Here is a 69,983-nt window from a genome sequence, read left to right as displayed (position 1 = left end):
ATATATATATATATGACTAATGAAAGCATGCGGTCCACGAGGCTGAAGTGGCCTCGTGGCGCGACTATAGCCTCACATACGCCTCAATTTTTTTCTTTGTCTTCCTCCGCCGACTGCAATAAGAACACCAAAAAAATTTTTACGGACAACCAGACATGGGGACTGAAAATTTTTTTTCCGGAGGGGTTTTACATAAATCCAAATACTCGCGAGTTCGGCGACGAGAGCGGCAGAGGAGAAGGACGACGAAGAGGACACGGATGAGTTGGCGACGAGAGCGGCAACGAAGCTACCCGCAAGTCCGCCACCGTCGTTTTTTTAGGTGAATCGTTCGCGAATCGTGAATAATTCGCGGATAATTATTTTTGATAAAAAAACGTGTTTTTTTTCAAATTTTTCTGAAAAATACTGATACGGGCGTTTTATTCGGTTTTTGAAAAATACGTGTATAATTCGCGAATTATACGTGAATTTAAGAGGGCCACAATCACATTAACCGGCTGGATACGGCCAAGCACAAGCCACGACTACGACGAAATAGTGTGCTACTTGTTGGCATTTGGTTAAATCGAATCGGGTGCGTTCATGATCGGGCTCGATCCGCCGATTATTAAGTTGTCTAATTGGATTAGAATTAATCTCGTTTTTAAATTGAAAAGCTAATTACAGATAAATTCTAATCATATTAGGATAATAATTAATAACCGATTTTATCTTATCTCTTACGTATCTACTAGGATTTTGAAATCCCTTATAAATATGCGGACGATTTCACATAAAATGAAAAAAAGAAGAAGATAGAAAATAAGAAAATAAAAGAAATTATAAATATGCAGGCGATTTCACATAAAATGAAGAAAAAAAATAAAAAAAAATAAAAAAATAAAAGAAAGAAACGTAGAAACCATGTTCTCCATTAACCTATTATTCTAGAGGGACTTCATCGGTAGATTTACGATCGTGCTCGTTTGTATTCTACATATATATGTGGTGCGTGATTGGTATCGCAGCACACGCGGCAGGACCAGACGATGCCTTAATTAAATATATAGTTTTTTCGTTTTGTACTTTAGCTAATTATTAGATTCATATTTTGTTTTTGTCTATACAAGTATTATTTCTAGTGCAATTAAAATTGACAACTTTACCTTTTTTTTCTTTTAATTACTGTATTAATTGGTATTTTGGTTAGTGCAGTTAAGAATTCTATTAAATTCCCGTCTTCTATTAATTAGTTATTTATTTTACTAAATTTGCTCAATTCGGAAAAAGCATATATATCAAAATTTAAAAATTAATTAAAGATCTCAATAAAAATTGTATGGAGACAATCTCAGCTATATGTAAGACTATTTTGAAATTGATACATCAAGACATTTTATTTTGTTAAGTTAAGAATTTTACTATCTTCAACTAGTTTTTTTTATTAATTATTTAAATTTAATTTACAAAAGATAATTATATTAATTAATTTTTATTGATAAATCCGAATAATTATATATTCTTTTTATTCAGCTCATTTAATTTTATAAAATTAACCAGAAGTTAAAGGCGATGTCGATTTTTTTAAAGAAAAAATCAATCTAATCTAATGGGGGGCGATTTCAAAATTGTAGATAGTTGAGAGGGTTTCCATACATTTTTATGATTTTATCCCCCAAAAATTGCGATCACAATCGTGTCACCACATGCAAGCTTATCTCCAACATCTACTGATTGAGGTGGTCGGTCCCTGAACAATCCAAAACGCGCCCTGCTGCATATTAATAGTCTGAAATAGCTTTTTCTTTTTTAATTATTTACTATTTATGTACAATGAGGCCAACGGTGCAGAAACGAAAGACAACTTGAGTGGGGACTCTCTAATAATATTTTTAGTTTTTATACATATTTTACAAAAATTAATCTTAAATTTTTTTATTTTTATTTTATTTTTTAGATTGACTTCATTTTAAACTTATAGTAGCAAAATTGTAAATTTAGCTGAAAATGTAAATCAACTAAGATTCGAAATTAAGACCCCGTATACCAATTACCAAGGCTTTTATCACTTGCGTTAGAGACGGTCGGTGCATAAGAGTAATGCTATGTGCATATTTTTAGATTAGATGTATATCTTAAATTCTACTCATTCAAAGCCTCTTATTTTCTGCATGTCTTAGTAGTTTTTTTTTGTTTTATTTTTTAACATTAAAAATTTTAAAAATTTTGTAAATTTTAAAATGCATGGGAGGTGAGATTTACACTTATATACTGGTGTATATGTATCATTTTCTTTTGTATAAAGATAATTTGGATTGTTTTCTCTACGGCGAATTTGAAACATACTCGGATTGATCTATAAAATAATCTCAAAATTAATTTTTTAAGATACGTACAAAAACTAATATCTTACAAGTTCAACACCGATCATTTTGATTCTACTTGCAGCAGGTACTCTCTTATTACAATCATGGGACCTGACTAAGCCTTGTTCGCGAGAGTACCTGAAACAACTAGTACTATTTCACTGATCTTCTGCGTGATAGTTGTATCATATTATTTATATCTCAAGGTCAATCATATTTTTTTTAAAAAAAATTATAATTTTTTTTAAAAAAAATTATGATGATATGATGAGTGAGCTATAGAAACACACATTAATTTCATTTTTTCTAATATTTAGTGTTACAACTCTTTAATAAAGCGTACAAAAACAAGGATCTTAATACTTTGAAGCTCTTTAATAAAGCGTCGTTGCCTTGTAGACCTAGCCGATTTTTTTAAAAAAATATAATACATTAAAATATACATTTCAAATTTGACATAATTTTAACTCAAACTAATTTAAAATTGATTCAAAGTATTGAGTTTATTGATTGTCAAATTACAGTATGACGTACCAAATTATTAAAACTATTTAATAATTAAATATTATTTAACTAATATGCTGTGTAAAAAATTAAATATATTTAAAATATTTAGTTTAATTAAAAAGCATATTAAATGTATTAAAGTTAGCATTAATTCTATATCTATAAATAAATTAATAATTATACAATAATATATTATGTTATTTTGTGAGGGTTGGAAATTTGTGAAACGGGCCGGGAGTAGTATTTTCGCAAGCTGGAGAAATTTTTTTTCTCATTCTCATTTTCACGGAAATCAAATTCTTTCCATCTCCGCTCCATTCAAACTGATCCCCGTTGGATCCGAATTTTTCGAAAAAATTATCATTTCTAATTACGGAAGTACGTACAATTTTTAGGACTTAGGGTGCGTTTGGTTCGCGCTATCTTTTAAAGATTCCTAGTAATCCAATGAGAAGAAAAAAATATGACGGTGTTTGGCTAAATGCACTAAGTAATCTAGTTGGTAATATTGGATTCACTTGGGAATAAAATTCACCCCAAAGTACTAATCTCATTCCCTTGAGGGAGGGTGGGTATCCTTTTATTAATGGATTGGGGTAATCATAATATGTCTAATCTCTTTCTTTCTTCCTACCCGCCGGCTAATTGATATTATTTTTCGTTACACTCTAATCTTATATCTCTCTCTAAACTTATTTTTCTCTCTAAAATTCAACTTTTTTTCTCTCTCTAAACTAAGCTCTCTCTCTCTCTCTCTTTCTAAAATTTCAACTCTCTCACTCCCTCTAATTTCGACTATATTTTTCTTTCTATTTTTTTAATTATGCTCTCTATCTCTAACTTATACTCTCTCTCCCTTTTTTCTAAAAAGATGTTGAAACTTTTAGTAACATTATTTAAAAATAAATAAATAAATAAATAAATAAATTGTATATTTTTTGTAATATTAAATAACATGGCTAATTAATATTACCGTGCGAACCAAACATAGGAATTCCACATTCTTAGTAATAGAATGAATATGAATAAGATTTTCGGATATCTTTTATTCCTAGTAATCTTTCATAATGCGAACCAAACGCACCCTTACTGTAATGTCAGATGAAAAATGTTAACTAGGGTCTGGGGAAATTGGAATGGACAAGAATACGAAAATTTAGAATGTTACCACCAATATATATCACATAAATTTTGTGATGGTGAGTGTCCTAAATATCTTACAAGTTCAACACCGATCATTTTGATTCTACTTGCAGCAGGTACTCTCTTATTACAATCATGGGACCTGACTAAGCCTTGTTAGCGAGAGTACCTGAAACAACTAGTACTATTTCACTGATCTTCTGCGTGATAGTTGTATCATATTATTTATATCTCAAGGTCAATCAAATTTTTTTTTAAAAAAAATTATAATTTTTTTTAAAAAAAATTATGATGATATGATGAGTGAGCTATAGAAACACACATTAATTTCATTTTTTCTAATATTTAGTGTTACAACAAGTAAAGTCACCAGCCTAAGAGCTTCTTCTCTCAAAAGAACAAGCTAATAAAACAAGTAAATAAATTCGATTCTTTGAAAAATTAAATTGTAAAAATTATGTTTATATATTGGGCGCACTTAATTAGTTTCTATAATAAGATATCGGATGATCTTGAATTATAATTTCTTTTGTTTTTTTTTAAGAGATAAATAGCATGTTTCCGTTCGTTTATTTCATTTACAACTAAAATAGGATCTTGAATTATAATTTCGGATCGTTTCCTTTGTGGCTTTGGTACATACACGTGAGCCAATAAGGGAGTAACAGGCAAACAGGCAAAAATGTATGATACCCCTTCAACAACAGACAATTTAAAAATACACATTTCTCAAATTTTTATTCTTTCTTTACCTATTATTGGATTTAATAGCTCTATTGTTATTGGTCATTATCTATTTTACTTTCATTTATTAATAACATAAAGTTGATATATATTTCACCCCAATTATTTGGATCACATTTATTTTCTATTTTTCTTTTCTACATTAAAGGAGGGTTTGGGAGGACACGTGTACCATCAAATCCCCCTTTTCTCTCTCTCCCTCTATATCTATATATATATATATATATCAAATTTTAAAATTTTGATACTTTTAAATTTTAAAATTTTAAATTTTAAATTTAATTTATAATATTTATTTTTAAATTTTAAATTTTAAAATTTAAAATTTTAAATTCCTAAACTCTATGAAATTAATTAATTAATTATATTAATAATTCATTGTATATAATATAATTAATTAATAATATTAATATACATGTAATAAATCGCATAATAAAATTTAATTTGATCGATGTATAAAAAATTACATAATTTAAATTTGAGGAGTAAGATTTTAGAAATATAGTGTGTGTGTATATATATAAAATTAATTTTATTAAACAAATTCTTCCATTATTTTATTTTCTTTCTATTTATTTTTTTAAAAATTATTTTGATATATTTATCTCAAATCTTTTTTCACATAAATGTTTATAAAATAAATTGTCGTTTTAATAAATTTTATTTAAATAAAATTAACTATTAAATTATTTTTATATAACTTTTATTTAATTAATAATTAGACTTATAAAATTATGTAAAAAAATAAAAAACTAAAATTTATTAAAAAAAAATTTATATCTGTAGCTTCGCGCGGGAATTTCAGTGTTACTTATTATCAATCGAAAGCTCAATCGCAAAACTCATGTGGCTGAATAGCAGAGGTTGCCGAAAAACGATTTGAAACATGACAAGATGTGGAGGAAAAGACGTGTTTTCTTTAATTTTTACTTAGGATGTATTTGATTGCGTGTAAAATTATTTCGAAAATTGTTTTCAGTTAAAAAAAAAAATTTTCATGTTTGATTCTCGTAAAAATATTTGCTGAAATTTTTTTTTTTACAATTTTTTTTGAAAAATCAAGTTATCATTTTCCGCTGACAATGGACGGAAAACGAAAACTTCCTCCAAAAAATCGCGGCTCACAAGCCGGACCCATAAAGCCCGGTTCTCGTGGACCGGGTGATCCCTCTCTCTCTCTTTTATATATATATATATATATATATATATATAATATAAGTTATTAATTATACGATATGACAGGCATGGTATACCATAATGGGTACATCGAGTCTCGTGCTACAATGTTTTCAATGATGATGTTTCCAATCGACGATCGATTCCGTTAGACTTGATGTACACTATTCAAAAATATTTGAACTAAATTTTAATAATTTTTTGATATTATTTGGCTAGTGATTAAAAGGTCTCAAAATTGACAATTTAATGGTAAGATGTGATGCATTTGTAAATTTAACGGTGTAAAACAATCCAATATCAGATGATACTTTTATAGAATTTTTTTTTACTATTTAGAGTAAGATCGTACTTCGATTATAATTCAAGTCTTCTATTATAATTTTTTATGAGATTTTTATTTTCAGCCGTTCATTTTAGACTACTCGTTTGATAGGTATATGTCGAAAATTATAAATTTAGTTTCCAAATAGTTTTCAATAGTGTAATGATCAATCTAACGGAGCTGATCATCGATTTGGAAGGCGCATCATTGAAAACAATTGGTAGCAACGGAGGCTCTTCGTGCTACGATAGTATACCACCTAGCTCTCTTCATCTGTCTCTCTCTCTCTATATATATATATATTTATATATATATATCATAATATATATATATTAATATATATATAATTATATATAAGATAATAAAAGGAGAATTGAGCTCCTATGCTTTTAAAAATATAAGTTATTGATGCTTGTAGATTTTTCGCCATTAGATTAAGAGATATGCTGTTAGAATGTTAATAATATGGGCCCCATAGGGTTGAGTGGATGGTTGATTGAATAATATAATCTAACAGATGAAAATGATCAAAAATATTGATCTATTGGTAAAAATATTACAAGCAACAAATACTTGGTGCTTTTACAAGAACCATAGCAAGACTTTATAAAATATATATATGTGTGTGTGTGAGAGAGAGAGAGAGAGAGAGAGAGGGTAAAAAATTATTATACATATTTTATGTTTTTATTTATAAATATTATATATTTCTAAAGTAGATCTTGTGTGCTATTAGCAGCACTAAGGTCTCCGCGCTCCTAAGCAGTTTTCGACAATGGAGCTTCCGAATTGACGATCAGGCTCGTTAGATGTGATCTAGCGTATTTGAAATATTTAAAAAATAAATTTTATAATTTTCGATATCATTTACATATATAGCAATCGAAAGTGTTCAATCAACGACTGAAAATAAAAATCTTACAAAAGTGATAATATAGTATTAAAATTTTCGATCAGAGATATTGATCTTGTAGTACATAGTTTAAAATTTTTATCAAAATTTTATCTAAGTTAAATACTTTTACACCATTAAAATTGCAAACGACATACATCAATCATTAAAAATTATTAATTTTAAACCCTTTCGGTCGTTAGGTAAATGATATCGAAAAATTATAAAATTTATTTTTTAGATATTTCAAATAAGCTAGATCAAGTTTAACAAAGCAAATCGTCGATTTGGAAGTCCCATCATTGAATACCGTTTAAGTGTATGGAGGCTTCCGTACTTTTAATAGCACACAAGAATTACTCTACAATTTTATTATATAGTATTGTATGCATACTATTATATATATTCAGGACAAAACTAGGATTCAATCTTGAGGGGGTTCAAAATATATTTAAATAGGAACTTTAATAATAAATAATAAACAAAACTCTTCCTAATTAAAAATTTTTTATTAAAAAATTATTAATTAAATAAATAATGTAAAAGTATGAACTTTAATTTTTTTTTATATTTAGATGTTTAACTTTTAATTATTTTATTTATATTATTATATTAAAATAACTTAGAAATTTTACTAAATCTAACACTAATTTTTTAGTTTTTTAGTAAATAAAATTAACATAGCTATTAAATTTAGTAGAATTTTTGATTTAGTCAAATAAAAAAGCTCACCTAAGATAAATAAAAAATTTAAAAAATTATTAAATAAAATTTTTATAGTAGAAAAATATATTATAAAAGACTCTATAAGCAAAAGCTTTTAATATATTTTGACCCATAAAAAAAGTATACGATTAGGAGAAAGAAAGAGAGATCAAGTTATATATGTTGGCATCGTACTATTAAGTAAATATTGAAAAATAAAAGGCATTAATTGCCTCAATCATTGAGGTCGCTAACGTTGCCGTACCTTGCTGTGCTAATTATACAAATGGCGTGTAACTATCCATTTAATTTTTATTTATTTTTTATTTTAACATGATGAAAACCTCAGTTGCAAGTGACGCGGAGGCACCACATTCACTCGAATTTGAGAGGCCCATGTTTTCTCGTAATCTATTAAATATAGTCTCCATCATTTTTCTGATTTTGAATTAGATCTCCTACCTAGGATTTAAAAGCAGTTTAATTTTTTTAATATTAAAAATCTAAAAAAAAAGAATTAATTATAGACTCTTAAATAAGGAGGTATAAGATTTAATTTTATATACATTTTTCAATGTACAAATAGCATTTTGTTTTTCTGATTGAGAGCTTTTTTACCTTTTGAGTTTTTTGAATTTAAAACGATAATAATAAAAAAGAGATTTTAGCAAAAATTAGTCGATAATTTTATTATTTGATAAATTTGATTGTTTCTTATTAAATAAAATCATATTCGATTAAATGTTAGACTAATAGAGCCATTAAATTTGCTAATCACTTTATATAAATAAGTATAAAAGTTTAAATAAAAAAATTTAATTTTTTTAATTTAAAATTGTGCCAACTCAGGATCATGTCAGCGACCACGCGTGGACTTCTGTCAATTGAAAGATTTACGGTAGAGACCCAATTGAAAAAAATTTCTACAGATTGGGGACTCAATTGACAAAAAAAATAAGTTGAGGGCCCAGTTAAAAATATGATAAAAAGTTTAGGTACTATTTGTGTAATATACACTCTTTTTTCAACCGAATTCTCCTCTTCCCCTCTCTCATTTAGTTTTCGTTAATCTCTTTCGTATCTCTTCCACAATTCTTTTTTCTCTTCAATTATAATAAATTATCGCCACTGCTCGTTCTATTGGTGCATTACACGAGTCACTTATTTTTTTAAAAAAATTAATATCATAAAATTAAAATATAATTTGATATACATAGACTACGCTATAGAAAAAATCTATGTATAAAAGCTTATAGAGTTTAAATATTTATAATAGGGTTTAAAAGTTTGGCGTATAAGATACATTAATTATACATCTGGTGCACAGAACAATTTTGATTCCGTCGATTTTGTAACGTATCCTACCACCTTGACCTATCGCCGTCACATTCCGTCGCAGGAATTAATAAGTAACAATATAATCATCGGATTTGCCTTCTTTCTTTTTTTCCTCTTTCTTCCTCTCTTACTGTGCTGTGGTTTTGAGTTTTCCTCTCTCCTTCTCTCTCCCTCTTATATGTCTATATATCAGTCGTTATAGTAATAAAAACTCGCTTACTCTTCCATTCATGAAGGCTTTCCCCCTCTATTTCTTTCTTTACAGTTGTCTGAAAAATAGTATTGACAAATGAAAAGTAAAATGGGACAGCAAATACATCTTTTATTTTATTAGTATACTTTTTCTTCTTTTTCTGCTCGTATTGTTGTTTTTGTTTTTGTTTAATTTCTTTCAATAGCTGCTTTATTACCGATGTTGGAACATCTTACTTAAGATATCCATTCGATTTATTTATAAAGCTTGCAGTATTTAACAGATGAGAATAGCGCGATAAAATGTTTAAAATGGCTATGATATTTGACTTTCAACTTTTTTTTTTTTTTTCTGGGAATAATACAAATTAATTCTGTCACATGTGAAATATACTATTCTACAATATTATAAATATCAAGATCTTTCAAATAACAAAATCAAACTCATTCCTTTCCACGACACAAAAAAGTTATCACACTAAATAATTTATTTTGAAATTTAAACAGAAAATTAGCTAGCTAATTACCAAGAGCTATATATAAAATCAACGTAATTAATAAAGAAGAAATTATCAATAAAGTAAAAAAAATAAATTAATGCAACAAACACAATCCATACTTGAAAGAAATCAGTGTTAAAAGATTAAAAAAAAAAAGAAGAAGGAGAAATGTTCCTTTTTTTTTTTTTAATATTTTTGTGGTTAGCATGCATACCACACAGCGGCCACCCAGATCTATTCGATCTTCGATAGCTACGTATGAACACTCAGATTGTCTCGAGCTCATTGAGGCTCCAACTACTGTAGACCATCAGCTTCTATAAAAGCCCGATGCTTTCTAGTGCCATGGCCTCCACCAACAATTAAGAGCTCTTCTAGTTCAAAACATTTCTTCAAACCGATGCTATCTAGTGCCATGGCCTCCAAATTCCAACTTGTGTGTTTTTTCCTGTTGTTTGCCTGTGTCGTCTGGTCCTCGCCACTCGCCTCTTGCGGCCAATCGGATGCTCACATGATGACGAGGTTCGAAGATTGGATGAGACAGTATGGCCGAGTTTACGACAGTGAAGACGAGAAGTCCCTCCGTTTTGAGATCTTTAAGAACAACGTGAACCATATCGAAACCTTCAATAGCCGCAACGAAAACTCGTACACTCTCGGCATTAATCAATTCGCTGATATGACAAATGAAGAATTCGTTGCGCGATACGCTGGTACGTTCTTCCCTCAAAATATTGAATCGGAGCCAACTGCATCGCTTGAGGACGTAGACTTGTCCAAACTGCCTGATAGTATTGATTGGAGGCAGAAAGGTGCCGTCACGGAAGTCAAGAATCAAGGCGAATGCGGTAAGAACTATTGACAGCAAAGTATTAAATCGTCTTAATTTTGTTTTCTTTTTTTTTTTTAGAGAAAGATAGTATGGTACCGCTTCATTCAGTAGAACGTTAATTTAGCAAATTGCGGGAAGCAACGTGGCTTAAATTGTCTTAATTTTGTTAAACCACCAAACACCATTTACAAAATATTAGACGTTTTTGGGATAATTAGCGATTCAACACATTGGCAGGGAATGAATTCTAGCAGACTTATGATGGTATTTAGTTTTAAATCTTTCATAATTCACATCCTATATATATATACTTGGCCTATTAACTGTCACTACTAGAAAATTAATCATTATTGGTATTTATTTATGCTGCATGCTTTAAATAATTTTGTCTTCTCCATATTACCATATCTCTAGAGTCAATAATTTTTTATGAGGATATGTGAGTGATTCATACACAGCATCTCTTTCTTTTATCAAGGGTTCTACCATTGAAAACGTTCGGAAACATCAGGAAAGTAACAAATATTTCTTGGTTTCAACTTTGATCAACATATGCTGCTAAAAGTTTAGCAGCATATGATACCAAATACTGCCTATGCCAATATTGCTAAAAGTATTAGCAGCATTTATTATAAATGTCGTCAATAGAAATCTATTAGTGTCATTAAGAAAAAGGATTAAATACTAATTTTAATTTTTTATTAGTGGCACATAAATGTAATGTCGTTAATATAAATATCTAATTTTATAAACTGAAAATTTAAAATTATTTTAAATTTAATTTTTTTGAGATGCTACCCCGGCTTCATTATTTCTTTTAGAAATAAATTTTGTTGAAAATGTGAATCAAATAGGAATTGAACTTGAGACCTCGAGTACCAACCACCAAATCCTTTACCCACTTGCGCTAGTAACTATTAGTTTATATATATTTAATTTTTTAAATCTTAAGTCTTCTATTAAAATAAAAATTTAAAATTTAAAAATTTAAAAATTTAAAAAATTAAAAATTAAAAAATAAAAATTTAAAAAATTTAAAAAATTTAAAATTTTTAAAATTTAAAATTTTAAATTAAAAATACTAAATTTAAATTTTAATTTTCACCATATCAAATTTTAAGTTTCAAAATTAATAGTTTTAAATTTAAATTTTAAATTGAAATAAATTTAAAAAATTAAAAAATGTAAAATGTAAAAATTAAAAATAAAAATATTTGAATTTAAAATTTAAAATATAGATTTTAAATTTTAAATTTTAAATTATAAGTTTAATTTTGAAATTATATGTTCGAATTTTAAACTTTAATTTTAAAATTTTAATTTTAAATAAAAAGGATATATTAATAATTATATATAATTAGATGACTTATTTAGTAAAAAGTGTTGCTAGTTTATTATATTTAGCGGTATTCACTAATTTATTCTGCGATTTTTTATAAAATTGATACTAAATAATTAATAGTAAATTGATACTAAATAATTAAATCTAGCAGCGATTATCAAGTAATGCTACTAAATATATTAATTGGCATGATTTAAATAAATATTGCGGAGTAAATATTGCGCATTTAGCAATAAGTACTTTTATTTTATTACATTTAGTGTCATTTTTTATAAAATTCTGAAAACGTCAGCAGTATTCACTAATTTATGCTGCTAATTTGTTATATTTTGCAACATTAATAGTAAATTGCTACTAAATTATTAAATCTAGTGGCACTTATCAAGTAATGCTGTTAAATATATTAATTAGCATTATTTAAATAAATGCTGCGAAGTAAATACCGCTAAATTATGAATTCGTTGTAGTATGTATGTAATTGAGCTCAAACATATATAAGAGGATCATAAAAAGATTGTTCTCTACGTACTAATTAACTTATATTTACACAGTATTGTAATTTCATAAATTTCTCTACATATCTAAAACCGTTAAATAATACGAAACAACTGTTATTTTCTAAAAACTTAAGTTTGTAGAAAACAATGTTTAAATATTTTTATATTTTACACTTCTCTCACTTCTTGAACTCGAGACTTTTCGCAAATCCTATGATGTGGATTTGAATTAAATAAAAAAAATTAATAATGATGGGAGCTTGGCGTAATTCGGACTCAGAACTTGCTATTCTGATATCTTGTTAAATAATACAAAACAATTGTTATTCTCTAAAAACTTAAACTTGTAGACAACAATGTTTAAATATTTTTATATTTAACATAATTTTTTTATAGAAAAATTATTATTATAAACAACATTCAAAAATAATGTTCTGAGTTTAGATCTCATGCATCTTTATTTGTACAAGAAGATGAAATCAAGCTCCGCACCTTTATTTTCAAAGTTCATATCTTTAGCCCATGGAAAGCATGAGAGTGCATGTTATCGCATATAATAAGATCACATATAATAAGTCTTCAAATCTAATACGAGATAAAATGATGAATCGCCCGAGAAAATTAAAACCCTTCCTTTAATAGTTTAATTAATCTTCGGAAGAAAATTAATCAGTATAGGTTGGACCACATTTATCAAACCTTCAAGAAAGCCACGTAGATATATAAGAATTTGACATTTTATACGCAATGATATGTAAGCAATACAGTAAGAAAACGTTAAAAAACAGCTCCAGGTTTGCATGGTCGAGTACTCCATGAATTTTTGTTTGAATTTCTTCTTGAATCTGATGAACTACAACAATCCACATAAATTCTCTTAACATGGGCTAGCTGAAGTGAATCGACGTTTTATTTTGAAATAGGTTCATGCTGGGCGTTCAGTGCAGTTGCGACAGTAGAAGGGCTCTACAAGATCAAAAAGGGAAACTTGTTAGATCTATCTGAACAAGAAGTTTTAGACTGCGCCGACAGCGTCGAGTGCATAGGTGGTTGGGTGCAGAATGCCTACAAATTCATCATATCTAATAAAGGTGTGACAAATGAGAAGAGCTACCCTTATGTGGGAACCAAAGGCAGTTGCGCCGCAAAGGGCAAACCCAACGTAGCATATATTACTGGTTACGAATTTCTGCCTGCGTTTGACGAAGGCACCATGATGGCTGCCGTGGCGCAGCAACCGATAACTTCCGCCGTCGATACGAAAAACAAGAACTTTCAGTTTTACAATGGCGGCGTGTTTAAAGGACCTTGCGGGACAAGGATTGACCACGCCATCACCATTGTAGGGTACGGGAAAGACAGCAGCGGAACACAGTATTGGTTAATTAAGAACTCATGGGGCAAAACATGGGGCGAGAACGGGTACTTAAGGCTGCAAAAGGGCTCCGGAACATTACGCGGAGCATGTGGGATCGCCCAGTATGTCCTCCGTCCGCTTCTGAATTCGAAGGCAACCGCCCAACTCTCTGACACGGGGTCTGATGGTATAAGTTCGATCTAGGAATGAAGCTACGTCGACGTCTTAGCGATATGAAACAATGCTCGCTCGAGCGTGCGTGTAATAAGCTAAAATAATGAATAATGAATAATAATGAATAATGAATAATGATGTGCACGTACGTTAGTGTTGGGACGTGCATTATTATATATGCTGCGTGCTTTGGCTTTGAGATCGAGTTTGTATATTAGTTTGATGTGTTTTGTCACCTTCAGTCCCTTGGCTTTGCGTTGAAGTTGGCAATAATAATAATAATAATAATAATATATATATATATATATATAATGGCCATGGCTATATACTATTATGACTAGTTGGAGCCTCGTACTCATAAGTTGTTTTCAATGATGGAGCTTCTGAATCGACGATCTACTTCGTTAAATATGATCTAGAGTATTTGAAACTTCTAGAAAAAAATTTCATAAATTTCGAAATCATAATAAAGTCCATCAAGTGGCATAAAATGAACGGTTAAAATCGAACGACGTCCTAAAAAAGGATGATCGGATCTTCAATTCAAGATCGGAGTTATTGATCTTTATCTATGTAGTGAATATAATTTTCTACCAAAAATTCAACAAATTCCGATTCTTTTACATCGTTAAACTAGCAAGTATACCATACCGGCCATTAAAAATTGTCAAATTTGTGACCTCTTGATCGTAAGGTAAATGATGTCGAAAAATTATAAAATTTGATTTCTAGAAGTTTTAAATGTTGTAAATAACGTTTAACGGTGTAGATCGTCGATTCGGAAGCTCTATCATCGAAAACAACTTATAAGTACGAGGGTGATCGTACTCATAATAGTATAGTAGCCGGACCCATATATATATATATATATATATATAGAGAGAGAGAGAGAGAGAGAGAGAGAGAGTAGGTATTGTATGCTATTAGGAGCACGGGGGCCTTCGTGCTCCTAAACTGTTTTCGATGATGTAGCTTTCGAATCAACGATCGGCTCCATTAGACTTAATCTAGTATATTTGAAGTATCTAGAAAATAAATTTTACGTTTTTTGGATACTATTTACCTAGCGATCGAAATAGTTCAAAACCAACAATTTTTAATGTTGATATATATCGTTTGCAAGTTTAACGGAGTAAAAGTATTAAATCAGATAAAATTTTGATAGAAAATTTTTTGTACTATTTACTGCAAGATCAATATCTCTGATTGAAAATTTTAGTATTATATCACCACTTTTTGAGATATTTTTATTTTCAACCGTTGATTTTGAACCATTTCGATCGCTAAGTAAATGATATCGAAAAATCATAAAATTTATTTTTTAGATACTTCAAATACACTAGATCAAATCTAACAGAGCCGGTCGTCGATTTGGAAGCTCTATCATCGAAAACGTTTAGGAGCACGGAGGGCTCCGTACTCCTAATAGCACACGGCTAAGGAGGCAACAGACCAAATATACAAAAAGAAAAAAAAAAAAAAACCTTCATATCTTGGCGAAGCTAACTAGGTTAAGTAGTGTAAAAAATATTTTAATTTTTGAGCATTTTAAATATATATTTTTATTATTATCAATATTTTTTATTTATTTTTAAGTTAAGGACAAGAAAGTTATTTTTATTTTTTTTTAACTCGGATAGATATTTAACTTATGTTTAATTCAAATTAACTTAACGGATGATAACTGTAGGAATATTTTGGAATAATGGAGGAATACATAAGGGATATATTTGAAAGAAAAAAAAAAGAATGAATAAGATATTTTCAAAATTTTAAGAGGTATATAAGTAATTATTTTATTTTAAAAATATAAATTTTATATAAATAGATATAGCGGTGAATATATGTTTTTATTGTTATAATTGATTATTAATCTATAATACAAGGTTGCTGGATAATAACAAGCAACTTAGTCAAAATAAAAAAAAAAAAGATCAACGATGTCTATATGTCTATCCTCAATTCGGATACCTTACTATATTCAAAATTAAGTCTCCGACCTGAAATTTGTACTTATACATTGGTTCAGTATATTTGTCTGAATTAATGAAACTAAAATATTATTAATAATAAATGAATAATATATATTTATTATCAACTTTCCACTTCTTAGATTAATACTATTCCATCTATCACTATTCACTACTAAACTTTTGACATTCAAAGACTAAAAAATTAATAGTAAATTTTTTATATTAATTTTTTTGAGAAAAAAATAACATGCTATCTGCTTCATTCATTCAGACAATAAATTTAACTATATAGAGTGAGACAGCAAAGCTCTGCTTCAAGAGAAAATTTTTTTATATTGTTAAATATCCAAAGTATTCTAACTTTACTCATTCAAATATACATATTTGATCTGTATGTAAGTACAAAATTTTAGCCTGAATCTTTTTGCATAAATTTTACTAGGCACCGGTCATATTATACTATATCACCTATTAACAGTTAGTCATATTTTTTCTTTCAAGTAAAATGTATAATAAAAATATTTTTCTATTAACTATGATGCGACGGATGAATCTAAGGTGAATAATCCGATTGATTGCTGATATACATTAGTAATATAACTGATGTATTCTGGATTTTTTTTTTTTTTCTTCACCTTTTTATGGCTATAGTATGCACACGTGAGCCCGAAAGAAAAATATGAGACCCCTCAACCCGTTGGCATTTTTAAAATAAATCCTTCAATTTTATGTTAGTTTATACAAATTTGTTTTAAATTTTCGCACTTTTAAAAACTATTACTTATTACTAGTTCTAATTTTATTGAGCATAAGATGATTAAAATTATTAAATTTGATATAATTAATTATTGATGAGTATAATAAAATTATTAATGTATTTTTTTTAAAATTATTAATTTCTAAAAGCATAATAGTAAATGAAAATATCAAGTTTTTTTTTAAAAAAAAAACTGAGAGGGCTATTTATATATTCTTGTTGATAATTGAGGGGCTTTCCATACATTTCGCCGTAATAATTTGGAATTTTGGATCAGACGTTAATTAATTACCAAGTGTCAGCTCAGCAGCCACAGCAACCACGTCACTCAACGGTGGAGAGTGTACGTCTCAAAACGATTTGAAAGGTGACAATGCATGCAATGCAATTTATATGATAATTAATCGGCTGAGAACAACGTGTTTTACAAAAGCATATTCTTTAATTAATTAGTTTCTTTTTAAAATTTTTATTTATTAATGTTATCTTACTTTTGATAGTAATGCAAAAATGTATTAATTTAATTATTTCACTGATAGGGCACAAATCCATAACGTAGGCCGTAAGGATGTTGTCCGGAGATTATTGTGGTGATGAAATGACCTATAAAAGATTTTGGATTCTTCCTACCTAATCAATTCAAAAATATTTATAGAATTAATTAATTTTACAATTTTAAAGAAATAATGTTGAATATAAATTTTTTATTTTTTTTTTATTTTTTTTTATTTTTTTTTTTGTGGTCCAATGCAATTGTACGCTAAACGGATCTGATTGGGGAATAATGCTAGACTAGATCTGGAACAAGCTTTTCATGGCACAAACCTGCAAGTTATTAACTTCTTTTCGAATTAGTTTCGCTAGATATCTATCACTTTTATACTAGGCTTCACATACATTGATATAGGACACAGGATAGGACACGACTCCGATACGATGACTCAGCAGCTTTTAAAAAATTAAAATACAAAAACTGTATCAACACCGATAATAAAATATAATATTATTAATATAATAATATATATTTATTATATATAAAATATTAATTTTAATAAAATATTATTATATTTCTCGTATTAGTACAAATAAAAGTGAATTAAATTGTTATTAATAGTTCATATATTTTTTTAAAAATTTTCTCCAGGTGCCTGATGGTTGTCACGGAAGTGAAGCACCAAGGCAAATGCCTTATGAACTATGTATTGACAGCAAAGTATTAAATCGTCTTAATTTTGTTAAACAACCAAACACTATTTACAAAGTATTAAGCTTTCTAGCGATAATTGGCTATTCAATATATTGCCGGATCATGAATTCTAGCGGACTTATGATGTTATTAATTTTAAATTTTGAGTAAATTATAGAAAACACTCTTGTCAATATTAACTTTTTTATTTTTTCATTTTAATTTTTAAAAATTTATATTTTATCCTCTTAAAAATTAAGAAATGTTTAGTTCGGTTCCTACCATCGGTGTTTCGTCAGGATTCTATCTATATTTTACTATTATATACTTTTTATATTCAAAATATTCTTAAACCTCTCTCCTCAGCCGTGCCCGCCTCTCTCCTCGCCGACGTCCTCAATTGCACCACCTTGCTCCATGCCTCTCTCCATGGCAATCTTAAGTTCCCTGCCTACATCCACACTCTCGCTCTCCTCCGCCGCCGCACCCTCGCCCACCCCTCCGTTCAAGCCTACCCCGTCCTCTCCCTACTGTCGCTGAATGGAGGGGCGGTGAGGGTGCAGGAAAAGCAAGGGGAGTAGATGGAGCAAGCATATAGTCAGAACTATAGTCGAGAGAGGCATGAAAGACGGAGGAGGAGAGGTTGTGGCCTGTGGATGACGGAGGGTTGGGAAGGAGACGAAAAGAGAGAGTATAATTTGATTATTTTTTCATCGCTTTTAACACCATAATTTTTTTGTGAACATTTCTCAAAATTTAAGAAGATAAAATATAGATTTTTAAAAATTGAAAAGTGAAAGTAAAAAAACGGATATTGACAAAAAAAAATTTCGGTAATATAGTCTTAAATCTTTGACAATTCAATTCCAACATCTTGGGCCTATTAACTATTTATAATTGAGCTCAAACATAAGACGAGCATTGAAAATAAAAAATATTAAAAATGCTGATTTCTACTCACTTATGTTTGTGCACTTCTGTTGTAATCTCATAAATTTCTCTACCTAGCAACCAAAGCTCTTATAGGAAAACTATTATTCTGAAGGACATTCGAACGTTATGTTCTGAGTTTTGATCTCATCTCTGTTTGTACAGCAGGATAAAAGTTCCACGTTTTAAATTCAATGTTCAAGAAAAGCTACCTAGATAAGAATTTGACATTTTATACGCAATGATATATATATATATGCTAGCTAGCTAGAAAACATTAAAAAGCAGCTCCGAGTTAATTTGCACGGTCACTACTCCATGAATATTTGTTTGAATTTCTTTTGGTATCTGAACAACTGCACGAGCTAAAGTGAAGTTTTATTTTGAAATAGGTTCGTGTTGGGCATTCGCTGCAGTTGCGACCATAAAAATATTTAAACATGATTGTATTTAATAATTTTATATTGGCCAATTTGTATAAAATATTTATTAGTTTTGAACTGTTGCAAAAATAGACTGTCTTTTTGAATTTTACAGATTCAAGTCGAATTTTCAAAAAATGACCAAAATACTCTTATTTTCTTTTCTTTCTCCTATTTTTTTTTCCTCTTGTTTTTTTCTTTTCTTTCTCTCCGAAGAGGGCAGTGGAGGCGGAGGCGCCCCGCTTCTGTCTCCTGTGCCCTCGCCCTCGCTCTCGCCCGTGCACCCTCCCACCGCCTTCCTCGACTCCGATCCCGTCGAGGCTCCGCCTCGACCCTATTTTTTTTTTTCTCTTTCTGACTCTCTTCTACTGTTTGCTCAAAGAAGGTAGCGTCACATTCTCTTCCTTTCTTTTTTTTTCTCTCATTCTTTTTTTTTTTTCTTTTCAACTCTCTTTTATCGCATTTGCAACTCTGCACGATGGTAACGAGGACATCACCGCATTCTTTTTCTTTGCCTTCACCGACGCAGACACCGACGTCGGTGTCAGAAAAGAAGAACTTGGAGCAAGTGCGGGTGAGAGTTGAGCGGAGGAAAAAATATGCAAAAAATAAAAAAAAACAAAAAATTAAAAATAAAACAAAAAAAAAAATAATTTTTTCTACAAGAAAAATAAAAAATTAGAGAGAAAAGAAGAAAATGATGAATTTACACTATTTCAGGAGAATGTTGCACTATTTCAGAAAAATATTGCACTATTTTTGAAAAAATTTATCCTCTTTGAAAGAAGAAATATAATTTTTTGGATGAAAATTGCACATTTTAAACGAAAATTTTACTCTTTGAACGAAAATTATACTATTTGGTCGAAAATTGCACCATTTAGCTAGAAAGAGAAGGATGAGAAGGAGAAGAAATAATATAATTTTTGTTCAAAAAGTATAACTTTTGTTCAAATAGTGCAAATTTCATTTAAAAAATATATTTTTTCTCTCAAAAAGTGTAAATTTTTTTGTAAAACATTTCAATGTTTTCTTAAAATAGTACAACATTCCTCTGAAATAATGCAAATTCCTCGTTTTTTTCTTATCTTTCCGATTCTTCATTTTTTTATAGAAAAAACTATATTTTTTATATTTTATTCTTCATTCTTTTTATTTTTTATTTTCTAACTCTCACCCACACTCGCTGCGAGACCTCCTTCTTCGGCACTGGCGTCGGTGTCTGCGTCGACAAAGGCGGAGTAAGAGGATGCGGCGCAATACTCAGGAGGCGATATAAGAGGGCCAAAGAGAAAAAAATAAACGAGAGAGAAAAAGAAGATGAAGAATATGTGACGCTACCCTCTTTACTATTTTAAAGAATCGGGGAGGCGGTGGAGTAGAGTCGGAGATTAAAAAAAAAAAAGAAGAGAAAAAAAGAGGAAAGAGAAAAAGAAAAAAAAAGACGACCTATTCTTACAAAAGCTTAAAACTAATAAATCTTTTATACAAATTGGCATTTCATATTTAACAAAAAGAAATAGAAAGAGAGAGATCGATCGTGTACCGTATAATAATGCATGTGAGTTGAAAATAACATCTTTTTATTAATTAAGATTTGTAAGAACACTCTCGCAGCTAAGAATACATCTTGGAGTACTGCGTGGGGAACAATGTTATTTCCAAGGTTTTATAATTGAGGAAAATTGTTGACCGCAACAGGTGTATAAATACATCGTATACGTGTAACTCTAACTCTATGATATATAAGAGTGTTAAATCAAAATTAATTTAACTCATTGAAAGGATCTATAATATTTAAAATACCTACTTAATTATAAAAAACTATATGATTCCGGCTTTTTTTTTTTACTCATTTTATTTTACAAACACGATAATTATTACTCTTATCAACCGTTCTTAGCGCAAATACGTAGCAAAAAGTTTAGTGATTGATATCCGAAGTCTCAAGCTCGAAGGATTGTTGCTTTACATTTTCAGCTAAATAAATTTTTATATGGTCCTTGGATGTAAAACACCAAGCGTAGCCAATAATTTCTCATAATTCATGTATGAAGGGACTCTCAATACATCGTTTGCTTAATAATTTCAATCACTTGTGAGCATACCACATATATAATTAGTTACGTACACTGAATAATGGGAACGGTCCTGAAATAATTTGAACAGATTCTACTTTTCTTTAATTTGGTAACTCACCAACCCGTTCGATCGGTTGTGCACTAATAATGGCATATACATAAAATTATGATATTATAAAAGGATTTGGATCAACCCAGCTTTGGATCCCTCAACTACAGCCCCTTCGATTATTTTCCTCGAATTATTTTCCCCAGCATCGATCTGTATTCATAATGCTCCAATAAGTAGCCACGTACTTCTATATAAACTCTATGCGAGGACCTCATCCTCACCAACGAAAACTCTTGTAGTTTCCATTCCAAAGTATTGCTGCTATTTAGTGCTATGGCTTTTAAGTTTCGCCTACTGGTTTTTCACCTGATTGTTTGTTTGATGTGGGCCTCGCCATTGGCGGCTTCTCGCGGCGAACCCAGTGATCCCATGATGAAGCGGTTTGAAGAATGGATGGCCGAGTACGGTCGAGTTTACAATGACGATGTCGAGAAGCTGCACCGGTTTCGGATATTTCAAGACAATGTGAACTACGTTGAAACCTTCAATAACCGCAGCGGAAACTCGTACACTCTCGGTGTCAACCAGTTTGCTGATATGACGACCGACGAATTTTTGGCTCAATACACTGGTTTATCTGTCCCTGCAAATCGGACGTCGGAGCCGTTGATGCCGTTCGAGAATGTAAACATGCCTTCAGTGCCTCAAAGTATTGATTGGAGGGATTATCGTGCTGTAACAGAAATCAAGCAACAGGGCACATGCAGTAAGAAATTTTCAGTAGTATAGTATATGAAATCACTTCAATTTTGTGAAACACCCAGTTAATTATCTACTAATTATTTTTGATAAAAATAGCCATATTTTCCCTATTTTAAAATTCAAAGTTCAGGCCCTAAACCAATAAAAAATGCATCAGCATGAGTATCACCTACTACAAATCTTCAAATAAGATGTGAGATGAAATGATATTTAGTCAAAAATGGTGCTCCAGTAGTTTAACCTTCTATCAGTAAAACAAATAAGAACTTGACTCGGACGCGGAATGACACGCTAGCTAGTGAAAAGAAGTTAAAAGAAACACAGAGCTTGGAATACCGCCTGAGATTTTTTTTTTTTTTTTCTGGAAAAATCTATATATAAACATTCAATTGTTCGAATGTTTTCGAATGTTTTCTGGTTGTATACAATCCACAAATTTCTCCTGTAGAAGCTAATATGAATCTCTCTTTTGATATATATATAGGTTCTTGTTGGGCGTTCGTCGCAGCTGCGACGGTGGAAGGGATCTACAAAATCAAGAAAGGAATAATGCCAGATGTGTCAGAACAACAAATTCTAGATTGCAGTTACAGCTACGGGTGCCAACTCGGTGGCTGGGTGGAAAAAGGATACGATTTCATCATAGCGAATAGAGGTGTGACATCCGAGCAATCCTATCCTTACAATGGAGCTAAAGGCCAATGCTACGACGCCAGTATCGTGCCCAACGAAGCTTACATTACTGGTTATAAATTTCTTCCTAAGAACGAGCGCAGCATCATGTATGCTGTGGCGCAGCAACCGGTAGCCGCTGCAGTCGCTGCCGGTAAAAACTTCCAGTTGTACCGCGGCGGTATCTACAGAGGACCTTGTGCAGCTAAACTTAACCATGCCATCACAATTATAGGATACGGAGCAGACTCTTATACGGGAGAAAAATACTGGCTTATAAAGAATTCATGGGGCCAAAACTGGGGCGAAGCTGGGTACATGAGGCTGGCGAGAGAAACCGGATCATACAGTGGAGTATGTGGCATTGCCTTGTACGCTCTCTACCCAACTCTCACATCAATGCCTCATCCCGAACTCTCTGACACGGGATCTGAGGGCATAACAAGCTCTATCTAATCAATTAAGTGCTTGTTTGCTCCTGTATAAGGTTGTAATTAAGTCACAAAAAGGGCTGTTGTGTGGTTCTCTCCCTCGCTCGTTACTTGCTTTGTATTCCAAGTTTGAATATGTATTATTAATTATCCCACTGTTTGTACTTTGTCTGAGTGTATTCAGCTTAATTTGACACGAATATCAAGTAAAAATTGAAGTGTGCCGTTTACTTACTGTAAACTATTTATATCTCATTTTGTAGGATGAGGTTGTAAATTACTTAATTGGGTTCCAACACGATAAAAATATGGGTAAATTATATTGTTATCCCCTGAACTTTTGACGAAATTTTACTTTACCCTTTGAACTCCTAAAATGGAGATCTAACACCCTAAATTCTAATATTTTGTTCATGTTACCACTTCCGTCAGTTTTCCGTCAAGTTCTGTTAACCGGAAACTGACAGAAGGGGTAAAGCGAATGAAATATTAGAGTTTAGGGTGTTAGATGTCTATTTTAGATGTTTGGGGGGTTAAGTGAAACTCGCCAAAAATTCAGGAGGTAACAATGCAATTTACCCCAACTATAAATTATTTTATTATAATATGTTACTTATGGATTTACTACTAAATTTCAAGTTAGTGATCATACTTGATTTTGAATATATATATATATATATATATATATATTTTATACTAAAATAAATCATATCATAATTTATCATACTTTAGAAACATTGTTCTAAAGTATTATAAAATATTATTTTATATTTTTATATTAAAAATTTTTAATTGGCTGAAATGAAGTACACAAATTTTATTTTAGACTACAATAAAGTTACATTGCATAATTTTACAGAAAATAAATGCATTTTTTATAACAATACTTCTAAAGATAAAAAGGACAAACGAGTAGTATAGAAAATTAACTAAGAATTAAAATATCTATATCTGAGTGAGTACACCTATTGTAAATCAACCATATTAGCGAGTAAATAAGGATAGTAGAGTGTTCGAGTATCGTAGGTAATTAGTATCGCACTTTTCTTATTTTTAAGCCACTCTAATTCATTTTTTTCGTTTTTATTTTACTACAATAAAATGTAGGATAAATTATGGTATAATTTATTTTAGGATAAAAAATATATATAAATTCAAAATCAAGCATGATCACTAAGTTGAGGGTTAATAGTCAATTTATAAGTAACATATTATAATAAAATAATTTATAGTCAAGAGTTCTACGGGGTAAATTGCACTGCTACTTTCTGAACTTTTGGCAAGTTTCACTTAACCTTGCAAACTCCTAAAATAGATATATATCTAACACTCTAAACTCTAATATTTCATTCGTTTTATTCTTTCTGTCAGTTTCCGATTAACGAAGCTTGATGGAAAATTGATATGAATTCGGATATGGATTTTGACTATACTCGACCCGAATCCGAACCCGTCCTATATATATATTGTTAATTTCATACAGATTCCTACAAACATAATGAATGGTAAATATACTTCTATAAAGTTTAATTTTCATATATTGTCCCTACAAAATCATGATATTTTTAAATATGTCCCTACCAGTAGAATTCGTTAGAAAATTTTAGTTAACCATAGATTAAATATTTAACTCTAACTAGCTTTTAATATTTTTACCCTTTTATATTATTTTGTTATAGTTTTTGAAGGGATATATTTGTGATGGCAAAATTGAAAATATAAACAGTTTTCTAAAAGCAATAAATCAGAGGAATATATTTGAAAATATCAGAACATTTGTAGGGACAACATATGTTACCCGCTTCGTTTATTTTATTTAGAAATAAACTTAGTTGGAAATCTGAATCAAGGATTCGAATTTGGGTCTCGAGCACCAACCACCAAACCCTTTGCCACTTGCTCTAAGGACGGTCGGTGTAGGGACAACATATGAAAATTGAACTTTGTAGGAATATATTTGTTATTCACTATATTTGTAGGGATCTGTATAAAATTAACCCTATATATAAAGGATTAGTACTATTATACTCTTATAAGTATAGATTTCTTTGTATTTCTAAATTTTTTACCGGTTGATAAATGATTGTGCGGTTAGAAATGATGGTGGCCTCCTAAAGTTGAATGAGTGATTAATTAAATAGTATGATCTAACGAGTGAAAATAATTAAGAAATAGATTTAATGGTAAAAAGCTTATAAATATAAAAGAGTTTATATTCATAAATGTATGATAGCTACACTCATATAAAAAAAAAGAATCTTTCTTTACTTTCTACCCATTATCTCGTAATTGCAACGGGCGGTGTCTACCATCTCTCTCTCCCTATCCGTCTACATCGGCATTCTGCTGCTATCGTTGCCACCAATCCGACTGCATCTTGCCCGCGCCACCATTGCCTTATGGCTATGTCGCGTCCACAAACTACTGCCCCATCACGCGTGAAAGTTACGGCTGCTGCGTACGCTATGCTGCATCGCGCTGGCAAGCTATTACTCACTCACTCTCTCGTCATTTGTTTCTTGTCACCAAACATGCATGAATGAAAAACTTTTTTTTTTTTTTTTTGTCGAAGCAAACAATAAAAATTTAAAATTCTCTTTTTTCACAAAAAAATTTTCCGCAAAAAATAGTTTTCTACTATTTTTTAAGGAGCTAAATAGGTCCTTAATTTTTCATATGTGAAATTGCACTGCTATTTCCTGAACTTTTGGCGAGTTTTACTTAACCCTCCAAACTTCTAAAATAAACATCTAATACCCTAAACTCTAATATTTTATTCGTTTTATCCCTTCCGTCAGTTTCCGGTTAACGGAGCTTGATGAAAAAACTAACGGAAAGAGTAACATGAACAAAATATTGGAATTTAGAGTATTAGATGTCCATTTTAGAAGTTCGAGGGATAAAGTGAAAACTTTGCTAAAAGTTCAGGAGGTAACAATATAATTTTACCCATAAAAATATGGACTATTAGGAGAAGTTTAATTATGTTGCTATATAAGAGATCATTTAATTCGTTCCTTTGGTATACTAGAAAAGCCTAGTGGAAGGTTTTGTCTTCTGAGTCCTATAATTTTTATCTATTTCTGGTCTAACTCACGTTAGATATTAACACACACACACAGAAGGCTATAAGTAGAAACTACGTACGCAAGCTAAAATTCAGGGTTCGTCCAAAATTTACTTTATTAATCCAACACACTATCTCATAATTCATGTATGAGGGGTTCTCAATACATTGTTTGCTTAATAATTTCAATCACTTGTGAGCATACCACATATATAATTAGTTACGTACGCTGAATAATGGGAACGGTCCTGAAATAATTTGAACAGATTCTACTTTTCTTTAATTTGGTAACTCACCAACCCGTTCGGTCGGTTGTGCACTAATAATGGCATATACGTAAAATTATGATATTATAAAAGGATTTGGATCAACCCAGCTTTGGATCCCTCAACTACAGCCCCTTCGATTATTTTCCTCGAATTATTTTCCCCAGCATCGATCTGTATTCATAATGCTCCAACAAGTAGCCACGTACTTCTATAAAAACTCTATGCGAGGACCTCATCCTCACCAACGAAAACTCTTGTAGTTTCCATTCCAAAGTATTGCTGCTATTTAGTGCTATGGCTTTTAAGTTTCACCTACTGGTTTTTCACCTGATGGTTTGTTTGATGTGGGCTTCGCCATCGGCAGCTTCTCGCGGCCAACCCAGTGATCCCATGATGAAGCGGTTTGAAGAATGGATGGCCGAGAACGGTCGAGTTTACAATGACGATGTCGAGAAGCTGCGCCGGTTTCAGATATTTCAAGACAATGTGAACTACGTTGAAACCTTCAATAACCGCAGCGGAAACTCGTACACTCTCGGTGTTAACCAGTTTGCTGATATGACGACTGATGAATTTTTGGCTCAATACACTGGTTTATCTGTCCCTGCAAATCAGAAGTCGGAGCCCTTGATGTCGTTTGAGGATGTAAACCTGTCTTCGGCGCCTCAAAGTGTTGATTGGAGGGATGATCGTGCTGTCACAGAAGTGAAGCAACAGGGCACATGCAGTAAGAAATGTTCAGTATAATATGTAAAAGCACTTTAATTTTGTGAAACACCCAATTAATCATCTACTAAATCTTAAATTTTAAGCTTTTAGAGACAATTGATTGTTTAATATGGTATTACAATCAAAGACCGCAAATTTAAATCCCAGTGTACTCCTTAATTTTCTCCAATTTAATTCAATTTCATGTTTTTGGGCCTACCAAATTGTCTTGAATCTAAATTTAAGGGAAGTGTCGAAAATAAAGGTTAAAAAATACTTTTTTTGAGATTGAGAGTACTATTCTTTAGTAGCTTAACCTTCCGTCACAACCAGTGATTGAAAATTTTCTCTTTTCATAGCAAATGTATATAGGTTTTATATAGAAAAACTATATATAAAAGCTCAATTGTTCGAATGTTTTCTGGTATTAAGCAATCCACAAATTTCTCCAGTAGAAGCTAATATGAATCTCTCTTTTGATATATATATATATATATAGGTTCTTGTTGGGCGTTTGTGGCAGCTGCGACGGTGGAAGGGATCTACAAAATCAAGAAAGGAATATTGCCAGATGTGTCAGAACAACAAATTCTAGATTGCAGTCACAGCTACGGGTGCAAACGTGGTGGCTTTGTGGAAAAAGGATACGATTTCATCATAGCTAATAAAGGAGTGACAACTGAGCCTTCCTATCCTTATAATGGAGTTATAGGCACTTGCGTCGACGCCACTATCGTGCCCAATGAAGCTTACATTACTGGGTATAAATTTCTTCCTAAAAATGAAAGAAGCATTATGAATGCTGTGTCGCAGCAACCGGTTGCTGCTGCAGTCGATGCCGATAAGAACTTCCAGTTATACCGCGGTGGTATCTTTAAAGGACCTTGTGGAACCAAAATTAACCATGCCATCACGATTATAGGATATGGAGAAGACGATACGACTGGAGACAAATTTTGGATCATAAAGAACTCATGGGGCCAAAACTGGGGCGAAGCTGGGTACATAAGGCTGCAAAGAGAATCCGGATCATTTTCTGGATTATGTGGTATTGCCCGGTACGCCCTCTACCCAACTCTCACATCAATGCCTCATTCCGAACTCTCTGACACGGGATCGGACAGCATAACTAGCTCTATCTAATTAATTAAGTGCTTGTTTGCTCCTGTATAAGCTTGTAATTAAGTCACAAAAAGGGCTGTTGTGTGCATGGTTCTCTCCCTCGCTCGTTACTTGCTTCGTATTCCGAGTTTGAATATGTATTATTAATTATCCCACTGTTTGTACTTTGTGCGAGGGTACTCAGCTTAATTTGACATGAATATCAAGTATTAGTTGAAGTGAGCTGTTTACTTACTGTGAACTATTTATATCTCATTTTGTAGGATGAGGTTAATGTAAATTACTTAATTGGGTTCCAACACAGATAAAAATATGGACTATATCTATATAGGAGAAGTTTATTCATATTGCTATATAAGATCGTTTAATTTGTTCCTTTGGTATACTAGAAAAGCCTAGTGGAAGGTTTTGTCTTCTGAGTCCTATAATTTTTATCTATTTCTGGTCCAACTCACGTTAGACATTAACACGCACACACAGAAGGCTATAAGTAGAAACTACGACCGCAAGCTAAAATTCAGGGTTCGTCCAAAATTTACTTTATTAATCCAACACACTATCTCATCACATCAATAAGCAGATAGAGACTACTACGTACTGACTGTATCTAGTGAAATTGGTTAAAGATTTAATAATTGATATCTGAGACTAATTAATGGTTGGTACCAAAGATTCTAAATTTAAAAATTAGTTGTTTCGCATTTCTAGTTGAGTTAATTTCTCAAAAAACTTATAGAAAAGTTTACTTTCTTTTATTTCTCTTGCTCAAAAAATATAAGGATGGTGGAGACTTTTTGGTAAAATAATGAAAATTTTAATCCTCATCCTTACCTTGAAACCAAATTCATACATCTTAGTTTAAAGATTCTTTTCTTTTTTCCTTTTGGAAAGAGGAAAAAAAAATCGTCAATTAATTAAAAATAAAATACAGTGTTTCGACATCAGTTAAGGAAGTCTACAAGAAAACACGAGAGAAAAGAAAAGAAAAAGAAAAGGAGAAAAGAGAAACAGAAGGTGAATTTGGTTTCAGTAAAAATTACCCTTTTTTTTTTTTTTTTTTTTTTTTTTTTTTTATTTTTTTTTTTTTTTTTTTTTTTTTTTGAGAAATAGTAGCATGCCACTGCTTCATTTAATTAGATAGTAAATTAGGCTACATAGTGATAGGAATAGGCCCTTATCCCCCTTTTATACCCAAACACTAATTTTTTATCCGAGAATAGTAATTCTTGGTTATTCCCACCAATACCTCCATTTTCTAAAAAATACTCCTGTTGTGTTTAAGCCAGATAATCCCCCAAGTACTTGCAATTGACACCAGTTCCCTCGACCTTAATGTGCCTCCTTTAAAATTACCTAAAATTAATGGGGCATATATTGTGGAAAGTTGCACAGCTACACAGGATTAGTTGAATCGTTCCTGTTGAATCGCTCATGCTCTTCTAATCTAATTATGTGCATGCCCCTTTTTTTTTCAATTCTCCATCAGTTTGCAACTTTTTTCTATTCTGATAAGAAATCGGTGGATATCAGAATGAGCAATTCGAAATCGTGATTTAGAATGGTGGGTTTGCAATCTCTGTAGTAAGATATATACCAACAATTCGATTACTAAGAGGTAATTGAGACGTGGGGTAATGTAAAAGAGGGCTTTGTGAATTTACCTTATATAGAGCTTTTACAATACAGGAGCTATTTATGTACCTAAATCAATTTTAGGTCAGATTGTGGTACACATGCAGCTGCCAATTGACAAACGCCTATCAACTACTCAACCTCTATATATATATATATATATATATATATATATATATATATATANTCACCTAGTCCTTCTCCTACTTTGGATACAACGCATTAACGCATGGGTTCAATTATTATAAGCTCTACGCTCCACATAATAAACGAAATTAATAGTATGCTATCTTTTTCTCAAAAAAACATAATCTGTATCCATCACAGCATAGTTATCAATTTTAAGACTATTCATAAGCAGATTCTTAATTAAATTGATCTTTTAAATTAATAACACTAACAATTTTTAAATTACACATAAAATTAAAGTCGGGTCGATCGAAAAAACTTATGAATCATGGAAGCTAGATGATTATAATGATTGATGTGAATTAAGGACTAGCCATAAGAGCAATGCTTTGCGGTCACCTTGAAGAGAAAATCGAACAAGAATGTAAAAGTCGATAATTACATCATCACAATATATAATTATTAATCTAATCATGGAAATTAAGGTGCAATTTATGCGTATACATTTATATAATTGTGTTGGAATAATATTAATAATATTTGTACTTTTTTACCACTAACTTTATAACCCTTAAGATAAAAAATTGTAGGTTTGAAATGATAGTAGTCTCCTAAGATTTAGTGGATAGTTGATAGAATAACATAATTTAACGTATAGAATTGATTAAGGGATCCAATATATATACACACACGCACGCACACAGTTAAAACAATCAATTATTTGCCACAAATTCTATTTCTATTTACTCATACTTGCAAGAGCAAGCATTGGGCCATAAAGATTTCGTTTCAAATATTGTCATATTTCTTTACTTGTTTTGTGATCGAATTGAAAATAATCTATAGCTTTGTGATTTTTTTTTTGTGAAAGGAATGTACAGGGTATTACCTACACGTTTTATTGAATGTATAATAGAAGTTACGTGTAAAACAAATATAGGTTATAATTACTAGGGCTGAGTAGGCCCACAGTAATAATTGATCTCCCAAATTGAAACCTCCGGTTACAAAAATTTAAACAACATTAGTGCATTATTGTGAGATACTCGAGCTTTTTTTTCAGATGATCTATACAACTCATTGAAAATTTTACCGTTGTGCTGTTTCTATAAGTTCTAGCTTATAGCAGTAAACATCTAATTGTTCAAAGGATTTTGATCCAGGTATCTAATTGTTAAATATCTACCGAGCTTTGGATTCCTCAACTAATTGTCACCGGCCAAAAGGCCGCTTTCAATAGGCCCTTCGATTATTTTTCTTCCATTATTTTCCACAGCATCTATCTCCTACTAATGCTTCTAGTTGTAGTCACGAACTTCTATATAAGCTCGATTTGGCAAGGAGCTCATCCACACAAACGAAATTAAACCATTCCAAAGTGTAGGTGATATTATGGGTTCCAAATTTCAACTTGTGTTATTTTACATGGTTGTTTCTGTAATGTTGGCTTCGCCACGGGCAGCTTCTCGTAGCCTACCGGATGATCCCATGATGCGGAGGTTCGAAGAATGGATGGCTCGGTTCCATCGTGTTTATACAGACGATGCGGAGAAGTGGCGGCGGTTCCAGATATTTCAGGATAACGTGAACTATATCGAATCCTTCAATAATCGAAGCGGGAACTCGTACACTCTCGGCACTAACCAATTTGCTGATATGACATTTGATGAATTTCTAGCTAAGTACACCGGTACATCTGTCCCTCTAAAAATGAAGTCAGAGACATTGACCTTGACATCATTTGAGGATGTAAATATATCCGCGGTGCCTAAGAGCATAGATTGGAGGGACCATGGTGCCGTCACTGAAGTCAAACAACAAGGCACATGCGGTAAGAAGTATTTTTTTTTAAGAAATAGGTAGCAAGCTGCTACCTGCTTCATTCATTAAGTGATGCGGTAAGAAATGTTAAATGTAATATATATTAAAGCAGTGTCCTTTTGTAAAGCAACTAGCTAGTTTCACATGTAAGTTTAAGTTTTTAAAGATAAGCGACATTCTAACATGACATGCCATGAACATAAAATCAGTCCCTCTAAATATGAAGTCAGAGGCGCCGTTGACATAATTTGAGAACGTAAAATGTCCTCAGTGCCTCAAAGTATAGATTGGAGGGACTATAATGTTATCATAAAAGTCAAACAATAAGGCATACACCGTAAGAAGTGTTAAGTACGTATTATTTATATATATATATATATATATATATATATATATATATAGAGTGAGGCTACTATGCTATCGGAAGCACGGAGCCTTCCGTGCTTCTAGCTCGTTTTCGATGTTGCGACTTTCGAATCGTCGATCGGCTCCGTTAAACTTGATCTAGAGTATTTGAAGTACCTAGAAAATAAATTTTATGATTTTACGATATCATTTGCCTAGTGAACGAAGGGGCTCAAAATCAACGGCTGAAAATAAAAATCTTACAAAATGTAATAATATGACATTAAAATTTTAAATCAAAGATATTGATCTTGTTTTATATAGTATAAAGAATTTTCTATCAAAATTTCACGTGATTTAGATATTTCTACACCGTTAAACTTGCAAACAGCACACTACGGCCATTGAAATTTGTTGATTTTGAGCCCATTCGATCACTAGGCAAATGATATCAAAAAATAATAAAATTTATTTTCTAGATACTCCAAATACTCTAGATCAAGTTTAACGGAGCCGATCGACAATTCGAAAGTTGCAACATCGAAAACGAGCTGGAAGCACGGAAGGCTCCGTGCTTTCGATAGCATAGTAGTCCCCCTCACGTCTGGGCTCGAGACTTTTTAATCGGCCATGACGTGGGCTTGAATTAAATGGAAGGAAATTAATAGCATGTGAAACAACCGTTGTACTCAAAAGCTTAAATTGTTAGAGAACGGTGTTTAAACATTTTTATATTTAACAGTTAACATTAGAACAAGACCCTCCTAGCTAGCTCAAACTCTCGAATTCGAGATTTTAAATTTTAAATTTAAATTTAAAAATTTAAAAATTATATATTTAAATTTAAAAATTTAAATATAAAATATAAAATATTAATTTAAATATAATATAAGGAATAATATCATTATTTTCTATTTATAACTATTCAATATTTTTTTTATTGTATCTTATCTATTCAAACGTTATTTTTTTTTTATTTTCGAGAACAACTCAATTTTTATCTAAACGTAAATTTCAAAATTTGTATCTATTTCTAAAATAAATAATTCTTGCTTGTACTCGAACGAAATGAAGTGTCACAGGGTAGTAGCGTACGTGATAAGAATTAATTGGACGTGTTTATTTTGGAAAAAAAAAAAGAGAGACCATTTCATGCATTATCAGTAAAACAAATTTATATGGTCTCCTTTTAGAGTTCCTTTTCCCAAGAAAAGTTTTGAATAGTACGGACCTTCACTGTAGCTAGCATTGAAATTAAATAAGCACGTGAATAAATATCCTCGAAAAGGTACTTGAAACACATGAAATGAAGTTAGCCTTGCTGTGCAATAAGTTACTGTTTGCTGATACTGGTGAATACAACCAAGTATATATCATTAAGAAGTTCATTTTTTGACCTAAAAATAGACCTAAAATAAGCGCGCACGCCCCGAAAAAAGAAGTGTACCTAATTACAAAACAGTAGTCTATGCTATTGGAATGCACTAATAAGGTCCTATTTGGTTTCAGGATAACAAACATTAGAATAAATTTTTTTTATCTCTGGAATAATTTACTATTCAAGAGCTAATCAAGAATAAAAATAAAATTATATTTAGTTTGTAATGTTGCTATTCTCAGAAATAGTTAAAATTGTGTTTGATTAATTAGCAGAGGATAGTGAAAAAAAAATATAATAATTGAATTTGATATAAAATATAATTTAATAAAAATAAATTATTGTAAAATTAATTTATTATAAACCGCAATGTTAATCACTTGGCCATCCTCTTTTCAAGAGGATATATATCTGCTGTGGGAATTCACTTCTTAGGAGATTGTTAGAAGCAGTACGTTTTGGTTTCGTAATAACTTCTAATTAGTTTTGCTGCCGATCGTATCTAGTGCAGTTGGCTAAAAGTTTGCCGGTTGATATTCGAGATTCCAAATTCAAAATTTAATTATTTTAAATTTCTTTCTAAATTTATTTATTTTAAAAAAATATAGGAAGGAGGCAACTTGCTACCTTTCTCTTGGAAAAAAAAGAAAGAGAAAAAGAAAACCTATTGTTTGGATGTTTTCATAATTATGTCTTAATAACGGACATAATTTCTATTGTAAATGCTAAACAATTAATTGAATCTTTGTTTTCGGAGTAGAATCCTGCTGGGCATTCACTGCAATTGCGACGGTGGAAGGAATCTACAAGATTAAAAAAGGATCGCTGATACCTCTATCAGAGCAGGAGGTTCTGGATTGCAGCGTTAGTTATGGGTGCAAAGGCGGAGGCTGGGTGCACAAAGGCTACGATTTCATCATATCTAACAAAGGCGTGGCAACGGAAGCTTCGTATCCCTACAAAGAAGTTCAAGGCAATTGCGCTTCCAACATCGTGCCCAATGCAGCTTCTATAACCGGTTACAAGTTTCTGCCTCGCAGTGAAAGTAAACTTATGAACGCCGTGTCGCAGCAACCGGTTGCCGCGGCCGTCGAAGCAGATAAGAAATTCCAGCTTTACACCGGCGGTATCTATAAAGGACCTTGCGGAGTTATGATTAACCATGCCATCACTGTCATAGGTTATGGAGCGGACAACAGTACTGGAGATAAGTATTGGATAATAAAGAATTCATGGGGTACAAACTGGGGAGAAAATGGCTTCATGAGATTGGAAAAAGATGTCGCTTCCAAATCTGGATTATGCGGTCTTACCAAGCAGCTAGTTTACCCAACTATCACATCAACTGCTCCTACGGAACTCGCCGGCGCCGTTGTTGGATCTGATAGCCTAAGAAGCTCTGCATAAGGTTGAAGCTGCGATTTAGCTATATATATATATGAAGCGATCGTTCCCTACCAATATATAACAAATAATTAAGGAGGTGCTTCGAGTTCCTCGTCGTTTATTACCAATTTGATCAAGTGATCCTCACCTTGTCGCGTTCCTTCGCAAGTTTGAATAATTATCGTATTATGATCAAGCCATTTGTATATGTATGTTGTGATCGATGTGTATTCTGCTTTGACTAGCTAGTAAGAATATCAAGTAGTAATTAAAAGTGTGCTGCTTATTACTACTGTGATGAACTACGTGTGTGATATATATATATATATATATATATATATATATATATATATATATATATATATATATATATATATATATATATATATATATATAGATGATTAAAGCTCGACAATTTTCTCTAGCTAGCTAGCTAGCTAGTTAGGCATCACCGGTACATACACGAAACACGGACACAAAATACGAAATACGACACAGTTCGGACACGATGACTTAGCAGTTTTTGGAAAGTAAGATACGGATGCGGTATAGCAAGACACCGCTTATAATAAAATATAATATTATTAATATAATATAATATATTTTTTTATATATAAAATATTAATTTTGCTAAAATATTATTATATTTTTCAAATGAATAAAAGTTAATATATTTTATTAATAGTTCATATATTTTTTAAAAATAAATTATTCACCATATATAACTTATTTATATTATTTTAAAAAATTGTACGTATTCATCAAAAATTAAAATACTTATCATCTTATACTATATATGCATACAAAAAAGAAATTTAAAAATGTTTTTTTTTTTCCGATGAGATATGCTATATATGGAGCGGCGGACGCTTTTACACAAAAAATTGTTGTGTTATTTGGAGAAAAAGAATCAAAATTCCACCCATTTTAACTTAGTTCTTGTCTTGGACCTGCTAAAAGTTTGTGACGACATGTTATGAACTATTATGAGTTTCAGATTTGATTTTAAATGAAATGTTAAATCTAGATATAATTTAAACCTGCCTCTCCACTACATTTTAAGCGTTTATAAGACCTATTTTTTAACAAGTACTTCGACTGCATGAATCATACCATGTATATATACTAATGAAACAAGTTAAGGATCTAATTGCAACAATTGAGAGCGAAAGTACTCAATTGAAAATTGTGTAAGAGGTTAAGGACACAATCATAACAATTTAAAGGGTTGGGAGAATGGACTCATTAATTTGGTGGTTTCAATTTTTAATCTTTAATCAAAATTTTGACCATTTCTAACTCTTGAATTAATATTATTCCGCTAAGGAGACCATTAAATCTTAGGGTGGGACCACTATAATCCCAACTCTATAATTCTTGATCTAAGGGCAAAAAAATTAAAATTACCAAATTCTAGATCTTTATTTTTCTGGATACATAATAACTCTAGTGTATATATATACATACACTAAGCATTTTTTTCTCTGAATGCAAAGACCAACAGAAAATTTTTCAGTAACAAAAAAAGGTAAGCAAATATGTTATCGGACCTATATCTTTATTTATTTATTTATTGTTTAGGAATATTGATATGATAAGTATATCAAAGAACCTTTTTTTTTTTTTTTTTTTCCAAAGTCTGTATCAGATCTATATCAAAATACATTTTTTTTTTAGAATGTTGTTATCGCAAGAATATCTAAGTATAATTTCAGTTCAAATTTTCATTAAATGAGAAAAATGCACGGAGGCCTACCCACTAAATGGATGAACGGAGGCCTCCTCAAATGTATATAAGACATTTTAAAATTGCCAACTTATATTTTTCACTTTAAAAATTCCTAGTTATTTAAGTAAAAAAATGAATCTAATTTAAACAAGCACTCTATCAGATATGTAGCAATTAATTATACTAATTTTAAAAAGTAATTGAGATTATAAATTTGATGGAACTATTTAAAAATTCTGAAAATTCTTACAATTAATATTTTACTAAAACGATAACTCAACTTAAAATTAAAGTATGTAAACTCAATTGATGGGGCTAGAAATATTTCAAAAGAGTAATACTAAATAGGGGCAATTTCATAGATAACCCTCCTAAAGCTGAAAATATCATGGATGCCACTATAAAGTTTAAAATATCATATATGCCCCTATAAATATAAAAAAGTATCACCCATACCCCTACAGTTAGTTATATTACCTTTACCATAGTTGTTTAATGGTTAAAGATGGGTTAACTTTTAAAATGACCTATTTACCCTCACCTATCTCTTTAATAAAAATGTATGGAGAGCCCCTCAATGGCTCCCTCAACTTTTATTTTTTTAAGTTAACATCCCATTAACTTTTGGTTTTTTAAAAAATTAACTAATTTTAGTGTATGAAAAATAAAAATTTTATCAAGGTTTTTATGATTTCACCAAATCTAGTGGCTCCATTTATTTTAACTATGTATAAAAAATTAAATAAAAGTAAATGTTGAGGATTTTTCGATCTTTCTTTAATTTTGGAAGCTTAAATTATTCTCAATAATTTTATCTGCATTAAATGCATTAAAAACTGAAATATAATATATTTAAGCTTTTGAACAAAATTCTCTTTTTTTAAAAAAATCAATAAAAAAAGCATGCATATTGATATAGTTATGTAATTTATTTTTGATTAAATAGGAAAAACATAAAATCTATAATTTATTTCAAATTACTATTACTGATTAGGAATGTGAAATGATATAGGTATACAATTTTATGTGAACTCAATTTTGAATGAGATGAGCTTAATCGATGCTGAGCGGGATAGTTTCAATTATAAGTACAAAAAAATGAACTCTCATCGTATTTAAATTTAGTTATGATTTTGGTCTATATCCAAATCGAATTTGAACCAAAACTCGAAGCCAAAAACAAAACCAAAACCATATAAAAACATACTATATATAAAATACAATTTTTATATATCATTTAAAAATTAATTTAATATTTATATATTAAATAGTCAAATTTAGATTTATAAAAATTATCTTGAAATACCTATTAGTGTTTCTATTATTGATAAGAGATAAAGGGTAAAAATGATATTTTAAAAATTTAATGATTTTAACGGATATTAACTAGTGGAGGGCATTTGTGATAATTTTTAATATGTTGGAGAGTATTCGTGTTATTATCAATTTTTGATAGGTATTAATGAAATTAACTATTTCTAGAAGGGCATCTGTGATATTATCCCTATAGTTAAGGAGCAGTGCAAGGGCAGAAATGGTATTTACACCTTATTCCGTTAGATTCTAACGGTACATAACCTGTAGGGGTATTCATGAATATTTTTTAAATTTAGAAGGGCATTCATGATATTTTGAATTTTAGAGGGCTATTGATGAAATTTCGGTCTCCTACAGGGGCATCTATGAAATTTTCCCTACTAAATATACATCCCTATTTAGCATGTATGATATACACGCACCTATTCTAAGTGTGGATGTATGATATACATCCACCCATTCTAAGATGGGATGGATTCTACTAGCATCCTAGAAAGGGTAGGTGTACATCATACACCCTAAAAAAAAATGTATGAATAGAGTTTTTATTATATATATATATATATATATATATATATATATATATATATATATATATATATATATATTATCAAAGAGCAATGGTCTATAATTGATGGAGGGGATTCAATATATTTTTTCCCTCAATGATCCAATCTTTCATTTGTCATTAGCCATAATTGATCAAGAGACTCTCACATTTCTTTGTACTATTATTACTGCGACTATTTATCTGTAGCATTTTAGGTTTTTTTTTTTGTTTTTCTTTTTTTTTTTGTTTATGAGAAAGAGAAGGGTCGGAAGCTATGAGTTTCGTTTTGTTTTATAGAAATGAACTCTGCGAGAAATATAAAATAACTAAAGTTCGAATTTGAGATCTTAGATATTAATCATCAAGGGCTCAGTCATTACAGGAGTATATAAAGAAATTGATCCTTCAAAATATAATGCTGTCTAATAAGTCTAGAATTAGACAATAATTTAAGAATTGGGTGCAATCCTTATTTTTAAAGATTGATTTGAGGGTACGAACCATCGATCTAGATATAGCTTTTACGATAATAAAAGGATATGAATGTACCTATCTAATTCTAAATTACCTATATCTAGCTAGCGTTGGATCCCTCAAACTAATTATTAGAGAGGAAAGGCGATTATTTTCCTTCAATAATGTTCCACAGCATCGATCTCCCACTAATTAATACTCCATGTAGCAATCACGCACTTCTATATATATGTATAAGCTCGATACGAGAAGCGTATCCTCATTAGATCATATAGTCTCCATTCCAAGTGCAGCTTCTCCTACACATGGGTTCCAAATATCTTCTCTTGTTCTTTTACATGGTTGTTTCTTTGATGTGGGCTTCGCCCCGGGCAGCTTCTCCTAGTCATCCCATGATGCAGAGGTTCGAAGAATGGATGGCTCGGTTCGGTCGTGTTTATACAAATGATGCTGAGAAGTGGCGGCGGTTTCAGATATTTCAGGATAACGTGAACTATATCGAAACCTTCAATAATCGAAGCGGAAACTCGTACACTCTCGGCACTAACCAATTTGCTGATATGACATTTGATGAATTTCTGGGTAAGTACACCGGTGCTTCTATCCCCCTAGACTTGAAGCAAGAGGCGCCCTTGACGTCCTTTGAGGATGTAAACGTGTCCGCGGTGCCCGACAGTATAGATTGGAGGGACTTTGATGCTGTGACAGAAGTCAAACAACAAGGCACATGCGGTAAGCAGTGTTGACTATAATATATTAATTAAAGCAGCTTAATTTTGTAAAACAACTAATTATCAATAAAAGCCTAAGTTTTTAGAAATAATCAATTAATTAACTGTCTAACATGTACGCCATGAGTACTAAATCTACTTAATTAGCAGTTTAGGAGGCCCTGAGTTAAAATTCCAGTAGGCTTCTAATTAACCTCATTTAATTCTCTTTCATTTTATTAATTTTTGTGTCTTGGATGTGTCAAATAAATTTCGAGCCTAAATAGAAGAAAGTTTAGAAAGTATGGTATTTAAAGTAACATTTTATTAGTACCTTTTATAGTAATCCATTTTTTTCACAAAGATCTCTCTCGTAGGAACCAAAGTTTGAATAGGAAATTTATTACTATTCCTCTAGCTAGGCTGCGTTTGCACTGGAGATTTTCTGGAATAAAACGGCATATTCCTAATTTGTAACCAAATGGTGAAAGATGAAAAAAAGGGGTTGTTCCGATCAAAACGGATTGTTCTGGGACAACTTGTTAAAAATTGTTCGAAGGGAAACTAAGAATAAATTTGTTCTTCTTTTTATTTTATTAGATAAATAGATATATAAATAAATATATTAATATAAATATTATGTTTATGATGATATATTTATACCTAAATTTTATTATATAATATAAATTAATTAAATTTGATATATTATTTATTTTATTTTGTTTTATCGTTTATATATTAATATTTTGTTATTTTATTTAATATTAAGTATTGTATATATAATCAATTTTTCATACATGATATATATTTATTAATTTGTATTGAAATTTATGATATTAGTAATTAAAATTATAAGGATATTATTAGTATTATACTTTATTCATAACATATATTATGAATAAATTATATAAAATAAATTATTATATATATTAAAATAAATATGCTATTTTAAATTAAATTATTACATAAAATATTATATTATAAATTAATATATGAAATAGTTTTATATAAAATATACTAATATAAATTAATTATTTTATTTTTAAAAATATATTTAAATATTATTCTAGACTTTTTATTCAAACGCTAGTAAGAATATTTTTTAAAATATCTCCAAATGTATCCAAACACAAATTTACAATGATTCTATCTTTTACCGAAATATTTTTTGTTCTCGGGAATAACAAAAGTTGTTTTACAAAATTTAGTTTTTCAACCAAACGCAGCCCTTGTTAACACAAGAACAAAATGTGCTCGGCCTACCATTCCATCTGCCTTAGATAAATAATTTTTTCACATTTAAATTGAAAGTTTATGTCTTAAGCCCAACAACAGTGTGCGGGCATTATATCATATATCATGTGTCTTCATATCAGATATGGGGTGAGACCGTCAAATGTGATAATTATAAACCGTCCCCAATAGTATATATATATATATATATATATATAAACGAAATTAGGCTATTATACTATATATAGTATCGATGCTTCCGGTATTATAGTTTTATTTTCGATCTTAAGATGTTCAAATCAATAATCCACAACGTAACATATGATTTAGAATATATAAAATTCTTAAAAATAAAATTTTAACTTTTTTTGACATTATTTACTTAGTAAGTAAATCATATTAAAATGAACAGTTAAAATTGAACAAATTTTAAAATTTGAGGATAGAACTTTTAAATTCAAGATTAAGTATGTTGATCTTGATCTAAATAGTTTAAAATATTTTTTTTATAAAAATATGAATAAATTTAGAATTTTTTATACCGTTATATATATTACAAACTCACCATACTAGTCATTGAAAATTGATAATTTTTAAATGATTTGATCATAAGCAATCCATCGAAAAAATATAAAATTTTATTTCAAAAACTTCAAATACCCTAAATCAGTTTTTAACGGCATGAATCATTAATTCGAATATTTTAAAGTTGAAAACAAGACTATAGTATCAAAGACTGGTATTATAGATAGTATAGGAGCTTAGCTCTATATAAATGTATAAATATAATAAAAGATAATATATTTTAACATATTATATATTTTAATACAAATTATTTTATTGTGCTAAGTACTAATAACAACAACAATAAAAAAAAATTATTATTTATTAGTACGATTTGTACTCAACAATAATAATTTAATGATAACAATAATACGGGTTTCTTATAGATTTAAATATTATTACATAATTATGTCTTAATAAATGACATATATAATTTCTTTTGCCTTAATTAATTAATAACGGACATATATATATATATATTTCTCTTGCAAATGCTATAGTAAAATTTTTCTTTCGAATAGAATCTTGCTGGGCGTTCACTGCGATTGCGACGGTGGAAGGAATCTACAAGATCAAAAAAGGAGCACTGATATCCCTATCAGAGCAGGAGGTTCTGGATTGCAGCGTTAGCAGCGGGTGCAAAGGTGGAGGCTGGGTGCACCAAGCCTACAAATTCATCATACGGAATGGAGGTGTGACAACCGAGTCTTCCTATCCCTATACAGGAGTTCTAGGCAATTGCGAGTCCAACATCGTGCCGAATGCAGCTGAAATCGACGCTTACAAGTTTCTGCCTAGAAAGAACGAAGCCAGTCTTAAGGTTGCCGTGTCGAAGCAACCGGTAGCCTCCGCTGTCGAAGCCACCAAGGACTTCCAGCTTTACAACGGTGGCGTCTTTAAGGGACCCTGCGGAACTGCAGTCAACCATGCCGTCACCATTATAGGTTATGGCGAGGACAGTAATACCGGAGATAAATATTGGATACTGAAGAACTCGTGGGGAAAAAACTGGGGCGAAAAGGGGTTCGGGCGTTTGGAAAGAGATGTCGCTGCAGTTGAAGGATTATGTGGTATTGCCGAGTGGCCGCTCATCCCGATTATCAACTCGACTCCTCTCGAACTCTCCGACGTGGGATCTGATGGCATAAGCGCTGTATAATTCAGATCGAAGCGATGTATAATTCAGCTATATATGAAGTGATCGATCGATCTGCTCGCGACACGATAAACTCGACAGCTACTAAATAACGTCGACGTGTGCGTGGAGATCGAGTTAACTTGTTTGGATGTGTGCGTTATGTATTCTGCGTGCTTAAGTGGTTCGTGTTCCTCGTGGCTTCCAGTTTGACCGATTCAACTAATAACTCAACTAACAACTCACTAATTACTCACTCAATTCTCGAGGAGCCCGCATCATCATAACCGTATATTTTTTTCATTCAATAACTGAAAATTTAATAACACCAATAATTTAATGTTATTGATAAAATTAGGCTGGAACACTATCAATAGCACAAAGTTATTGGTGTTATTAGTTTTTTAGCCATTGGATTGAGAAATATGCGGTTAGGATGATGTGGGTCCCCTAGAGTTGAGTGGGTGGTTGATTGAATAGTATAATCTAATGAGTAAAAATAACCAAACGGTTAAATTTAACGGTAGAAAACTCAATAGCACTAAGTCCTTGGTGCTATCGATAGTATCACAACTGGACTCTCTCTCTCTCTCTATATATATATATATAGAGAGAGAAAGAAAGCAAGGCTGGTATACTATCGGTAGCATGGAGACCTCCGTGCTACCAAGTTATTTTTAATGGTGCGGCTTCCAAATCAACGATCGGCTCTGCTCGAGTTGATCTACATTATTTAAAGTATTTTGAAGCTAAATTTCATAATTTTTTGGCATCATTACCTATCAAATGAGTAGTCTAAAAGTTAATGATTGAAAATAAAAATCTCATAAAAAATGATGACAAAAGATTTGAATTTAAGATTAGAGGTATTGATCTTACTCTAAATAGTGAAAAAAATTTTCTATAAAAATTTCATCAGATTTGAATTATTTTATACCGTTAAATTTACAAACGCATCACATCTACCAATAAAATTGTCAATTTTTTTATTTTTTCAAAGTCTGTGTCGGAACTATATCAAAATACATTTTCTTTTTTTTTAGAATGTTGTTATGGCAAGAATATCTAAGTATAATTTCAGTTCAAATTTTCATTAAATGAGAAAAATGCACGGAGGCCTACCCACTAAATGGATGAACGGAGGCCTCCTCAAATGTATATAAGACATTTTAAAATTGCCATCTTATATTTTCACTTTAAAAATTCCTAGTTATTTAACTAAAAAAATGAATTTAATTTAAAAAAGCACTCTATCAGATATATAGCAATTAATTATACTAATTTTAAAAAGTAATTGAGATTATAAAATTTCATGGAAATATTGAAAAATTCTGAAAATTCTTAAAATATTTTGCTAAAATGATAACTCAACTTAAAAGTTAAAATATGTAAACTCAATTGATGGGGCTAGAAATATTTCAAAAGAGTAATACTAAACATACATCCCTATTTAGGATGTATGATATACACCCATCCATTTTAAAGATGGAATGGATTCTACTAGCACCTTAGAAAGAATAGGTGTATATCATACATCCCAAAAATATATGTTTGAATAGAGTTTTCATTATATATATATATATATATATATATATATATATATNTTTTTTTTTTCCTCAATGATCCAATCATTCATTTGTCATAGCTAATAATTGATCAAGAGGAACTCTATACATTTCCTTGTACTATTATTACTGCTATTATCTTATTAGTAACCTTTTAGTTTTCTCTTCTTTTTTTTTTTTTTTTTTGAGAAAGTGAATGGTAACAAGTTATCAGCTTCGTTTAGCTTTATAGAAATGTACTCTGCTAGAAATATAAAATAACTAAAGTTCGAATTTGAGACCTTAGATATTAATCATCAAGGGCTCAGTCCTTACAGGAGTATACAAGAAATTGATCCTTCAAAATAGAATGCTATCTAATAAGTCTAGAATTAGACAATAATTTAAGAACTGGGTTCAATCCTTATTTTTAAAGATTGATTTGAGGGTACGAACCATGGATCTATATATAGCTTTACGTTAATAAAAACGGATATGAATTAATGTACCTATCTAATTCTAATTACCTATCAAGCTAGTGTTGGATCCCTCAACTAATTATTAAACAGGAAAGGCAATTATTTTCCTTCGATAATGGTCCACATCTATCTCCCACTAATACTCCATGTAGCAATCGCGCACTTCTATATATATGAGTGTATATATATATATATATATAAGCTCGATGCGAGAAGCTCATCCTCACAACGAAAGCTAGATCATATAAATAGTCTCCCTTCCAAGTGCAGCTGCTATTATTAGTACTGCTACACATGGGTTCCAAATATCTACTCTTGTTTTTTTACATGGTTGTTTCTCTGATGTGGGCTTCGCCCCGGGCAACTTCTCCTAGTCATCCCATGATGCAGAGGTTCGAAGAATGGATGGCTCGGTTCGGCCGTGTTTATGCAGATGATGCGGAGAAGTGGCGGCGGTTTCAGATATTTCAGGATAACGTGAACTATATTGAAACCTTCAATAATCGGAGCGGAAACTCGTACACTCTCGGCACCAACCAATTTGCTGATATGACATTTGATGAATTTCTGAGTAAGTACACCAGTGCTTCTATCCCCCTAAACGTGAAGCAAGAGGCGCCCTTGACGTCCTTTGAGGATGTAAACATGTCCGCAGTGCCCGATAGTATAGATTGGAGGGACTATGATGCAGTGACAGAAGTCAAACAACAAGGCACATGCGGTAAGAAGTGTTGACTATAATATAGTAATTAAATCAGCTTAATTTTGTAAAACAACTAATTATCAATAAAAGCCTAAGTTATTAGAAATAATCAATTAATTGACGGTCTAACATGGTATGCCATCAGAATTTAATCTACTTAGCAGTTTAGGACGCCCTAAGTTAAAATTCCAATAGTCTTCTAACCTCATTATTCCATTTTTTAAAATTAATTTTCATGTCTTGAATCTTTCAAAAAGTTTCATAGTACCTTTTATAGTAATCCATTTTTTCCACAAAGTTCTCCTCCTAGGAACCAAAGTTTGAATAGGAAATACATTACTATTCCTCTAGGCTGTATTTGGTATCGGAGATATTCTGGAACAAGACGGTATATCCTCCAATTTATAACCAACCGATGGAAGAACTAAAGAGAATGGGTTGTTCCGCTAAAAGCAGGTTATTCTGGAACAATCCGTTAAAAATGGTTCGAAGGAAAACTAAACACAACTTTGTTCTTCTCTTTATATATATATATNATAAATATATTAATATTTTTATGATAATATATTTATACTTAAATTTTATTATATAATATAAATTAATTAAATTTGATATATTATTTATTTTATTAAGTTTTATTATTTATTTATTAATATTTAATTATTTTATTTAATATTAAGTATTTTATATATAAAATCATTTTTCATATATTACAAATATTTTTAATTTGTATTAAAATTTATAATATTATTAATTAAAATTATAAGGATATTGTTAGTATTATACTTTATTCCTTACATATATTATAAATAAATTATATAAAATAAATTATTATAGAAAATAAATTATTATATATATTAACATAAATATGCTATTTTAAATTAAATTATTACATAAAATATTATATTATAAATTACTATATGAAATAATTTTATATAAAATATACTAATATAAATTAATTATTTTATTTTTAAAAATATATTTAAATATTGTTCTAGATTTTTTATCTAAACGCTACGAAGAATATCTTCTAAAATATCTTCGAATGTATCCAAATACATATTTACAATTGTTTTATCTTGTACCAAAATATTCTTTGTTTTCGGAAACAATAAATGTTAACGTACACTAGAACAAATGTGCTCGGTCTACCATTCCATCTGCCTTAGATAAATAATTTTTTCACATTTAAATTGAAAGTTTATGTCTTAAGCCCACCAACAGTGTGCGGGCATTATATCATATAATCATATCAGATATGGGATGAGAATGTGAGATAGTGAAACTTGATAATTATAAACCGTCCCCCAATAATACCTATATATAAACGGAATTAGGCTATTATACTATATATAGTGTCGATACTCTAGTATTATAATCTTATTTTCGATCTTAAAATGTTCAAATCAATGATCCACACTGTTATATATAATCTAGAATTTATGAAGTTCTAAAAAATAAAATTTTAATTTTTTTCGACATTGTTTACTTAGTAAGTAAAGCATATCAAAATGAACGGTTGAAATTGAATAAACTTTAAAATTTGAGGATAGAATTTTTAAATTCAAGATTAAGGATGTTGATATTGATATAGATAGTTTAAAATATTTTCTATCAAATGATTTGATCATAAAGTAAACTATATCGAAAAAATATAAAATTTTACTTTTAAAAACTTCAAATACGCTGGACCAGGTTTTAACGGGATGAATCATTAATTTGAATATTGTAAGATTGAAGACAAGACTATAGTACTGGAGCCTGCTATTATAGATAGTATTGGTGCCTAGCTCTATGTAAATATATAAATATAATAAAAGATATTATATTTTAACATATTATATATTATAATACATATTATTTTATTGTGCTGCATGCGTACTAATAACAAAAAAAAAGTTATTAGTTATTACCGCTATTTGTACCCAACAATAATAATTTAATGATAATAATAATACGGTTCTCTTATATAGATTTAAATGTTATTACATAATTATTATTATTATTATGTCTTAATAAGTGGCGTATATACTTTCTTTTGTCGTAATTAATTAATTAATTAATAACGGACATAATTAATTTCTCTTGCAAATGCTAAAGTGAACCTTAATTTTGAATAGAAACTTGCTGGGCGTTCGCTGCGATTGCGACGGTGGAAGGAATCTACAAGATCAAAAAAGGAGCACTGATATCCCTATCAGAACAGGAGGTTATGGATTGCAGCGTTGGCAGCGGGTGCATAGGTGGAGGCTGGGCGCACCAAGCCTACAAATTCATCATACGGAATGGAGGTGTGGCAACCGAGTCTTCCTATCCCTATACAGGAGTTCAACGCAATTGTGAGTCCAACATCGTGCCGAATGCGGCTTACATCGACGCTTATCAACATCTGCCTAGAAACAACGAAACCAGTCTTAAGGTTGCCGTGTCGAAGCAACCGGTAGCTTCCTATCTCGAAGCCACCAGGGACTTCCAGCTTTACGTCGGCGGTGGCATCTTTAAGGGACCTTGCGGAACTGCAGTCAACCATGTCGTCGCCATCATAGGTTATGGCGAGGACAGTAATACCGGAGAGAAGTATTGGATACTGAAGAACTCGTGGGGAAAAAACTGGGGCGAAAATGGGTTCGGGCGTTTGGAAAGAGATGTCTCTTCAGTTGAAGGATTATGTGGTATTGCCCAGCAGCCGGTCATCCCGATTATCAACTCGACTCCTCTCGAGCTCGCCGACGTGGGATCTGATGGCATAAGCGCTATATAATTCAGATCAAAGCTAGCTATGTATGCATATATAATTCGGCTTTGATGAAGTGATCGATCGATCCGTTCGCGACACTATAAACTCGTATAGCTACTAAATAACGTCGACGTGCGCGTGGAGATTGAGTTAACTTGTTTGGATTCTGCGTGCTTAAATGGTTCGTGTTAATTCCTCGTACGTGTCTTCCAATTTGAGCGATTCTCGCCCTCACGATCGAGTGTCCTCTGTATTGGATGTTGTTTGAATGTTTATGATATTATATATCAATTCGTTCGTGTGTTGTGACGTACGTGTATTCTACTATGACTTGATAAGAATATGATCGAGTATTAAAAGTGTGTTGCTTAATTACCCCGATCGAGTACGAACTAGTGCTTATTACAGGAAAACTGTGCACGTGCGCGCGCATTTAGGGTTAGGATTTATTTCTTTGTCGGTAAAAAAGTATGCAGCTTATCTCTGAATTATTGATCACCTTGAATCAGCTATCTAATCTTTCAAAATTCTAATTTACTATTCAATCTTTCAATTTATTTAATTTGAATCAGTCAACGATACTTAAACTCGATGGTAGGACCTTGTTCCGCACCAACAAATGCCTTTCTAAATATAGCTGCTTTTTAATTAGTGCCATGTATATGACTTCCACATTTATTCCAAGTTAGCTTTGTTTCTTTTCCAGTTTGTTTGTGTGATGTGGGCTTCGCCGTTGGCAGCCTTCCATGGCGAACCCGATGATTCCGAGGAAGTTCGAAGAATGGATGGTCGAGTCAGATTGAGTAGTTTTGCAATGACGAAGATGAAAAATTGCACCGGTTTTAGATCTTTAATTAAGAACAATGTCGACCATATCGATGCCTATCTAGAAATTCCTATACTCTTGGCATTAATCAATTTGCTTATAAAGCAAACGTTGAGTTTGTAGCTCAACACACTGGTTTAATTATATATCCCACGAAATATTAGATCAGACTCTATAAATGACGTTAATTTGAGGATGTTAACATGTCCGCGGTACCTAGCTCAGAGCGTTGATTGGAAAGATAATGGTGTTGTAACAAATGTCAAGATTAATATAGGCGCAATAAACTATATAATTAAGCATTTTAGATTAATTAATTTTTGCCCAAGATGTTAATTTGATCGTATTCTTAATCATCCCTATTCACCAAAACCAAGTAGATAACAATGTGACCTCTATACCGACCGTTTCTAGCGCAAGTGGCAAAATACTTAATAGTTGGTATCTGAGGTCTCGAGTTCGAATCTTAGTTGATTCATATTTCTAGCTAAGTTTATTTTCTAAATGAAATAAATGAAGCGGATAGTATGCTACTTATATCTCTCTCTCAAAAAAAAAAAAAAAACCAAACAAACAACGTGACCTCTATAATATAGGCAAGCTATACTAGTGAAAACAAGGGGAAAAAAAACAGCTCCAAATAATAAGCTACATTATCTAAGTTCGAATCCTAGTTGATTCATATTTCTAGCTAAATTTATTTCTAAATGAAATAAATAAAGCGAGTAGCATGCTACTTATCTCTTAAAAAAAAATGTTTTATTATGTCTGAGCAATCGACATAATTTCGCCGGTGTTAGCTATGTTATCGTAAATTTCTATTTTGTTTTATTTTCTTTTAGTATTTGTAATTATTTTTTTTATCTCTCAGACATAATTGAAACTATTTAAATTTTGACTAGTGATATTAAAAAGTTATAAAATCCCTACTTATTGAATGAATAACTATATCAATATATTAAAAACTTAAACAATATAATCTTAAAAATGAAAGTTTAAAAATATATTAAAAAATGTAAAAGCAAATAGGATCGGACCGTGGCCTGATAATGTACGTGCGGTCCAAACTAGTGGGGCTGGACCATGGTTCAGGAACATTTGGGTCAGGATGACACAGCGGGAACTTGAATAAGTACTGTGTGAGGCCACCTCTAGGCTCAGGCCTCTAGCACTAATACAAAATAAATGTGTCACTAATTAACACACATTACTAGTTTCTCCATTCAGTCCCAAAGAAACCAGTTTTATCAGAAAACTCTATTATTCCAGATTTTACAAAAAAAAAAAAAAAAAAAAAAAAAAAAAAANAACTAGTATTATCGTTTTCTAAAAAAAATTTAAAAAATAAAAATACTAGTTTTTCATGAACTTAAGAAAAAAATAAAAAAAAATTCTAATATATCTTGAAAACAAACGAGCGGAAAACTTAAATAAGAATTTTTCATGTAAAAACTTCTTTCCTCTAAATTTTTCTAGATATTTTTTCCTGGAAGCAAACAGCCCGGGGTGTCAAAAAAAGGCCGAGTAATTAATCTACAGTTTTGTCTGGCCTAGTATGGTCCAGTTGGTAATTCTGTTCATCAATGTGTGCGGGCCGCTTTTGTTATACTGTGAGTCGTTTGTGCATTTTGTACACGCGTGCACAGAAGAGACGCCGTTAGATTAGAGGACGAGAAAGTGGTGAGAGAGATTTGCAAAGAGAGCTCGAATTGAAATTACTCCGCGCAGAAGAGTAGGATATAATTATTTTTTTTGTTGGCATCCGATTAAATCGAATTGGGTGCATCCATGATCGGACTCGATCCGACAGTTATTATATTGTCTAACTGGATTAGAATTAATCTCGCTTTTAAATTGAAAAGCTAATTAAAAATAAATTCTAATCATATTAGGATATCAATTAATAGCCGATTTGGTCTTATCTCTTACGCACCTATTAGGATTTTGGAAACTCTTATAAATATGCGGGTGATCTCACATTAAAAATAAGAACAAGAGAATAAGAAAGAGAATAAGAAAACTAAGAGAAAAACGTAGAAAAAAACATAAAAACCACATTCTCCATTAACCAACTATTCTAGAGGGTCTTAAACGGTGGATTTGCGATCGTGCTCGTTTGTAGTTCGATCCACCGCGAGTTTGGAACATTAGAAGACCTGTAAGGACGATCCAAGGATACATGAATCAACCTCTATAATCCGGACTCGTCGCATTGTAGCGCGAATCACTTCCGCAAAAAGGTATAAACGAATACTTCCCCTGCGTTCTACACTTTTAGTTAGTGAATATTATTTCACTTTTATTTTTATTTGATTTTTTTTCTCTCTTTTCTTGGACTACTAAGATCAGTTTTTGCTGAAAAAATGGATTTATAGTAAATATTCGCTTTAATGCTCTCATTATGAAATCTTAACAATTGTTATAAAAGTGAATACTCTATTCACAACAAGCGATATTAAGGTGGGTTGCAAATTCACTACCTCTTAGAGACCAGTAGTGTAATTTATCCAATTATTAAATATATACAACAAATAATGTTGGATCTGAATAACCAACAAGAATATCGTGGTACGGTCCTATGCGGCCATAAATAGAACGAACCCAGTAAGAAAAAAAAAAAAAAAATCAAATCTTATAGTTCCATCTATTTATTTGGACAAAAGTAATTTTACTTTTACTAAACTACATTTATAGGCTATACATTTATAGACTATGCCTTGCGTCTATTAAAATTTGATGAGCAAATATATTCAACTCGATCATTTATCAGATAAAAAGCTCCTTTTAACAACGCTATACCTATATATCATCCATTGAATGTTGGGAATATTTTTAGCTGCATTAACAGGTGACTTTATAATATATTTCGACAAAATAGTTTTTTTTTATAGAGATAAGTAGTACCCGCTTCGTTTATTTTATTTAGAAATAAACTTAACTTAAAATGTGAATTAATTAGGACTCAAATTTGGAACCTCGGGTACCAACCACTTAGCCCTTTACAACTTGTAGGAAATCATGAGACATGTAAAATTTGTTTTAACTACAGAAAGAAAAAAATTATAATCTTTAAATAAAAGATAGAACTAAACACATATATGGTAGTAAATTTAGCCCGTGTTTGGTTCGGGGTTATACATTGCATTCATATGGCATCATGATGAAATAGAGAGACTAAGAGTTTGTTTCGGGAATATTTCCGGAACGAGGAAGATATTCTTAAACTTATAGGAAAAAAGAAAAAAAAAAGAAAAAAAAAAAGAGAGAATTGAAAGCTGATCTTGTAGAGGACTTTACGAATTATATCTTAATAACTCGTTAAGCTTGGTTCTCCCACCAGGGAGATCTAACTTTTGAGAACAACGCCTCCGTCGCCGAGCTCGTTCTTCCAAATTAATCAATTTATTTTTTGGTTGAGAATTAATTTTTATTTATTGTGGGAATTATTTTTATTTTCTATTCAAAAAATGGTGTTTTCTTTGCTAATAATTTGCTTCTAGTTTTTCTTTAGGGAGAAAAAAAAGTACCTAAATTGTAATTAATTAATATTTAATTTGATTCATATTTCTAGCTAAGTTTATTTCTAAATTATAATTAATTAATATTTAAAATTTGATTCACATTTAAAAGATATTGATCGTCCCTAGAACAAGTGGCAAAGGGCTTGGTGGTTGGTATCCGAGATCCAAGTTCGAATCCTAGTTGATTTATATTTCTAGCTAAGTTTATTTATAGAGGAAATAAACGAAGCGGGTAGCGTGCTATCTATCTCTCTAAAAAAAATTAATATTTAATTTGATAATCGAGACAAATATAATATTTTTAGCTTTTTAATAATTTATGTTTATTTTCATGAATTGAGCTAGAATACTTTTAGAAGTATCACCCCCTTGATGCTTTTAGGTTTCTAGCCCTTAAGTCTATTCATTGATTACTAATAGCCCTTAGATCAAACACTATTCCACCTACCACCACCTACTACCATCATCCCAATCTTACATTTTTTCATCCAAGAGTTAAAAACTCAAAAGCACTAACCTCATGGTGCTTTTGAGAGTATTCTAGCTCAACTCTTATTTTGATTATTATATATATATAAGGGCAAAACTGATATTTCATACATTTTTAATCATTTCAATACCTTATTCAAACATAAAATATCCACATACTAATAATATCAAAAGCACTAACCTCATGGTGTTTTTGAGAGTGTGAGAGATGTACGCGTATCCAGGATCTGGAACCTGAAAATCCTTTTGAAAAACAAAGTATTTTGTTGGTTGGTACTCAAGAAAAGGAATCTTACTCGTGATAAACTAGTTTTGAGAGGGCTGGCGGACGACCCTACCTGTGTACTTTGTGGGGCGGAAGTGGAAACCGTGGATCACTTGTTCAGTAGGTGCATATTTACCAAGTTCATCATAGTTTCAGAGGTGGACGATATCTAGGCCCAGGACCTGGGGGACGACGTGGAACTCGTCTGGGAAAAGTGGTCGGATAGAAAGGATCAGCACAAGAAGAGAACCAGACTTACTGATCTGGCAGGCTGCTGGTGGACTATTTGAAAGGTGAGGAACAATTGGATATTCAGGAATTGCCAACCAAATCCGGGGTTAGCTGTCCAGAGGCTCAAGCTATTAGTGTCGGAGTGGGATTCTTTCCTCTCTCCTAAGTGTGTGCGTGCGTTGTTGTTGTTTTTTTTTTTTTTATTTTTTGTTTGCGCCTTCGCCCGGGGCTTGGCTGCCCCACTCTTGTAGCCTAATTCATCGTTCTGTTGAATGAAGCGGGTATCGTGCTACCTTTCTCACTAAAAAAAAAAAAATAATATCATTTCAGAACAAATAAATAAGAATTGAGCTGAAATATTATTATTAGTATTTGACTATTTTACTATCGATTATCTAATTTTTTGATGAAAAGTTATAGAATTAGAATGATCGTGGTCCTTCTTAGCATTGAATGGGTAGCTATTTGAATAGTATAATTTAAATGGTGGAATTAATTAAAATATAGATCTTACGGTTAAAAAAATAATAGCGAAAAAATTTAAATACTATTAATATAGAGTATTCCAGCTCAACAAAATAAACAGTATCGAAATGTAATTCCGGAATACCATTTGTTACTGGAACGATAAAAAATTATTACTCAAAAATTGTTCTCAAACCAAATGAAGCTATTATTGCCGCCAATAATGATCTCGTATAATAGCCCCCAATAATGGACCTCTCGTCCAATAATGGTCCAGCAACTTTAGTACGTACATAGGCCGAGAACTACTATATAAACTCGATGAGGAGAGCCTTACTCTCAGCAAAAAAAGCATTTGTAAGTCAGAGCTATGGCTTCCAGATTCCAAGTATTGTTTCTCTTTCTGTTTCTTTCTGTGCTGTGGGCTTCGCCGTTGGCTTCTCGCGGTGAAGCAGATGATTCGATGATGAAGAGGTTTGATGAATGGATGGCCGATTTCGGCCGAGTTTACAGTGACGATGCTGAGAAGATGCGCCGTTTTGAGATCTTTAAGGACAATGTGAACCGCATTGAAGCCTTCAACAGGCGCGGCGGCAACTCGTATACTCTGGGCATTAATCAATTCGCTGACATGACAAATGATGAAATCGTGGCTCAGCATGTCGGTCTATCTCTCCCTCTAAATATGACAAATTTAGAGCCATCGGTGTCGTTTGAGGATGTAAACATGTCCGCGATACCTCAAAGCATTGATTGGAGGGATTACGGTGCCGTAACACCAGTCAAGAATCAAGGAACTTGCGGTAAGAACCAAGTGTAGAGTTTAGAGAACTAAAGCGCATTAATTTCTAGCTATAGCAGCCTGAACCTTAATAAATGTTATTTTTTTAATTAACCTCATGAGAATAGGATGCCTTGGGCCCAAATCTCACCATTCCATTAGCCATTTATGTGGACAAAAGAACCAAACCTCCACCGCATTTGAATGCAAAGTTCATGTCTCAGACTAGCTAAAAGTGTACGAACACATGTTATCACCTACTATATGTACATTTGTAGATTAGACATAATAAGAAGTATTAATTCTTAATAATTAGAAATCGTTCTTCAGTAGTTTAATTAAGTTTTTAGAAAAATTAATTTCCGACAAGAAGTATGACAACATTAATCATTTTCACTCAAGTAAGCATAAAGTAACACAGTAATCATCTGTTTGACCTTGTCCATACTTGTTTGAATGTTCTTCTTACATCTTAATTAACAATCTACGTAACTTTTGCTTGTACGAGTTGTGCTAACTTGAATATATGTTTTGAAATAGGTTCTTGCTGGGCATTCTCTTCAATCGCGACGGTAGAAGGCATCTACAAGATTAAAACAGGGCAACTAATATCTCTATCGGAGCAAGAAGTTTTAGATTGTACTGTTAGCAACGCGTGCACATCTGGTTGGGTACACAAAGCCTACGAATTTATCATCGCTAACAAGGGCGTGACGACGGAGGCGAACTATCCCTATGTAGGATACAAAGGCACTTGCAGAAATAACAAACCGAATGCAGCTTATATTACCGGCTATCAATATGTACAACCTAGCTACGATGAACGCGCGATCATGTATGCTGTGGCGAACCAGCCGACAGTTATTGCTATTGATGCTAGCTCTTATTACTTCAATTACTACAATGGCGGTATCTTTAAAGGACCTTGTGGGACAAATATTTTCCATGCCGTTACCGTCGTAGGTTACGGGCAGGACAGCAGCACCGGAGACAAGTATTGGATAATAAAGAATTCATGGGGCAACAGGTGGGGAGAAAATGGATACGTGAGGATGTTAAGAGACACGGCATATCCTGGATTATGTGGTCTGGCTAGCTATGGTATTTACCCGACTCTTGTTTCGTCACCGCGCATTACAGAACCCTCTGACATGGGTTCGGATGATCGTGTCAGCTCCATGTAAGGGTTATCGAAGCTGCGATTTAGCATGCAATGAAGTGCCCTGTGTGCTACGTACCTTATAAGCTATGTAATAAATCGGGCGATGCTCGTGCGAAGATTATCTGTATGATCGAGTAGGGCTTGCTGTTTTCATTTGTATTTTTGTTGCATTATTATCAGTTCCACTGGCTGCCTAATATATATTTAGTAGCCAACTGTTTGTATTTAATTTTGTAAGTTTATGCTGTTTTGATGAGTAAGTTGGACAAAAAGTTGCTGGGCATGGTCTCCAAACTAGATGATACAGATGGGCGCCGCCTGACCCATCCGACGATCACTCTCCTCCCTCCCTCTGCTCTCTCTCTCTCTCTCACTCTCTCTCTCTATATAAACACAGGGCGCCATTTTTTTTTTTTCCTTCCATGGGCGCGTGTCGGAAGGGCGATGCGGCACACATCCGCATCGTCCCCCAACTTATAATTTGGGGATGATGCCTAGCAAATTTTTATCCGAATAAGATCATCAAGTAATGGTATGTAAAGCCTGTAGCAGTTAATAGAATTGTGCATCTATATTGCTCTGTGCGGTGCAATTACGTACATGCCCACACACTAGATGTGAGGTAAGAAGTTGAAATCTAAGCCCACACACTACATGTGAGGTAAGAAATTGAAATCTAACTCGCTAAATGCTAATCCACTAGCGCTTTCTTTAAAATTTATTTTCTAAATATTTTAAATAGATAAATCAAGTCTAATGGAATCGATCGTCGATTCAAAAACTTCATCATAAAAAATGACTTAGGAGCACGAAGACTTCTGTGCTCCTAATAGCACACAAGACCTGTGTGTGCATATAGAACTAGGCTGGAATATTATCAATAGCACCAAACTATTGGTGCTATTAGATTTTCGGTCCTTGGATGAAAAAATATACGGTTAAAATAATGTGGGCCTCCTAGGGTTGAATAAGTTATCGGTTTAATAGTATAATCTAACAGATAAAAATAGTCAAAGAGTTAAATCTAACAGTGAAAAACTTGATAGCACTAAACGCTTGGTCCTATTGATAGTATCCCAGCCTGATTCATATATATATATATATATATATATAGAGAGAGAGAGAGAAAGAGAGAGAGAGAGAGAGAGAGAGATGGGATAGAATACTATTGATACCAAAAGGCCATTTTTGCTATAGGTTTTTTGGATCAATTCTTTTTATTATTTTAAATTATTGAATTAAATATTATAATTCAGTAGGAACCACTCAACTTTAGAGGAATCACTCAACTCTAAGATACTAATATCATTTTAATCCAACAATTTCTCATTCAAGAATTAAAATTCTAATACACTAACGCTTTGTTTGAAATTATTGAAAGATTGTGCCACCTGTAAAGAAAAAATATGATAAATAAATATTTTATTTATTTTTGTATGTAATAATATATTTCGTACATCATAATTTGCCATCCCATTTGAAAAGTGCTGAAACATATCCATATAAGCTTGCTTTCGTCGTTACTTCATGTTATTTATTACCTAATAGTGCCATACTAATTATGTATTATTGTTCTATATTCCGATCGAGCTACGTACACCTAACACGTGCATGTGCCAATAATTCCAATCTTAATGGGGACTAAACGTACGTATCGGTCACGTGCTGGTTCAATCTGCAGTAACCATGTGTACAAAAAAGTGAACATATATTGAGGTGGTCACGAAACAATTTGAAACGTGACATGATGCTACAGCATCTGTTTAATTTGTTCTGCATCTCGGAAACGAGCGTTGTGTTCTCCTCGGAGCTGGAGTATACAAAACTAGAATGTACCGGAGTAATGATCGAGTCAAAGCCTAGTAATGATCGAGTCAAAGCCGGGCTCATCTAGAGGCAATCTGGTTGGTGGTATGGACGGAACGTAATAATATTATTTTTCGCGATACACGTTCTAACGCTGCCCGGGCCATCGAACGTGTCACTTACTTGATCAAAGACTGGGCTGACGCACTTTGACTCGACCGCGCACCCTGTTTTGGTACCTTATTGGGACGACCGTTTTTAGTAAGGTTTATTCACTGTTGTCTACTTTTTTGTCTTTTTTCTTTTTTTTCCTTTTTTTTCCATTTATTTTGTTTTTCTTCAAGACCCTTCCGGAGGCCTTAGTTGCCTCAATCATATATGCTTAGTTTATTTAGCCTAATGAATGAAGCAGGTAGCTTCACTACCTTTTCTCAAAAAAAAAAAAAGAAAAAAAAGAAAAAAAAAGAAAGAAAGATCGAGTTGTACCCTTTATATTAATTATCAAAATGTTTCCGCCTTATGAACCATTCAAAGAGTTAAGGTAATTAGTGTATTACCTAGGAATAACATCATATCTACGTACCCTCTTCTAATCCTTTGTCACATTATATACATAGAAGCTTTTCTAAAATAATAATGCCAAAAATATTTAGCTAATTTGAAAAAAAATTATTCAAAATATTAAGATTAGTGACAACTCTTTCAAAATTTCTACGTTGCCCAATGCCAATCATCAATACTTTTTGATTAAACTATAAATTTTTACCTTTAAAATTTCATAAATGCAGTAAAATGCATAGCAAACAAAATATAGTTAATTGAACGTAATTAAATTGTACAAATATTAAATAAAACAATCATACTAATTTAAACAAGGTAAACTAAAAATATATATTCACAAATTGTACGATACAATTTCACTTTTTATTCACCATTTTTATTTATGAATAATTTGATAATCAAATGATATTGAATTAAAAAAATTAAATTGGGGTACTCACTGCCCTCAAATTTAGATATTAAATAAAAACAGAAGACATCATCAACCTATTAGTTTGTAATAAATTTTGAATCAAATGCAGGAAAATGTTAAATATAAAAAATGTTTAAACACCGTTCTCTAACAGCTTAAGCTTTTAGGGTACAACGGATGTTTCACATGGTATCAGAGCAGGAGGTCCTGAGTTCGAGTCACGCCAGGCTCCTAGCATATTAATTTACTCCCATTTAATTCAAGCCCACGTCATGGGCCGACTAAAAAGTCTCGAGCCCAGACGTGAGGGGGAGTGTTAAATATGAAAAATGTTTAAGCACCGTTCTCTAACAGTTTAAGCTTTTAGAGTACAACAGTTGTTTCACATCTAAATCAGAGCAGGAGGTCTTGAGTTGGAGTCACGCCAGACTCCTAACATATTAATTTCCTCCCATTTAATTCAAGCTCACGTCATGGGCCGACTAAAAAGTCTCAAGCCCAGACGTGAGGGGGAGTGTTAAATATAAAAAATGTTTAAACATCGTTCTCTAACAATTTAAGTTTTTAGAGTACAACGATTGTTTCACAGAAAAGATATTAAAATAAACTAAAATAAAAATTTTCACTTTATATATAAAAAAATATAAGAATTAAAATTTTTTGTTGATAACATCTTCTATAATAAAAATTTATAAAATCACAGTTTAATCCAACGTGGCGGTACCGCGTACATTTATTTGGGTGGAGGAGAGGTGGATTGGGGCCCTCCTTGTGTTTTTTTAAACCCATTTCTTTGCTCTCCCTTTTTTTTATCAATCTCTTGATGTTCATTTGGGCATAGGATTCGCCTAATTGTGCAGCGAGGATTTCCCAAAATAATTTTGTAAGATAAGTTGAATTTTTTCTTCCTTAATTCGCACCGATCATTGATGATGGAGTTTTTGAATATTTCAACTACGCTATTAGAAGCACGGATCGAGCCTCTGTGCTTCTAAACTATTTTTGATGATGGAGCTTTTGAATTAACGATCAGCTCCGTTAAACTTGATCTAGCGTATTTAAAATATTTAGAAAATAAATTTTGTGATTTTTTAATATCATTTACTTAATGATCGAAAGGGATCAAAATTAATAATTGTTAATTGTTGATATATATATACTGTTTGCAAATTTAACCGTGTATAATTATTCAAATCAGATAAAATTTTTATAAAAAATTATTTATACTATTTATAGCAAGATCAATATCTCTAATCAAAAATTTTAGTGTCCATATCACCGCTTTTTGTGAGATTTTTATTTTCAACCGTTGATTTTGAACTCTTTTGATCGTTAGATAAATGATATCGAAAAATCGTAAAATTTATTTTTTAGATATTTCAAATATGCTAAATCAAGTCTAACGGAATCGATCGTTAATTTAGAATCTCTATCATCGAAAACGGTTTAGCAGTATGAAGGCCTTGTACTTCTAAAAGCACACAAGACCTACTATAGAATTTGATTTCTAGAAGTTTTAAATACTGTAGATAATGTTTAACGGTATGGATTGTCGATTCGGAAACTCTATTATCGAAAACGACTTATGAGTAGGAGGGCGATCGTTCTCATAATTAGAGTATAGCTGCCGGACTCTATATATATATAAGAAAAGGGGGAGAGACTCTCATGCAGTCCACGAGGTGGAGGTCACCTTTTGGACCACGTGATACACATCCCCGCCTTTCCGAAACGCCACGTATTTTCGCGGCTGAAGTTTTCGTTTTCCTCTCGAAACAAGCAGAGAACAAAATCCTCCAGTTCTATTGAATCTGTAAAAAAAAAAAATTGAGAAATTTTTTTTGCAAACAATCAAACATCGAGAATTTACTTTTCAACTGCCAAAAAAAAATTGAAATAATTTTAGGTGGAACCAAACACACTCTAAACTAATATAAAAGAGGGCAATGAGAGAAAAACTAGATTGAAGGAGCTATTTCAAAGAGGCTTATAGTTTAGGGGTTTCCTTACATTTTTTTGCTCCAATAATTAAATGTCGGTTGTCACCGCATTGAATACGTTGGCAGCAAAATAATTGGGATGGCCCCCGAGACAATTTGAAAAGTCCTGCACATTCACATGCAACTTTATGATACGAAAATATCTCAATAATAATATTTTTTTATATTGTTTTTTGAGAAATTTTTTTTTAGATTTATTTGTTTTGAATATTTATGAAGTAATGTGAGGTTCAATATGGAAAGTACATATAATTGAAATAGAAAAGACATTATATTATTAGAGTACTTGTGTATAGTTTCTTACTAGATAAAAATAAAATAGTACACCTAATGTGAAGGTTATCTATCTTTACCGCTTATTTTGGATAAGATTCAAGTTCTTTAATTAACACCATATTAGATCTTTTTCCGCTTCTTAATATATGATTGGGCGAGTGATTGTAATATAAAATCTTAGTCGGTATATAATAATTTTGCCTGATAGTTTAAATATTGAAGAAAATAAAGTGTAAAATACAACTTTTGTATGGAGGTTTTCTACAAATTTAGCTTTTCTCTTTCTCTCCGATAGTTTTTTATTTTTTATTTTTTATTTTTTTGAACTAAGGGCTAGAATGATACATTCAACGAGTCCTAAATATTGCGAAACTTAAAAATTGACGACTAAAATAGAAGTTTGGGAAGTAGTAGTGCAATTTACCCATTCAACATATTTAAAAATTGAGGGTGTAAACTGACACATGCAGGGAAAAGTTTGACTATAATTTAACCCCATTTTTTATTCAGAATAAGGACTAGAATGATATAATTCAAAAAGTCCGGTCTTAAATATATATCAAATTTTTGAAAATTAAATTTAAGTTCAGAGACATGTAGTGCAATTTAACCGAATCTCATATATCTACAGAAAATAAGGTCGTATCTAAATTACTCAGATGTATGTTGTGGTCCAACACCACTATAAATTTCAAATCAAATCAAATTAATTATTTCATCTTTCGTTTATTTAGACAAAAGTAAATTTTACTTATAGTCTATGTCTTGTGCATGTTAAAAGTGGGCAATGGTACACCATCCCCTTTTATGAGTATTCAAATCACATTATATATATATAGATCAATACGGAAGCGGTTCGATTAAAAGAAAATCTATCTAATTTCTACACGATTTTGAAGGAAGAGATAAATTATCACAAATCGTCGCTCATATATATTCAGTAAATGTACTTTACTAGATCTCAATTTTATTATCGAAAACACCTTCAATACATTGACGTATCAGGGAACGGCCATTATCTAGAAAATTTTCTATTTTTGGTGAGTTCCCTCTTAAAAAAAAGAAACACCTATTCTAAACAATAATAATATTTGTTAATTTACATATATCATTTTAAATTTACGTGCGGCTCTTATTCTTATTCTGTTGTGCCAGACATGTTGTACTATCAATCATCAATCATACAAGGACAACACATAGAGGGACCATGCGGATGGGCGTCACGTGGTCCATCCGACTGCCATCAATGAAAAAAAAAAAAAAAATTATACTATTTTTCTAAAGAGAGATAAAAAATAGTAAAAATTGGCATCCGTCGAACCAATCACGTGACACCCATTTGCACGGTCCCCAAATTATTAATTTAGGGATGGTGCCCGCAAAATTTTTGTCCCACATAGAGGTGCAAGCTCAGCCACAATAACTCTGGCGTATGGAGCACTGGAATGCTGTCCCTCTCATGATTGCGGCATTCCGATCGAACAACGGAAGAGAGAAATCAATTAATGAAATTTCATCACATGCACATTAGCACCAACTCTCTACATAATAAGATTTTACTTTAAAAATAAAAAAAAACAAAAACCACAAAATGAACGAAACTGAAAACTGTGTCTTTTCCTCTAAAAAAATTTTAAAATTAAAATTTAATTAAATTTAGGGTTAATTACGTATAGTTTTTTGTAAACATAACTAATTATAAATATATCCCTATAAAATTCAATAGCATGACCTAAATAAGAAATTAATTAAAATATAAATCTAAGAATTAAAAAATCGATAGTAAAAAAATTTAAAGACTATTAATAGCATTTCAACTCAACTCAATAAACAGCATCCAAATGTAATTTAGTGCTTATTCTAGATAATTCCCAAATATCGTTTGTTGGTGGAACGATAAACGAATTATTACTCAAAATTTGTTCCCAAACCAAATGTAGCTATTAGGGCTCAGTGACCAGCGGTGCAAATTGCCGCCAATAATGATATCGTATAATAATAATAATAATAATAGCCCCGAATAATTGACCTCTCACGTCCATTAATGGTCCAGCAACTTTAATTAGTAGGTCGAGAACTTGTACATAAACTCGATGCGGAGAACCTTACTCTCAGCAACAAAACTAGTCGTAAGTGTGAGCTATGGCTTCCAAGTACCAAGTATTGTTTCTTTTTTTGTTTCTTTCTGTGATGTGGGCTTCGTCGTTGGCTTCTCTCGGCGAAGCAGATGATTTGATGATGAAGAGGTTTGAAGCAGATAATACATGCATCATAATTTGCGGTCCCATTTGAAAAATTAATGCTGAAGCATATCCATATAAGCACGCTTAATTTCGTCGTTACTTCATATTATTTATTACCTAATAGTGCCATACTGCTAATTATGTATTATTGTTCTATATATATATATATATATTCCGATCGAGCTACGTACACGTAACACGTGCATGTGCCAATAATTCCAATCTTATAACCAATATGGAGGTGGTCCCGAAACTACGTACCCTCTTCTAATCGATATTTTTTTACAATCATGATGGAACATATATACTTCTAAAAGGAGATATTTGATTAGTTTGTTACGCCACGTCACCAATATACCAGATATTTGATTAGTTTGTTACGCCACGTCACCAATATACCAGTTGCATTCTAAAATTTTTCCTTCTGATCCTCAGTCACATAATATACATAGAAGCGTTTCTAAAATAATAATGCCAAAAAAATATATTTACCTAATTTTAAAAAAATTATTCAAAATATTAAGATTAGTGACAACTCTTTTAAAATTATTTCTACCTTGCCCATTGCAAATCATCAATCCTTTTTTATTAAACCATATATTTTTACCTTTAAAATTTCATAAAGCAGTAAAATTAATGCATAGCAAACAAAATATATTTAATTGAAAGTAATTAAATTGTACAAATATTAAATAAAATAATTATACTAATTTAAAGAAGGTAAATTAAAAATATATATTCACAAATTGCACGATACAATTTCACTTTTTTATTCACCATTTTTATTTATGAATAATATGATAATCGATTGATATTGAAGTAGACAAAAATGGAATTCATAAACTAAACGATAAATATATACTGAGCAAACTATATAAACTGGAAAAGCTACACGACATCTACAATTTCAAATTTACGGTATCAATTACTTAAATCTATTTTTCATCGGTTTATAAAAACTAATATTGCTCGAGAGTCCGACTATGATGTTTTCAAAAGTAGCAAGTACTTAGTGCTTATAAGTTTTCTGCCGTTAGATTTATCCTTTTAACTATTTTTACTCGTTAGAGCATATATACTATTCAACCAACTATCCAATCAACCTAAGAAGATTATTTTCATTCAAACCGCACATCCCTTAACTCAAAGATCGAAAATTTACAAACATCAATAACTTACACTATTAAAAACATACGAGCTTAATTCTATTGCCCAAATTGTCAAGAAAATAGTACATACATAAGCGCAATAATGCAGATCTTCTTCACCCCAGAACCTAGACCGCAACATGTGGTCAAGATAAGGGTGAACAATGGGCATAAATCTTATCTTCTGCACTTTTGGCTATAATAAAATTTTCGCTCCATCTTCATCTATAGATTTAAACTAAAGTATCAAACCACATAATTTTTTTTTATATGCATCAATAGTCCATCACGAAATACTACTTACAAAAATTCGAGATCGTTTTTAAAGCATCAGTAAGAATAATCTCGACACCTGTAAAAATATCGAATAAAGAGTCGTTAAGTAAATATGTTGGGATATATATACAGACGCTTTAATATAGCGTCGAAAAATTTATCAGTATTTTAATAAAAATATATTTATTAACAATATTTAGTCATACTGTTGATATATACCAAATATTGAAGATATTATAATAGAGCGTTGTCTAAAAAATATTATTTAAAATATATTTTGTTACAGTGATAGAACTGGAACTATAAAGACTATCGTAACATGCGTATATCTATAAGAGAAAATGTAAGAGATTTAGAAAAAATAGAAAAGCAGAGAAATGTTTCTTTCAACTGTCCATATATTTAATTAATCTTTGACAGCTAATTAGAATGGAAAAAAAAAACTTGAGTGGGGTGTAGTTTATCTCTTGCATTAATTACGTATTTAAGAGAGAATACAAACATATTAGCGACACCTCAAAGCATTGACTCAACACCATAAGCTAATATAAAATATGGCAGCGAGGGAGAATTAAACCAGATTTTTTTTTTTTTTTTTGAGAGAAAGATAGCATGTTACCCGCTTCGTTTATTTCATTTTGAAATAAACTTAGCTAGAAATGTGAATCAACTAGAATTCGAACTTGAGTCTCGGATACCGACCATTTGCTCTAGAAACAGTCGATAGAATTAAACCAGATTAAAGGAGCTATTTCAAAGTCGCTTATAGTTTAGGGGTTTCCATACATTTTCTTGCTCCAATAATTAAATTTGAGTTGTCACCGCATTGAATACGTTGTTTGCAAAATAATTGGGATGGTCCAACACAATTTGAAAAGTCACGCACGTGCACATCTATAAATCTATAAATAAATCTTTATGAAGTTACAGTTTTGTATTTTTTTTTGCCACGTGGCATGTTAGCTTTCGTTTTCATAACTCAACTTTAAATTAAATCATCTTCTCCTTTTCTCAACGCCCAATTCTTTACCTTTCCACTCCTCTAATTACATGTAAGTAACAAGATTTAATTATATGCACCATATTAATATTCTATCATCGAGTGAGATTTATAACTTTAATCAACTTCTCTTCTCCATTAATCTCTCAGCCCTCTTTTTTGTAACTCTTTTGCATGTACCATAAAAATTTTTTTTTTGCCATATGTTATTCTTTATTCTCATAGCCCAATTTTAAATCAAATTATTTTCTCTTCTCAACGTCCAACTCTTCACCTCTCCACTTCTCTAATTACATGTAAAGTGCAACATTTAATTACATGCATCATATTAATATTTTATCAATGTGTGGGTTATAAGCTATAATTTTATTTTTTTAATAGTTGAATTTAATAAACTATAAATATAAATTTTATTAAAATTTTTAAGTTTTGATTCTATTATCTACCCGCTGTATCGCGCGGGTCTCTACACTAGTACAACATTATGATAGGAAAATGTCTCAAAAATAATATTTTTGTAGATTTATTTGTTTTGAATATCTATGGGGTAATGTGAGGGTCAATATATAGAGAAAGTGCATATAATTGAAATACAAAATACAAAATTATATTATTAGAGTACTTGTGTTTAGATTCTTTTTAGATAAAAATAAAATAGTATACATAATGTGAAGGTTATTTTTACCACTCCGTTTGAGTTTTTAGATTATATTCTAGTTCTTTAACACGATAATAGAGCTTTTTTCGCTTCTTATTTTATGATTGGGTGAGTGGTTCTAATATCAAATCTTAGTCGGTACAGAATGATTTGGCCTGATAATTTGAAGAAAATAAAGTATAAAATCTAACATATGAAAGGGGCGAGGTTTTCTACAAATTTAGCTTTTCTCTTTCTCTCTTATATTTTTTTATTTTTTAGTTTTTTAACTAAGTGCTAGAATGAAACATTCAATGAGTCCCAAATATTGTGAAACTTAAAAATTGAGGACTAAAATAGAAGTTTGGAAATTAATTAGTAGTGCAATTAATTTCCCCATTCAACATATTTAAAATTAAATTGAGGGTGTTAACTGATACATGCAGTACTGGAAGGTTTTACTATAGTTTACCGCTTTTTGTTTTTTTTTATTCAGAATAAGGACTAGAATGATATAATTCAAACAGTCCGGTCTTAAATATATACCAAATTTACAAGTTTAAAAACTAATTTAAGTTTAGAGACATGTAGAGCTATTTACCCAAATCTCAGATATCTATAGAAAATAAGGTTGTATCTTAATTACTCACATGTACGGTGTGGTTCAACGCCACTACAAATATATAGAATGTAACCAGTAGAACGTAACGAGTTGAACGGGAGAAAAACAAAATTTCAAATCAAATTAACCATTCCATCTTTCATTTATTTAGACAAAAGCAAAATTTTTACCGTCTCAGAAATCTGCATATATGGTACATTAAAAGTATCAAACACTTGATACTTGTAAATTTTTTACTATTAGATCTATACATTTGATTATTTTCATCCGAACCAACCACCACTCAATTTTAATGGTCCCACATCATTCTAACCGTATATCTCTTATTTCAATGGCAAAAAATATATAAGTACCAATAACTTGGTACTTTTAAAAATGTAGAAGCTCTATTTTATATATATATATATCAGCCTCCGTGCTACCGATAGTATACCAGCCTAGTTTTATATATATATATATATATATATATATATATATATATATATATATATATATATATATGTTAGGGCTACTATACTCTTATGAGTATAGAACACTTCGTACATACTCATAAGTTGTTTTCAATGATGTAGCTTCCAAATCGACGATCCATTCCGTTAAATATAGTTTATTAAAATTTCTAGAAAATAAATTTCGTAATTTTTTGAAATCATAATAAAGTTCATCAAGCGGGTATAAAATGAATTGTCAAAATCGAACGACGTCTTAAAAATTTATGATCGGATCCTTCAATTTAAGATCGGAGCTATTGATCTTTATCTATATACTGAATAGAATTTTCTATCAAAAAATCAACTTATTTTGATTCTTTTATACTGTTTAACTAACAAATATTTCATACCGGCCGTTAAAAATTGTCAATTTTGTGACCTTTTGATTGTAAGGTAAATGATATCGAAAAATTATAAAATTTAATTTCTATACGTTTTAAATGCTCTAAATAATATTTAACAGTATGGATCGTCGATTCGGAAGCTCTATCATCGAAAACAACTTATAAGTACGAGGACAATCATACTCATAAGAGTATAGTAGCCGGACTCTATATATATATATATATATATATAAATTTATGTGCATAAACTCTTATTCTTATTCATGTTGTGCCACACATGCCCTAAATAATTTCAATCATACAACAACAATAAATGAGGTGCAAGCGCAGCGACAACAACTCTTGCGGACGGAGTGAAAAGTTGTCCCACTCTTGATTGCAACTCTCCGATCCAACAAAGGACAAGAAAGGTTGGCATGGGATAAGTGGATGCATCGGAAGGGATTAGTGCTCAGTATGCTAGAAATAGATTGACTGGAATATATATATATATATATATATATATATATATATATATATATATATATATAAACAGGTTGGGTCGTGTTAGGTCAGGGCTTAGGTCGTGTTCTGATTCAAACTTAATCAGAAACCCCTTATAAGATGGGCTTGCATTCGGGTTCTCGGTTGAGTTTAGACTTAAAAAAACCGAGCCAACAACGATTTGAACTGGAAACACACACAAATACCAACAGGGCTAGAAAAAAGGTCCTTGAGGAATAATTTCAATACCAAACTCAGGGCACCTATGTGATAGAAAAGAATCCATAGTGCACCAACGCGAAAATGCACTATACCACAGTGCCGATTTTGAAGTTTAGCCTTGTAAACAACAAAAGCAAGGATTTATGGAGTGGCATGGAGTCATGCCAAGAACTGCTAGCACAGACGCACGGAATGNATAAAATTTTTTTCTCAAAAAAAAAATATATGGTAATGCACTTTAATACCACCGTAATCTAAGAAGTTAAAAAATATTTAAAACGATTATTAAATTCCGATGCAAAGTTTCGTGAAAATAAGCTAGAAGATCATCGTTGTGATACTCAACATATATAGTATAATAAAACAAGCTGAATAAAATAAGCTGAATAGATTAATTGTTGCACAAACTGCCAATTGTACGTAGTATGTAAACTAAATAAATTAAATATGATAAAATTATCATAATTACTGTGAGTCACCAAAATCACTCAACACGAAATGGGAAAAAACAAAAGTAGATTGAAGGCGCTATTTCATAGTGGCATATAGTTCAGGGGGTTCCATACATTTCTTGCTCGGATTTATAGTATGGTAATGGTAATTTGAGTTATCGCCGCATTAATCCACGTCCAACCTTGGCTGCAAAATAACTCGGATGGTCCCCGAAATAATTTCAATTGTCTCTTATGAGCCACGTCGCAGACGCTGGGGCGGGGCCGGGGGAGAGAGGCGTGGCGGGCTTTTATTATAAAATTTAAAATATATAAACCTTTTATATATAAATTTTAAAATCTAACGTATCGAATAGTTCGATAATAAGAATAAAATTTTAAAAGGTTGAATAGATGATTCAGAATGGTTTATAGTTTAGACAAATTTTATACGATTTTATTATAAAAGTTTAATATTATATTACAATCCGATCAAAGATCAATTTTGCATCTATAATTTTTTTAATATTTAAAATATGATTGGTCGATTTTTAATTTTAACAATTAGACATTATAAAATTTGTTATATAGTTTAACATCGAATAAAATTACTGATTGAACAAAACCGATCGATTTCGTAGAAATAAATAAATTAATTAACTTTAGTGTAAGTCAGAAATTACAACTAATTAAAATTTAAGGACTAAAGTGTCACGTGTCTCATACTTTGAGCCATAAGTTATTATAACACATTAAAGTTTGAAGACTAAAGTGTCATATATCTTATAGTTTGAGGACCAAAAGCGTAATTTATCCTTTTTTATGTTTTATTTTTATTCCATAGGAAGAGAGAGTTTGAGCATCAATTGGTTTTATTTAATTAGTAATTTTATGCGGAAAAAGAATATATTAAACTATATA

The 69,983-nt window shown here is 31.2% G+C and overlaps 7 protein-coding genes across 8 annotated transcripts; all 7 read left to right on the top strand.

Moving 5' to 3' along the window:
- On the top strand, window positions 10,199-14,313 carry LOC109710865 (fruit bromelain-like). The gene is made up of 2 exons (XM_020233655.1): window positions 10,199-10,718; window positions 13,465-14,313. The coding sequence occupies exons 1-2, from the start codon at window positions 10,271-10,273 to the stop codon at window positions 14,100-14,102; spliced, it is 1,086 nt and encodes a 361-aa protein (XP_020089244.1). The 5' UTR covers window positions 10,199-10,270; the 3' UTR covers window positions 14,103-14,313.
- On the top strand, window positions 21,742-23,491 carry LOC109709974 (fruit bromelain-like). Its single transcript, XM_020232376.1, has 2 exons — window positions 21,742-22,239; window positions 22,720-23,491. The coding sequence occupies exons 1-2, from the start codon at window positions 21,807-21,809 to the stop codon at window positions 23,361-23,363; spliced, it is 1,077 nt and encodes a 358-aa protein (XP_020087965.1). The 5' UTR covers window positions 21,742-21,806; the 3' UTR covers window positions 23,364-23,491.
- On the top strand, window positions 26,860-28,734 carry LOC109710672 (fruit bromelain-like). The gene is made up of 2 exons (XM_020233406.1): window positions 26,860-27,401; window positions 27,882-28,734. The coding sequence occupies exons 1-2, from the start codon at window positions 26,969-26,971 to the stop codon at window positions 28,523-28,525; spliced, it is 1,077 nt and encodes a 358-aa protein (XP_020088995.1). The 5' UTR covers window positions 26,860-26,968; the 3' UTR covers window positions 28,526-28,734.
- On the top strand, window positions 31,622-35,487 carry LOC109709936 (fruit bromelain-like). The gene is made up of 2 exons (XM_020232319.1): window positions 31,622-32,096; window positions 34,570-35,487. The coding sequence occupies exons 1-2, from the start codon at window positions 31,658-31,660 to the stop codon at window positions 35,214-35,216; spliced, it is 1,086 nt and encodes a 361-aa protein (XP_020087908.1). The 5' UTR covers window positions 31,622-31,657; the 3' UTR covers window positions 35,217-35,487.
- Window positions 39,519-48,683, top strand: LOC109711126 (fruit bromelain-like). 2 transcript variants are annotated; one of them, XM_020234050.1, is made up of 3 exons: window positions 39,519-39,997; window positions 42,294-42,936; window positions 48,400-48,683. In XM_020234050.1, the coding sequence occupies exons 1-2, from the start codon at window positions 39,571-39,573 to the stop codon at window positions 42,929-42,931; spliced, it is 1,065 nt and encodes a 354-aa protein (XP_020089639.1). In that variant the 5' UTR covers window positions 39,519-39,570; the 3' UTR covers window positions 42,932-42,936; window positions 48,400-48,683. The 2 variants fall into 2 exon arrangements, with proteins under 2 accessions (XP_020089639.1, XP_020089638.1); XM_020234049.1 differs by lacking the exon at window positions 48,400-48,683 and having other exon boundaries at window positions 42,294-43,114.
- Window positions 45,145-48,683, top strand: LOC109711125 (fruit bromelain-like). The gene is made up of 2 exons (XM_020234048.1): window positions 45,145-45,651; window positions 47,754-48,683. Exons 1-2 carry the CDS (start codon window positions 45,225-45,227, stop codon window positions 48,392-48,394), a joined length of 1,068 nt encoding a protein of 355 aa, XP_020089637.1. The 5' UTR covers window positions 45,145-45,224; the 3' UTR covers window positions 48,395-48,683.
- Window positions 54,497-56,370, top strand: LOC109710557 (fruit bromelain-like). Its single transcript, XM_020233235.1, has 2 exons — window positions 54,497-54,970; window positions 55,489-56,370. The coding sequence occupies exons 1-2, from the start codon at window positions 54,538-54,540 to the stop codon at window positions 56,130-56,132; spliced, it is 1,077 nt and encodes a 358-aa protein (XP_020088824.1). The 5' UTR covers window positions 54,497-54,537; the 3' UTR covers window positions 56,133-56,370.

The sequence above is a fragment of the Ananas comosus genome, linkage group 5 (assembly GCF_001540865.1).
Source record: "Ananas comosus cultivar F153 linkage group 5, ASM154086v1, whole genome shotgun sequence".
Taxonomy (NCBI): Eukaryota; Viridiplantae; Streptophyta; class Magnoliopsida; order Poales; family Bromeliaceae; genus Ananas; species Ananas comosus.
This window is presented reverse-complemented; position numbering and strand designations above follow the sequence as displayed.

Coding starts and splice junctions, on each gene's coding strand:
- LOC109710865 (XM_020233655.1), top strand. CDS start 10,271: ATGCTATCTAGTGCCATGGCCTCCAAATTCCAACTTGTGTGTTTTTTC. Junction 10,719..13,464: donor CAAGAATCAAGGCGAATGCG/GTAAGAACTATT, acceptor ATTTTGAAATAG/GTTCATGCTGGGCGTTCAGT.
- LOC109709974 (XM_020232376.1), top strand. CDS start 21,807: ATGGCTTTTAAGTTTCGCCTACTGGTTTTTCACCTGATTGTTTGTTTG. Junction 22,240..22,719: donor CAAGCAACAGGGCACATGCA/GTAAGAAATTTT, acceptor ATATATATATAG/GTTCTTGTTGGGCGTTCGTC.
- LOC109710672 (XM_020233406.1), top strand. CDS start 26,969: ATGGCTTTTAAGTTTCACCTACTGGTTTTTCACCTGATGGTTTGTTTG. Junction 27,402..27,881: donor GAAGCAACAGGGCACATGCA/GTAAGAAATGTT, acceptor ATATATATATAG/GTTCTTGTTGGGCGTTTGTG.
- LOC109709936 (XM_020232319.1), top strand. CDS start 31,658: ATGGGTTCCAAATTTCAACTTGTGTTATTTTACATGGTTGTTTCTGTA. Junction 32,097..34,569: donor CAAACAACAAGGCACATGCG/GTAAGAAGTATT, acceptor TTTTCGGAGTAG/AATCCTGCTGGGCATTCACT.
- LOC109711126 (XM_020234050.1), top strand. CDS start 39,571: ATGGGTTCCAAATATCTTCTCTTGTTCTTTTACATGGTTGTTTCTTTG. Junction 39,998..42,293: donor CAAACAACAAGGCACATGCG/GTAAGCAGTGTT, acceptor TCTTTCGAATAG/AATCTTGCTGGGCGTTCACT.
- LOC109711125 (XM_020234048.1), top strand. CDS start 45,225: ATGGGTTCCAAATATCTACTCTTGTTTTTTTACATGGTTGTTTCTCTG. Junction 45,652..47,753: donor CAAACAACAAGGCACATGCG/GTAAGAAGTGTT, acceptor AATTTTGAATAG/AAACTTGCTGGGCGTTCGCT.
- LOC109710557 (XM_020233235.1), top strand. CDS start 54,538: ATGGCTTCCAGATTCCAAGTATTGTTTCTCTTTCTGTTTCTTTCTGTG. Junction 54,971..55,488: donor CAAGAATCAAGGAACTTGCG/GTAAGAACCAAG, acceptor GTTTTGAAATAG/GTTCTTGCTGGGCATTCTCT.